The following is a 72089-nucleotide window of genomic DNA, read 5'->3' on the forward strand; positions in this document are numbered from 1 at the left end:
ATAAAAGAGTTGGATAGAAAGGTATTTGATTTGATCTAAAACTTTTTGTGCCTTTTCAAGGTTTGATATATATGCTTGTTAGTGTGAACTATTATCTAAGTAAGATCTGTCATGCCACTGCTCCTGAACAAGCTAATCCTAGTTTTCTGTAATTTCTGCTTGTGTATGGGTTTGTGGTAGCTGTTAGCCTGCTTGCTGCATTTGCACGTCTGAGAAATGCAAAAATGGTTTCTTCTTTGGGGAAATGCTGCACTGTAGAACTTTCTAGGCATTGGTTATGATGGTCTCAGATCAACATCCTGAGTTTTCATTTCTGTTGGACTTCTTCCCAAAACATCACCTTTGATCTGTTTTTTTCGTCAAATCGAGTCAAAAAGCTTGATAAGGCTCGACTTGATAAGGCTCGATTAAAGATCGAGCCTTATCGAGTCGAGTCTCGAGCCTGAGGAAATTCTTCGAGTCGATCTTCGAGTATCGATTTTCTTGGCTCGATCGAGCTCGAGTCGAGCTCGAGCCTCTGTGTGTATGAGTCGAGTCGAGCTCGAGTATAGTGATACTCGAGCTCGACTCGGCTCGATTACATCCCTAGTGGTGGGTGATAGGTGAAGAAGAAAGAGGGGGTTTTTAATTTTTTTTAAAGTATATTTGAGATGTGTCGTTTTTTGGAGTTGTTTTTGGAGTTTCTTTTAGAGTTTATTATTGTAAACTTGAAAGACAAAATAGTTTTTTAAAAAACTCTTGAATCCAAACGGACTCTTACTTTATCATAACAACATAATATATTATTTAATTCATATAAATATATTTATATAATAACAATAACATAGCATTTATTTCATATTATACATTTTTTTTTGTAAGTGGAAGTTCCAACCTTCCCTCCATATTATACATATAAAAATATACATAGTTGTTATACTATATTAAAATTTAGGCCAGGGTGGCAGGGATATGTTCCCCCATCCCCTACCCATTTGCTCCCCAAATCTCCCCCCCACACCATTCCTTCGTGTGGAGTGGTCACCCACATCAATCCCTAAAAGTGAGACAGATTTTATAATTTCAGAACTTAAATGAGATAGATTTTATAATTTAAAAATTAAAGTGGAATAGATTGTATGCCTTTATGAATTAAAATGGGACAAATTTTATAATTTAATGACTAAAGAGTCCCATTTTATAGTTTAAAGACCAAAGTAGGAAATTGAATATAGTTAAAAGGTGCAAAGTGGACTTAACCTTTACAAATTTGGGAGCAGCGAGCGTGGGGGGTGGTTGTTCGTAATTACGAGGGTGAGTTTATTTTCTGTAAAATCTCAGAAACTCCCAGGAGTTCAAAGTCTAGAGGTTGTGCAATAGAAACCAATGCAAGACTCAGTGGGTTAAGACTTAAAGAGCGATGCAAATTAAATGGGGTAGCACACAGTTTAATTCGTTTTGCTTCTGAGTTATCTGAGTCTATTAAGGGGGAACGACTATAAATATGCAATTTGCAGAGATACTTTGACATTTAAATAGTTAGTCCTACTCCAATGCGGTTTTGGCGACTGAACTCTTTTGTTTCTCCTATGCAGAGCAAAGTGTCATGAGTTTGAAGAAGCAATGCTGCTGCAATTAATTTTTAGTACAAAATCTACATATTTATAACATCTCCAATGTTATGTGTACATTAATTTCAAAAAATTAATTCTTATTATGACAATTTTTCAAATTAGATTTGCAATCCTATATTAGTCCTCAAAACCTAACTTAACTAGTAAGAATATTAGTCCCTAACTGAACTTTCAACCCTTAGAAATTTTATCCGTAGTTACCTTTTGACTAATGAAATATTACCAATTAGACAAATAAGGACACACAATCTTATTTGGATTGTATTTAATATGGAATTAGTAAGCTCCACAATCTAATTTGAAGCTTTTTCATTGTTCAAAGGTCAACTATTCGAGTTGCCAAAGTCATTGATTCAAGATAAAATTTCTCCAATCTCTCCAATTTTCCTTGTTCTCTTGTAAGACTCACTTGAAAAAAATAAATTGTAAAGTATGGAAAACTTTTGGTTCGACATAGTAGCATGTAATCAAGATTCAAGATTAACCTATAAATGACATGCAAGAAATTAATTTCCATAAAACAATGAAAAAGAAAAATATCATTATGAGAAATTCTACCTTGTCATTGTGGGTATCACATTTTTAACTCGACATTAATAGTTCATGCTATTGAACTATTGGTACCTATTGTATTTGACGCTTTCCCTATCTTCATATCCAAGCTTATGTACATGTCCAACAATTACAGAAATTAATTTGAAGTGTGAGAATTTTACAAACAAACTTTGCAATCATATCTGCTAATAAATCTGGACTAAACACAAGGACATTCAGAACGACACAAGGGGCACATATGACTCTCTTGTAGCCACTTGCGAATGCAATCTCCATGGAAGACATGATAGCAATGCAAACGAGTGACTTCTGATCCCAGAACCAAGTCTTCCAAGCAAATTGGACAAGACTTGTTTGAACTACAACCCTCTAGCCTCACCACCTCCAGTTTTCTAATGCATGATGGACTTGTTGCTCCAAACCTTGTGCTTGTTTCGTACGTCAATTCTTCAATCGTTCGCGGCCTGCTAATTGCTTCTTTGTAGTCCTTCTCGAAATTGGGGTCATTCTTCTTCTTGTCATCATACCAAGAATTCCATTCCTTGAGCTCGCTATCTGGGACTTTAACTTCTTTTCTGATTTCTAATGTAAAAGGCAGAATATTGTAGCTTGCAGGATCGATACTGCTTAATTGTTCCCTCGTCCAACATGCAAAATCATAAGCAAAAATAGCCGTTCCTTCGATATCTATGTCGAATGGAAGCAACGTTTCATCACTAGCAAGCATGTATATTACTCTTTCTGTGAAGACTGATTTTGAGGCTATATAGTGCAGTGGAATATCAAGCTGTTCCTCACGGTAAAAGCCTTGAATGCTTCTTTCATTAGCCGACTTGTAGTCGATGGAGATGATAATCTTGATTGCATATAAAGGAAACGGAAGACATGGATTGTAATCGGGGAGATCTGCACCAGCCTCAGTTATTACTTCATATTCATGAGGAGAATTGACTGGCGGCAGCCAACCTGGTAGTGACATATTGAATGTTTTTCAGAAAAGTTGGAGAAAATCTTAGAAGAAAGCAAGAAAGATATCTCTGGGAGGGTTTGTTTTCTTGATTTTTTTTTTTCGATTGACGAGCTTTGATGTTTTCAAGGATAATGATCTGTGTATCGATATATGCACAAGTATCTATCAACGGTTTTGTCATTCCTAATTTGTTTTGGAGATGGAACTTCAGTAAAGGCAATAGTTGAACAATTTTGGTTCTTGGAAGTTGAATCCCATTCAGTGTTAATTTAGAAAGTCTTGACGACAGATGCTTCGAGATCAAAGTCGGTAGTTCTGAAGTATTATTATTATTATTATTATTAATTTGTTGGGTATTAATTCTGTTTTTGTAGTGGGATAGTTCTTTTGAATTTTGGTCAATTAATTAAAACACCATATAGGCATGCCCAGACAAATCTATCTGTGCCTTAAGTTGAAGGTGTTAAGAGTAATATACCTGCAAGAATTTCATTATCAGTAGTAAATATCCCTTTTCATGTGTTTGATCAACACGTTCATCTGATTGTGATGCTGTCACTTGTACAATGTACTGATCGCGTTTATTCAATGGTGGCGACTAAATTGGTGATTCCATTATTTAGACCTTGATCAATTTGAAAGTTGAAAACGATTTTAGTTTCAAGGATTTTGAACAATTTGGAAGGGGAAAAAAAAAGAGAAAAGAAAAAGGTAGTATGTAAATCTTGGGGCTTGCTAAGAATGTACACGAAAGTATGAAATCTTGAAATCTCTTTTCCAGATGTGATTAGGATTTGAGCCTATTAGATGACAAGAATGGTGTTTAGGTCTGTTTAACGAGCGTCCATTGAACACTCGTTAAAGTATATTTTAGGTGTCATAATCTTGGAAATATAAGATTAAATGGGAAAAGTATATAAATGCAATTGAGGGTAATAATTATTGTTATATATATATACATGATGTGTTAAGCGAATTTTAGGTGTGTTAACGAATACCTAATGGACACCTATTAAAAAAACCCATGGAATTTATGTATGGGATTTCTTTGTTTCCATGAGAAAATAGAGCAATTATTTGGTTAGTTTATTATTTGCACAAATTTATTTACTTGCATCACAAATTTTTTTAAAAAAAATTTAGTTTATATATATATATATTTTTTGCAAAATATTATCTCAAATAATCTCCTATTTACACATACTCGACACACACACACTCAGAGTTAGTAGTTCACTTGTCAACAAGGATAAAGTATTTTTTTCAATGTCATCCACCGTATTCAGGAAAGTTTTATATGTACCTTTTATATCTTGATTTGCTTTTTTCTTCCATTGTTTTTGTTCTATCTTTTATTTTGAGAAATTGCTCCAATCTATGTATCCAATTAATTTCGCACTTAGCTGATTTGAATACATGACTTATTGAAAAAGTGATCCGTTCTTACCAATTAAACCAATTATAGTATTTTTTATTGAGCTTGGAAAGGTCCTTTCCCGCAAGTGAGGGTAGACCTTTGTGCATTAATTGTTGTTATTAGCACGTACAACTCTTGGACTCATTGAGGTAATAAACTTTTTTTTATTGGAGTTAATACATCTAATAGGATGCCATTGGTTTGAAATTTTGTAAAATTTTGAAGTTTGGGAATGAAAAGTCAGACCATGACCAAAAGGTACCAAATATTTGGATTGGGTCTCAATAAGTTGCCATAAATCTACATGCCCATCTGGTTGAAGTCCTTGGACAATACTAAAAGGTCAAAGGATTTAGTTGGCACGAAGAACACCAGTCCTAATCTTGATCAATTGGACTTGAGGGAAGGAAAATTAAAGAGAGCGAAACGAGCTATTTAATTGTTAAAATTTGATAAAAAAAAAACTCCCAAGGTGGCTGCAGGTATTGTTTCCAGGACAAAGAACAAAAAAGAATACATAATCAGATATGTATGTTCTGCATTCATGCATTACAAATCTTCAAGAATTTGAAGAGATTGAATCAATTTGAAGTTTTTTAGGAGATGTGAATACAATCATTAATTGTTGACCTACACAAGGGACACATATTACTCGTTAACAACCACCTCGAAATACAATCTCTATGAAAAATATGCGAGCAAGGCAGTCGATTTTCTTGTGTTCCCACCTTCGACTCATCTAGACAGATACAACAATAACTTCTTGAACTCAAACCATCGTCAAGGGTTACCACCTCTAATGCTTGAATTGACGATTTGGTTGCTCCCCTAGATAGAAGAGTCGTTTCATAAATCAATTCTTCATCCGTTCTTGGTCTTCTAATTGCTTCTTGAAATTCCCTCTCAAAATTGGGATCATTACTTCTCTTATCCTTATAATAAGAATTCCACTCCTTGAGTTCATGGTCGGGTATTGTAACCATCTTCTCTATCTCTAACTTGAAAGGCAATTTCTTCTTGCCGGAATTATGCGCCTGTTCCTTCATGCACAGGAGAAATAGCCAGATTCTTTCAAGAAAATCTGAGTTGTCGGTCAATTTGTCGTCTCTTGTTGCCTCGTTTAACAGCTTTTGTCTCCAGATCGCTCCATCGAACTCAAAAGGGATTTTCATGTCATGCAGAATAGATGATATGGCTTCCCACCCGGACACTGCGGTTACTTCATGACAGGGTATACTGAAATATTTCTCCATATTCAGGCCTTCGATGCACCTCTCATTTGCACTGACATTGTCTGAGAAGAAAATTACAGAAAGTTTGATCAGGATTGCAAAGTGAGGAAATTCAAGTGTTTGATCATCACGTTCGGCCTGCCCCGGCTGTGATGCTTTCACGGATATAACGTACTGATTGTGAGCGTTCAATGGTGGCAACCATATTGGTGACTCCATTATTTAGACCTATAGATTAATTTGCAAGTGAAAAACAATCACTGAAGGGCTATGAACAATTAGGGGGAAAAAAAAAAAGGAACGCTAGTATGCAATTTACTGGAGGCTGGCTGAAATTAGATATCAAAGGGAGTATAAAATCTTGAAATCGTTTTCCAGATGTGATTAGGATTTGAGTTTATTAAATGACAAGAATGGACAGTTCACTTGGGAGACAAATAGCGTAGGCAGTTCACTTGAGAGACAAGGCTAACCCGTTTCCTTCACTGTCGGCTATTGTATTCAATTTAGGAAGAAAAAAAAAATTTTTGTTTTGGTCTCTTCATTTGTTTTTTCGTTTTTAGCATTATCTCCAATCCAACCGTTAAGTCTATTCATTAAGATGACTTTCCTATATTCGCATGCGTTTGATATTCTTTTTTGTTTTTTAGGGTAAAGTACAGGTTACCACCCATGTGATTTCAAAAATTATACATAACCCTCTCATAATTGAACTAAAGTGTAAAAACGAGGAAAATAATCATCTATAACAGAACCTAGAGAAATATCGAGATTATCCTTATTTAAAAACTTAATATATAAACCTAATATGGATGACAATTTAACCCCTTGTGATTTTGTGTTTTATCACATAATCCCCTTATAATTTAGTATTTTACCAAAAAAACCCCTTATAATTTTTAAAATATATATAACCGCCCATGTGGTTAACAAATAATTTTTAACTTTACATAACGATATTTTTGATACTTTTTAGTTGACTCCGTTATAGTTCAAATAATGAGGGGATTATATATAACTTTTAAAACTATTAGAGAATTATGAGGAAAAGAGCTAAACCATAGGAGTTGAGGTGTAATTTACACAACGTTTATAACAACGTTTGCTAGTTATGATCCTTTTTGTTTATAACAAAAAGAAGACTTGTTTAATTTTGGTGAAATATTTCAACTTCCTAAAATAATTTCTTAGAAAAGTGCTATTAAACACGACTCAAGTTTTATTTTTATTAGTTTTAGCTAACATTGTTTTGGCTATTTTTTACAACACTTTTATCTTCTAAGAGTTTCTGCAATTTGAAACAAATGTAAATCCATCTGCTGCCACACCTTGGTTTCGCATATGCTCAAAGAGGTGCAGTGCATCCTGAAATTGTTTATTCTGTGCGTAGCTCGAAATCAGACAGTTCCAAGAAACCAGATTCTTCTCGGGCATCATCTCGAAAATCTTTCTTGCTGTTTGGAGATCTCCAGCAGCAGCATATGCCTTGATCATTGAAGTCCAAGACACCACATTCTTCTCTGGCATCTGCATAAATAAATCTCTCGCATTTGCTACGTCCCCAGTTTTAGCATAACCCGAAATCATCGAATTCCATGAAACGACATCCCTTTCACTCATCTGATCAAAGAACTCTCTCGCACATTTAACGTCACCAAATACAAAAGAATATTTAAAAAAGATGGGAATTGTAACAAAGTTGTGTAAACAAAGGAAATCCAAAAAGGAAGAAAGAAAAAGAAGTATAAGGCAGCCAAACAATCACCTATTTTTAGTTACCACTGTACGCGATAAAAATTTCGAGTCTGCAAAACGACAAGAAAAAGAAATACACGACAAATATGTACTATATAAATTTAGAAAAATATGTAGGTACAATCTCTGGAAGTTTCTCGAACTTATGGAGAGCTTCCTTCGATTCTTCTCCTCGAACACCAATCCAAGGGCTTCGCAGCTTGTTCTTGGATCCACCACCGGTTCCTTCAAATCTTGATATGGACGACTTGAAGGGCTTGAAAATATTTAGAGGCTCAAGCCTTGATATGCGGAAGACTTGGAGAACTTGAAGATCCAACCCTTCGTAGCTTGAAGCTTCGATATTTGAGTGTATGAGTTGCTTCTTGATATCTCTGTGTATCTGTGTGTGTGTGTCTTTAATTTGGTTGAGAGACCTCTATTTATAGTTGTAGCAAGAGGTAGAGGTTGAGAACCTGTGTACTACTTTACTTGTCTTGCAAGACGTGCAGTCATATTAGGACTGTACTAGTCAAATATTATCTCTTCATTTTATATTTATTAATAAAGAGATAAGTAATTCCTCGATCGGCCAAACTCGTGGGGACACGTGACGTGGCGCCGTTTGACTGGCCAGGCTATTGCAGTATATAAGAAATATACTTGGATTAACCAACTCTAAATATTATCCCTTTAATAAGGAATAAATATTTAGATATTTATCCAATAAACATGTGATATGATATGATTTGGTTGGTGGAGATATCCCTGCAATTTGAATTGATTTGGAACACCTCAACTTGACACGTGGAGAAATATAATTGGCCATTTAATAACCAATTTTTCCCAAGTGTACATGCCATATGGCAATATCCGATTGGACAAAAATATTTAATAGACCAATGGTAATTTTTAGAATTTAATTAAAATTCCACTGTCTACAAATGCCCTCTCGAAACTTGTGCGTGACTGCTGGATATCGGAGCAAATTTTGAACGGACAAGTTTTGACACATATTTTTTTGCTTCAATTTGAACACCACTGACATATTAGTTTTCAAGTGAAACCCATAAATGGGCTAAACTTCAAGCTTTGCAAACTTCATATCAATTACTTGTATCACATATGATAGTTACGTGGAATACCAGCAATGCATCCCCTATTGAGCTCAATTTCCAAGATTGCTAGCTTTCAATCTCCCGAGGCCGGACCACCTTATATCAATTTCCCCATGCAATTCCGTAGTCCAGTGTCATGCATGGCTAGCTTTCAATTTCCCAATGCAATCCCGTAGCTTTACTCAAAATTTTGCACTTCGTATATCAATTCGTGAGCTTTGCTCATAAGATGGCCATGTGGGATCCACCAATTCATGCAACATTAGTTATATCAATTTCAGGATCATGCCAAGGCTTTGTCGGACCATCAACTCCAGGAGCAATGCCATGACCTCTGAATGGGTGATAAAGTAGCCACCAATTTTAATTATAACCATTTGTCCTCAAGAAAGCCCAATGTATTGATTTGTGGGACATTGCATATTACATGCCTGATCATTCACGTGCAAGCCATTTCAAAGATGAAATCCTAGGAATCCAAGTGAACTTCCATGCATCTTGCTTACCAATCTCACACGGAAGTCATAGAAACCCAATTGATCATAGAAGTCATAGGAACCACGGAACTCCACCGCTTCCAAACTTCACGCTTTGCAAATTTTATAGCAGTGTCTTGTATCATATAGGATAGCTACGTGGAGCATCACCAATTCATGCATCCAAGCCGAATCATCATACGGAACAGCTTTATGTCTCCTACTTCAGACTGACTCCGTTCTTTGTAGTATTCAATCCTTTGAAGTCAGGATTTGCACCACTGATAAACTAGATAATTAATTTCTTCGCTGATCACATTCGGAACTCAAGGAGCACTCTGACACCAATGCTGAGAATCCAATTCGCAGAGGAAGCCAATCGTGAGAACAAGAGCTTCGCATTTCATCCTTTCTCTTCGTCCCATTATACAAAGCAGGAAGAACCAGATTCCTTTTGCGAGTAAACTTCCTCGGCTCGATAAATTAGCCTGCTAAACCGCAAGTACTTCGAACAATGAGTCCTTTGGTGTTTTAAATTGAAACACTTCTGACCAGAATCCTTCTTGAATATAGGATGCATATCTGTTATAAATATGCAATGGTTGAGGCATCAATTTACCCACAGTTCGAAGACAAACTCTCCCTCGTTTCTTTTTCTTTCTTTCCACTAGCGTTGCTGGATTGCTGCTACGTCTCTGCTTGCCGTTGCCGTCATTCATTGTTTGCTAATTTGCTTGGCTCTGCTACCTTTTCAACTGATCAATTTCGGTCGACACTCTTGCTGAGCTACCCTTGAATTGTTTTAAGGTATGCACTACTTCCCAAGCTATGGGTGGATTTCTTCTCTGGTAGAGTTCAAAAAAAATTTTTTTTATTATATAACTAACTCCCAGGCCTTCAATTTATCCATGGACACGCTTGCTCTTATATTATCCCAGCCAGAATAGCTTTCATGCATGAATCTAATATGCCTCTTGAGTTCACGGTACCATTCATACGGATTAATCGATGAATAACTTGAAACCTGCATGTTAAGCTGCCATAACTCAAACTTACGAATCTGAACCATCGACTCATTATAGGATAACATGATTCCCAAATCCCGAAACTCGTGAGTAGTTAGCATATGAATCCTTGCATGGTTTTTTTTTTTTTTTTTTTTTTTTTAAACATAAGTAGCTCTACCAAGTCGCGTTGGAACCTCGACACTTCATGGTCATCTAACCAAGCAAAGTGGCCTTTGATCAATAGAGACAATTTGCAGTTGGTTATCACCGCTGCCGAGCCGCAAGCGTTAATCGTTATCCATTGGTTGCACTTGAGCAAATTGCCGCATCAACAAATTGCCGCTGCCGCCAGAGCTAGTAGTCATCTGTTGGTTACAAAAGAAGAATCCTTCGCTTCCCAGGTACTTGCGGCTCCACCACTTTTTACTTGCAATAGTTAATTATTACAAGAAGCTTTAGTCAATTGAGACGCTTCGAGCCCCCACGATTTTACCAAATATTTTCTCAAAATATAATTTGAGAATGAAGCTCGGGTCTCGACTGAAAGACTAAAATTGACCCAATGGAGATTGGCTCGAAATATTATTTGTGGCGCCCTTTTTTTTCCCTTTCTCTTTCTTCTTTTTTTTTTTTAAATATTATTCGAGATCATATATGCCTTTTAAGTATTATTTGAGAATGAAGATTGGCTCAAAATATTATTTTTTTGAACTATCCCCCAGGGCTGACAACTTAATCTCAATTTTCTTAAAATTTTTTTTTTTTGGCTTTTTTTTTCATCTATTAAGAAAGTACCAAACATGATACTTGAGCAACAATTTTCCCCTTCTTTTCGCTAAAACATTGACCTTAAAAAAAATTTTTTCATCCCATGTCAATATCTCAATTTTACTAACTTGTTCTCTTGTAGAGCCCACCTCGTGCCCGAAAAGGAGGTTGAAACAAATTCGGGAATTTGAAGAAAGCAACCAATTAGGTAATTCAATTACCAAAGTCTTGTAAGGATTTTCTTTCGTCACCTAATATTTTCTCTTACCCAATTTCAGCAAGCATGCAAATCAAGGACTATGCCACGCCATTGCCCCATATCTCATTGACGGATGAAAGGGGAGGGCCTCAATCAAAGAGCTTGTCGCTACATGTGTATAAACCAGCTGTTGGGGCGCTCGCCGAATCTTTTATACCCCTTGACGAATGCTTTCATCTCGAAGATTGGACTAGCAAGTGGACCAAGGAAGTGGTGGCACCGTCGACTTTCTCCACTACATCGAGGGAAGAAGAAGTGGTCGTATTAAACTCGTCACTTCACAATGGAGATCCAGAAATAGCCAAATTCACTCTTCCGTTCGTGAGATTCAATGTTGACAAAGCTACATGGAAAACCCCTTCGTCATTCTTCGGTGAGGCGTGCTTCACCTCCCATTATTGGGAGTGGGTTGAGGACATGCTTGGAAGGTATAAAGACATACTCACACGCGCTGGCATATTTGAAGCCGTCTACGCGTCGAGATACTCCTACGACCGCTGTGAAAATATCTTGCGAGCCTTCTTCAAATATTGGTGTCCCTCGACGAACACACTTCATACGCCCGTTGGGGAGTTGTCCATCACACTTTGGGACCTTTATCGACTTGGTGGCCTTTCAATCGATGGCACGTTTTTCGATGAAGTCGTTCCTTCGGCGTGGGAGCTCCTCACTCGTGACAAAGAAGGGAAACCACTTCTCCCTGAGAGTTGCAGGCATCTTTTTTCGGCTTACTACCACCTCTGGACGAATGACCAAGGGGTATGGATGAAGGACTGGATTCGCTTCTGGTTCAAAGGAGAGGCTAGGTATAGGGCTCCTCCGAGTAGAGCGAATAGAAGAAAGACTACATCTAAACCAAAAATGACTTACAAAAATACGACCTTGCCTGGAAGCGTGGAGCCTTACGACCTCGCCGATACGACTTCAATGTCCCTTTTGACACCCTGGGTATCCCAGGGTCTCTAAGAAAGGAAACCTATATTGCGGCATTCATAGCGTGTTGGATTTGCAAGTTCCTTTTGCCAAGCAAAAAGGTCGACCGTATTCGCCCAAGTGTCTTCAAGGTTGCATGCTTAATGGCTACAGGGAAAAGATTTTGTCTTGCAATTCCCGTCCTTGCGAGCATATATCATGGGTTGAGGGAGATCGTCCACGCCCCTAACCTTGGAGAATGTGGGGTAACTTTTCCAATCCATTACGTCTATGCTTGGATTGGCCAATACTTCGATGTATATTATGAAAACCATCAAGTGAGTAGCCACCACGCGCGCATGACAAGATTTAGTGGTGAGAAAATGGCAATATTTTATGGCCAATTGGAAGCTGAGGAAATTTTCAAAGAAACGAATCCTTTGATGCTTCCTAAATCGTGCTGGACTGAGAATGAAGAAAAGGCGTTGATCGATGACGGATCCTTATCATCAAGACTCACGAGCTACTTCATTAGTCAACGCTCTTGCCATTTAACTCTACGTAAGGACAATACTTTCATTACTGAAAAATATAATCCTTGCAGGTTCAGCAGGCAATTCGATTTTTGTCAGGACATCCCCAACAACTTGAAAGAGATCACTCACACTTATACCTTAGGTGAAGCTATTCAACTATGGGATTCCTCAGTTCGCACGCAGACGCGGTCTCGGATGACTATACCCATGCACAGGAAGCATCCATTGATCACAAAAGACTATGATGCCTGGTGGTCGACTCGGTCAAATAGTGTCTCTTCAACTCCCTTAAAATTCACCGTTAAGATCCCTCAGCAATCAGTGAAGAAGGGTAAGGTTACCTCCGCCAATGAGCCAGTGCATATGATGGAGTTATAGAGATTGTAACGGGTCTTACCTCATCCACCTTGCGGAAGAACAAAACCATTAGCAGCCCCTTGGAAAACGTTGTTACAAGAAATAAGTCTTCCAAGGACTCTCGACAGGCCATCAAAGAGGCGCAACCAGTGATTCCAGCAAAGAAGATGCCGCCCAAGGTTTCAAAATCTTTATCAGTGACTCATACAGAGGGAGATGTCGAAATTGAAACGATGGACGATCGTGATTCTCTCGAGGCTATAGAACAAGAAGGGACTCAAGCTCAGGGCATCGAATCTACCCAAAGAGGAGCCCATTCGTTGGCGAGTGGCAGTAGTAGCCAAGACCGTCATTGGAACCGATCGAAGAAGAGGATATCTTCTGATTTGGAGGAAATTTCCTTTTCACCACCGTCGGTTGGAGTGTCGCCACTTAAGGTAATCATCTCTCCCCTTTTTTCAAATTTTTTTTTTATTCTCATAACATTTTTTTTTTCAGCCCCCACTTCTTGAATTCCATCAAGAAGATCTTGGTACCAACTCACCAATTGAACTTGAGACTGATGCTATAATTTCAAACAAGAAAGGTGACGAAGTCGTTATCAGCATCCCAAAACAACTTGCCCCCAGTAGAGGTGCCTTGTCAAAGAAGGAGCTGACTAATTTGCATGAAATCCGAAAAAAACCTAAGGTAGCATTGGTTTCAGAATTTCATGGTCAAAAATTGATCCAGGCGCATCGAAGAAAGTACTTGCAAAGTTTGTGGATGGATTTTCGCGGACAGATTCTTGACACTCCAATTGATCAGATCTCTTCTTTAAAAGAGTGTGTAGAGGAAATCATTGCAGAAATCACAAGAACGGATCCTACCAATGGTCTCCCTTTAAAAGACCACTTGATAGAATTGTTTGCCAAGGCGGAGGCATATGATCTTTTAGCATCTTCATCGTGGGAAAGGATAAGCAAAGAAACACACGCAGAACTCCTTTCCAAAACGACCGTCCAACTCGGGAGAGTTAAGGCAAAGGAAGAAGAACTAACTTGTCATCTGCAAAGTCTTGAAGAAAAGTTGCAGTCCATTGAAGACAGGAAGAAGGTTCTACAACAGGAACTCATCAATTTGGAGAAACAAAGCTTGGCAATCAGCTCAACTATCGATCAAAAGCATGAAACTTTCAAAGAGATCCAAACCGAAATAACCCAAGCACATGATGAGCTATCTTCCATTGAAAATACTAGCATCTTGACTGATGATGCTGTGAAGGAACTTGAAGACATGAAGTCTGCACTTGAATCATATAAAGTAGCTGTAGTGGAATACAAATTTGATATTTAGACTTTCCACCATGTCCTTCTTTTCTTGAATTCTTTTATCATTTTCTTTATGTAATGAGTTCTTCTTTTTTTTTCTAATAATAAAATGCTTTTTATTTCTTATCTCTTTTTTTTTTAAGAGAAAAGAACTTTTAAATTTAGCATTTTATCTCAAAGAAAAAGAAAGGTTTTTTTTTTTTTCAAGAAACAAGGATTTGATTTGGAGTGGTGTAACTGAACTTAGAAGTTGCCCTCTAAGCTGCCTACGTATCCCAACAAGGGAATCAAGTCACACGTAGTTCCTGCCGTTCACATTTTAACCTCATGCGGGCCAGGAGTATCTATTTGTTTACCACCTTAGATTTGGTGGAGTGTTTCAGCAGTTTTACCACATACTACACCATTGGTGGTTGCCATCCACAGTTTTAGCTCATGCGGGCCAGGAGCATCGCGCGGTTCCGATTATGCATAGTACCTTTTTAGGTACTTGCCATTGATGGGGCCAACCATTAATCCATCTTCAGCAACCAACTTGTATGAGCCATTTGTATATACTTCTCGAATGACATATGGACCATCCCACTTAGGAGTAAACTTTCTTTGTCCCCCATGAGTGAGAATGATTGGTCTCCGAACGGCGAGCACTAACTCTCCAATTTGAAAAGAGCGGGGTCGAACGTGCTTATTGAATGCCTTTGAAAGGCGAGCCTGATAACACTCAATCCGTTGCTGAGCTTCCAATCTCTTTTCGTCGAGTGCTTCTAATTCCTCGAGGCGAAGACGAACATTATCTTCTCCACTGAGCCCTTCTTGAATTGCAATTCTTAGCGAGGGTATTTGACACTCAAGTAGAAGAACAGCTTCAACACCGTATACAAGCGCATATGGGGTTGCTTGTGTGGGAGTTCGAAAAGTGGTTCGGTATGCCCAAAGCGCTTCTCCAATCCGAAGATGCCAATCCCTTTTCGATTTATCCACGATTTTCTTCAACAGATTACATAAGGTCTTGTTGAATGCTTCAGCGAGTCCGTTTGCAGCAGCGTAGTACATGGACGAATTGTATTGTTTGAAATGAAACTTTTCGCAAAGTTTGTTCATTGCTACATTGCAAAAAGGCTTACCATTATCGGTGATGATATACCGCGGGACTCCATACCGATAAATGATATGCAAGCGAATAAAATCTACTACATTCTCCTTTTTGACCTCTCTTAGAGGAACCGCTTCAGCCCACTTTGAAAAGTAATCTGTCGCCGCCAAAATGAAAATGTGTCCACCAGAAGACTTTGGGAGTGGTCCAACTATATCCAAACCCCAAGCATCGAACGGCCATGAAGTCACAGTTGGATGCAATGGTTCAGGAGGCTGATGGATGAAATTGCCATGAAATTGACATGCTTGACATCTTCTAGCAAAGTCAATGCAGTCCTTCACCATTGTTGGCCAATAGTATCCCATTCTTTTAATGCGAAAGTGTAGTTTCGGACCAGACTGGTGAGCACCGCATATCCCAGAGTGAGCCTCCTCCATTGCTTGCATGGCCTCATCTTCTCCAAGACATCGTAGAAACACCCCATCGAATGACCTTCGGTAAAGCGTCCCTTTGTAGTAAATGAAACGTGGTGCTCGACGACGTATATCAACCCTTTTCTTAGGATCTTCTGGTAACTTCCCATGATTAAGGTAATCAATGATGAGGTGACGCCAATCCTCCTTTTCGATCTCATGGACAAAAATATGATAAGCATTCTCTTCCTCACCATCATCTTCTTCATCAAACATCGGAGGTATGACCCAATTTTGGCATATTGAAATTTGATTTCGATGAGAAGGTAGAGTGATCATGGACGCCACCCTTGCCAAAGAGTCAGCTTATTGGTTGAAATTTCTAGGGATATGTTCTATAGTGACATCGCCCAGATATCCCATGAGCTGTCTTGCATACTTATAATATGGGATTAATTCGGGTTTCTTGACATCATAAATACCAAGAAGTTGATTTACCACCAATTTTGAATCACCATAAACTCTAAGATGCAATTGCTTCATGTCTACGGCCGTTTCCAGACCGAGAATCAATGCTTGATATTCGGCCACATTGTTTGAACACCGACGTGTTAAAGTGAAAGAGTATGGCAATATATCTGCTTCAGGAGTATAAAAGACAACTCCCGCACCAGCTCCATCGCGGTGAGCAGCTCCATCGAAATACATTGACCACGGCGAATCGACCATAAACACTTCTTCATCGGGAAGTTCATCAGTCAATTCCCACTCGGCAGGTACGGGATGATCGGCTAAAAAGTCTGCCAATATTTGTCCTTTGACAGCTTTCGCAGGTACATAAATAATTTCAAATTGTTGAAATTGGAGGTACCATCTCGCGAGCCGATCAGATAGTACAGGTTTTGCCATGACATATTTAATGGGATTAGACTTAGATATGAGTCGAATAGTATGTGCATGAAAATAATGTTTCAACTTCTGAATGACAAATATAAGTGCCAAACACAACTTCTCGATGGGCGAGTAGTTCAACTCATTAGATGTCATCATCCGGCTCAAGTAATACAGTGCATTCTCCTTACCATCATCGTTTTCTTGAGCAAGTAAGGCCCCAACCGACCGTTCTTGAGCGGAAATGTAGAGAATCAATGATTTTCCTGGAATGGGCGCAGCCAGCACTGGGGGATTCATGAGGTACGCTTTGATGCTTGTAAAAGCATTCCTACACGATTCATCCCACCCGAAGGGTACCCCTTTCTTCATCAGTCGACTAAAGGGTTGGCATCGTCCGGCCAAATTAGAGATAAACCTCCGGATATATGCCAACTTCCCTTGAAGGCTCTTCAATTCATGAATATTTCGCGGTTCAGGCATGTTCACAATGGCATCAATTTTAGATCGATCGACTTCTATTCCCCGTTGATGAACGATGAAACCAAGAAACTTGCCAGAAGTGACTCCGAATGCGCACTTCAAAGGATTCATCTTCAATTGGTACCTCCGAAGGCGTTGGAAAACTCTTCGAAGGTCTTGAATATGATCCTCTCGCTTCTTTGATTTCACCACAAGGTCATCAACGTAGCACTCCACATTTCTATGGAGCATATCATCAAATATTCTTTGCATTGCCCTTTGATATGTCGCTCCAGCATTTTTCAAGCCAAACGGCATTACTTTATAGCAATAAATTCCCTTGGGGGTGCGGAAGGCAGTTAGCTCCTCATCCTCGGGCGCCATGCGTATTTGATTGTAGCCAGACGATCCATCGAGAAAAGATAGTGCTTCATGCCCGGTTGTAGCATCTACCGTCAATTCTGTGATGGGGAGAGGAAAATCATCTTTGGGGCAAGCCTCGTTTAAGTCTCGAAAGTCAACACAAACTCGAATTTGCCCATTCTTTTTCCTTACAAGGACGATGCTTGAAATCCATGTTGGATATTTTACTTCTCGTATGAATCCGGTTTCAATCAATCGATTTATCTCATTTTCTATCAGAGGGATCAATTCGGGCCGAAAGCGCCTTTGCGTTTGCTTGACAGGTTTTGTTCCTCGCTTGACAAACAAATTATGAACGGCGACCCTTGGATCCAAACCAGGCATTTCCGAGTAATTCCAGGCAAAGACGTCCCTGAACTCGAGCAGCAAATCAACATACTCTTTTTCTTCTTCAGGAGTCATACAAGAGCTTATGTAAATTGGGCGAGGATCGTCGCTTGTGCCAAGGTTAATTCTTTTAGCTCATCGACTGTATTTTTTACCCCTTGTTCAAGTTCAGGGAGAGCGTCATCTGCATCTTCTTCTTCTTCTTCGGGATCACTGATCGTAATATGGTGACAGGAAGCCGTACTTTCTTGACCCTGTTCTTCAAAAATGGTTTCAATTCTTACATTGAATAAGTCTCCATAGTGCATGAAGAAATTGGAGACTCGTTTTCTTGGTCTGTCCTTCTTTATTGGAGTAAGACTTTCTTCCTTGGCAACCTGGTACTCTTGCTTTTTACTGCCTAATCTTTCATAGACAGGTGGCTTCAAATTTTTCGGCTGCGGGCCAAGTCTGTCAAACACAGAAGTACGCTTTGACTTATTTCCCAACCTATCGAACACAGATATCCTTCGGCTTGTGACCTCCATTTCCTCGTTCACGTAGTTACAACTTGCTCTTTTGATCATTATACGAACTGGAGAGGGCGGTTGATAACCAAGACCCATCGATGAACTTTCAACATTATAGCCCCTTTCTTTCAACATTTTCTGCGTAGGTGTCAATCCGTGAGTCTTCTCGCCAGTCACTTCAGGAGGGAGTTTGCCCAATGTATTCTTCTCATTTGGGTTATAACCCGCCTTAGCAAGAAGTCTATAGGCGTTTGGATCAAAACCCTCTTGAGTCCGATTAGTTGGTAGCGAGTAATGTTCCACTGCCGATTCTTCTTTGGGACGGACAAACCCTTGCAAGCTCACCTTCTCAATTTTGACAGGCTCTATCTTGGTGAGCGGAACATTTAATGTGTCATTTCTGATAAAAGAAGACTGACCTTCTTCTCTCTTTGATCTTGGAGTATACGGCAAAATGGGTACTTTGGAATCTTGACTTTCTTCCCTTACCGATTCCTTTCTTTTTGCTTCTTTGTGAAGATAAAATTTGGCGTCGGCAAAGTGAGTTTCGGCTTCCGTGAACGGTTTGTCGTCGGCAGTGACTTTCTTAACAATACCGTCTCGACAATATTTGAAATATTGATGCAGAGTAGATGGTATAATTTCATTCTCGTGAATCCAGGGCCTTCCCAAGAGCATGTTATAAGAGGTTTTGGCTTCAATGATATGAAATAACGCACTTGAAAACAGCTCACCAATGAGCAATTCAAGCCTTATGAGGCCAATTGCTCTTTGCCCCCCTTGGTTAAATCCTTGGATCATGAGGCGGCTCTGGGAGAGTTCATCACTTGAGATTCTTAACTCTTTCATAGCACGTACGGACATGATATTGACAGCAGATCCCCCATCAATGAGTATCCGATTCATCTTTTGTTCTCGAACATATGCACTAACAAACAAAGGTCGATTGTGGGTTTTGAACTCAACAGTTAAATCGTCATCATCAAAAATGATGGTCGTCGCACAATCCACCGGTGGTTTAACATCGACTTTGAGTTTTTTCTCAAATTCAGTGTCAATTTGCGTGACTTGAGGATTTTCAGCTTTGACGACATTACAAGAATTGGAATTATCAGTATCGTCACTTAAATACCCCTTGGGTATAAATTCTCTCAATGTCACGGGCTGTCGAACCTCTTGAAGAAGCTGAAAATCTGACGAAATTGGTTTTGTGGCCACTTCCTTTTGTTTCTTTGTTGCATTTCGTCGTTTCATCGTCACTTTCGGCTTTGTCGAATGAATGCTTTTAGAAAAGATGTACTTCTTTATTTTTGGCTTGCAAGTCCTCTTTCGAGTGACTAAAGTCCATCATTCGTTGTCATCTTCAATAACGTTTTCAATTGAGGATTTCTCAACCTCTTTGGACGAAGCGCCGCTTGTTGTGGCTAAAACTTCTATCGGACAACACACAGACCCAAGCATTATTGTTGTTTGGTTCGCCGATACTTTATCCTCCTCAAGAAGGATTTTTCCTTGGCGGGCTAATTCCATAATTTTATCCTTAAAGACAAAATATTTAGTGAGAGGGTGACTAATCAAGCGGTGATAACAGCAATAATTCGGATCATTGACTTGACCGGCTTCCTCCGGTCGCTTCATGTCGGGAAGTTCAAGGAGCTTCTCCTTGAAAAGATCATCAAACATTCCTTGTAAGTCAGACTCAAGGAAAGGGTACTCCTTTTCTTGCATCTCTTTTAAAGTGGGTCTTCTTATTGACCTATTTTGAGATGGATCCAACTTCTCAGTGACCTTTCGGCTCACTTTGGTAGCAATTTTCATGGGAGCTGTATTTATTGCCATGGACTCCTTATTACTGAGTTTTGAAGGAGGCTTGCCCCCTTTTTTATTTTCTTGCCTGTCATTGCTTTGACGAGATGGCTGCACTCGCGGAGCTTGAATAGGAAACCCATCGGTTGCATTGGCCGTGATGCTTAACTCCATGTCATGAGCACGAGTAGCTAATTCTTCAAACGTGTTTGGACGTATACCGTGTAGAATGTAGCTTAGGCTCCAATGCATCCCCCGGATGCACATTTCTATGGCAGAGGGTTCAGACAGTCTGTCCTTGCAGTTGAGACTCAGACTTCTCCATCTATCAATATAGTTGACCACAGGTTCATCCTTCCATTGACGAGTGTTAGTCAATTCCAACATACTAACGGTTCTTCTAGTGCTGTAGAAGCGATTCAAGAATTCTTGCTCCAGCTGTCCCCAACTGTCGATGGACCCCGGCGTGAGATCAGTGTACCAATCAAATGCGTTGCCCTTCAAGGATCGAACAAACTGTTTGACTAGCAGGTCACCATAAGTTCCAGCGTTATTGCAGGTTTCGACAAAATGAGCCACATGTTGTTTTGGACTACCTTTCCCATCGAACTGTTGAAATTTAGGCGGTTGATATCCAGCAGGCATTGCAAGGTTGTCGATTCTAGCAGTGTAAGGCTTGCAGTAGGTAAAGCTTGACTTTGAACCACCATCCCTTTTATCTTTGATCACGCCTTCAACAAGTTCCTTCAGTTGTTCCACGGGGATAGTTCCCTCGGCGGTCACGTACACTTCCTTCACCTTATCTTTACCTTTAGATGAGGGATTTTCATGCTCTTGGTTCTCCTTAGAATTCATATGGCTTCCTTCAGGAGCGTGGTCCTTTTGGGTGAGCAGTTGAGCAATGAGAGCATCTTGGTCCTTGATGTGTTTCATCATGGTTTCCATCATCTTGGACATGTTCGAAACTTGCTCTTCGAGACTTAAAGCATTTGTCATCATAGCAGGCATTGCAGTAGAAGAAGCAGCAGAATCTTCCATAGAAAATTTTGATTGAAGGGTTTCATGTGAAGAAGCTGATCCCGTGCTTGATGAATCATCATCATGCTCAGAAAATTTGGATTCAGATCCAAATTCGAGCATGGAGAGAGCCTTCTCAATTGAGGCAGGAACGTCTTGGATCCCCGTCGCGGAAGAATAGCCCATTGATGATGTTGAACCGAAGACGGGAGTTGGTGCCGATGGAGCTTCCATGCTACTTTGGGGTGAAAGTTCTCGTCATGCTCCTTGTCAGAGGACCAATAGCGCGGGTATTGGCGGCAACATGTGCAGCTTCCTGAACAGGTTTAGCATCCGTAGTTTTGGAACGTGCAATCATGATTTTGTTGCTCTTTGGTGCCATTGATGATGTATGTAATTGAATATTCGAGGAAGGAGATGGAAGGCAGAGAGGTCCCACCGGGCGTGCCAAAAATTTGTACGCGATAAAAATTTCGAGTCTGCAAAACGACAAGAAAAAGAAATACACGACAAATATGTACTATATAAATTTAGAAAAATATGTAGGTACAATCTCTGGAAGTTTCTCGAACTTATGGAGAGCTTCCTTCGATTCTTCTCCTCGAACACCAATCCAAGGGCTTCGCAGCTTGTTCTTGGATCCACCACCGGTTCCTTCAAATCTTGATATGGACGACTTGAAGGGCTTGAAAATATTTAGAGGCTCAAGCCTTGATATGCGGAAGACTTGGAGAACTTGAAGATCCAACCCTTCGTAGCTTGAAGCTTCGATATTTGAGTGTATGAGTTGCTTCTTGATATCTCTGTGTATCTGTGTGTGTGTGTCTTTAATTTGGTTGAGAGACCTCTATTTATAGTTGTAGCAAGAGGTAGAGGTTGAGAACCTGTGTACTACTTTACTTGTCTTGCAAGACGTGCAGTCATATTAGGACTGTACTAGTCAAATATTATCTCTTCATTTTATATTTATTAATAAAGAGATAAGTAATTCCTCGATCGGCCAAACTCGTGGGGACACGTGACGTGGCGCCGTTTGACTGGCCAGGCTATTGCAGTATATAAGAAATATACTTGGATTAACCAACTCTAAATATTATCCCTTTAATAAGGAATAAATATTTAGATATTTATCCAATAAACATGTGATATGATATGATTTGGTTGGTGGAGATATCCCTGCAATTTGAATTGATTTGGAACACCTCAACTTGACACGTGGAGAAATATAATTGGCCATTTAATAACCAATTTTTCCCAAGTGTACATGCCATATGGCAATATCCGATTGGACAAAAATATTTAATAGACCAATGGTAATTTTTAGAATTTAATTAAAATTCCACTGTCTACAACCACATCAGCAAATATAATAAGTTAAACTACGTAGTTTCACATTGGACAGGAAATTGGACACAAAATATTGGACAGAGGATCTGCTCTCCTTTTTGTCGGTAATCTTGCAAGGGAGGTTTTAAGTTTCAGCTCCCGGTTCAATATATACATATGTAAATCCATCTCCCTCCTCAGCCCTCGCCCTATCCCTTGCTCCTCTAACCCCTACCCCGCCCCATTATCATCAAGACTTTTTACTTGATTTAACTGTTTCTATTTATGTAGATCTAATAATAATTTGTATTAGCTGTTTTTTGAGGTGTTTTTAAAATACTAACTATAGTAATGTAGGTAAAAAAAATTTTACTTCAAATATTTCTAATCGTATTTTTTGGATTTTTTTTTTGAAAATATATTTTATAATATTTTTAAGATTTAAAATTTTAATGGGGTATTTTTAAAATTTTATAAAACTTTACCACCACCCTCCTTCTTTCTCCCTTTTCCTCCTTCCCTTTCTTCCTTCCCCTCCCTCCTCCTCCCTCCCCTTCTCCCTCCTCCCTACCCCTTTCCTGCAACTCTCTTCTCCTCCCCCCCCTATAGTCACCACCCGTGACCAGATACTAGTCGCTATGGCTGGTGACCAAAGGAGAGAGGGAAAGGGAAGGGGGGTTGCGAGAAAGGATGGGAGGAGGGAGAAGAAAGAATAAAGAAGGAGGGAGGAGAGAAGAGGGGGAGCTAGCAGTGGGTGGTGGTATGTGATGAAAGCTGATGATGATGGTGTTGGTGGGTGGTGGGTGAAGAAGAAAGAGGGGGTTTTTATTTTATTTTTGAGTATATTTGAGATATTTCATTTTTTTTAGTTGTTTTTGGAGTTGCTTTTAGAATTTATTATTGTAGACTTGAAAGACAAAATAGTTTTTTAAAAAAACTCTTGAATCCAAACGGATTCTCACTTTATCATAACAACATAACATATTACTTAATTCATATAAATATCTTTATATAATAACAATAACATATCATTTATTTCATATTATACATTTTTTTTGTAAGTGGAAGGTCCAACCTTCCCTCCATATTGTACATATAAAAATATACATAGATGTTATACTATATTAAAATTTAGGCCAAGGTGGTAGGGATATGTTCCCCCATCCCCTATCCCATTTGCTTCCCAAATCTCCCCTCACACCATTCCTTCCTGTGGAGTGGGCACCCACCTCAATCCCTAAAAGTGAGATAGATTTTATAATTTGAGAACTTAAATGAGATAGATTTTAGAATTGAGAAACTAAAGTGGAACAGATTGTATGCTTTATGAATTAAAATGGGACGAATTTTATAATTTAATGACTAAAGAGTCCCATTTTATAGTTTAAAGACCAAAGTAGGAAATTGCATATAGTTAAAAGGTGCAAAGTGGAATTAACCTTTAAAAATTTGGTAGCAGCGAGCGTGGGGAGTGGTTGTTCGTAATTACGAGGGTGAATTTTTTTTTTCTGGAAAATCTCAGAAACTCCCAGGAGTTCTTTTTTTTTCTGTTGTCGAAACGTTAGAATCATTTCATTCATTGTAACGAGAAATCACATGTGCGAGCAAAGGCTCGAAAGGACTGTACATCTAGTGCTCAATAGCACTGAGGAAATTCCATTCCTTATCCACAAAAAATGCCTAAGGCATGGGAGCTTAATCTTTTGCTTCTTTCTATACTTTCTTCATTAACCAAGCAAAACAAGCACGTGCGAAACAGCTTCTGCACGTTAAATATGTCATCTATCAAGGTAGCTGTACTACTGTTGGAGGGGCTCTTGTACTTTATCTGTCTCATAAGTTCTTGGTTCTGAGAGTGGATCGTGATCCTACTCCATTTCTGCTCTAGAGCTTTACACAAAACCAGCTTGATGGCCACTGCTTCATTTATGACTTTATCTCCCATGCTTCTCTCTATGAGCGCCCATTCCGCAATCCTAATGTTTGGATGCATCCTAGCTGTAACTCCAATCCCCAGTGAGACCTGACTGTACTGACTTATTGTAGCCACGTCCAAAACAATGGTACCCTCTTCTTCATGACCCTGATGATGTTCTTCTTGGTTGGAAGTTGTTTCTCCTGTGCTCAGACTGGTTTTAGTGTTCATGATTTCCTCTTGTTCCAGCCATTCTTTATGAGCTTTGCCAATTGTCCTAGCTGGTGAGCAGCTACTTTTGTTTTCAAATTCCTTTTTATTCCTTTCTTTCCACACTTGCCACAAAATACTCGCAGTCAGTCCAATATGCTCCATTCCCCTTGGCCTTTTCCTTGTCTCTGAAATTCTAATCCACCAACAATACTCCCAGGAGTTCAAAGTCCACAGATTGTGCAAGCCTTAATTTGCTGCAGTAGAAACCAATTATATTGTGGCTAAGTTCCAGAACAATTCACTTATATTACAAGGTGATGCACTGGGAAGTATTCAGGCCTCGGTTGAAGATAAAGAAGATGGTTTTGACATTGGAAACTTGATTTGCAGATGCTAAAAGGCTGCTCAAACAAGTCAAACAATGCAAGATCCGGTGGGTTAAGACTTAAAGAGAGATGCAAATGGGGTAGCACACAGTTTAATTCGTTTTGCTTCTGAGTTATCTGAGTCTGTTAAGGGGGAACGACTATAACATTCCTCCTTGTATACATTCTGCAATTTGCAGAGATACTTTGGCATTTAAATACTTAGTCCTACTCCAACGTGGTTTTGGCTACTGTTCTATTTTGTTTTTCCTATGCAGAGCAAAGTGTCAATGAGTTTGAAGAAGCAATGCTGCTGCAATTAATTTTTAGTACAAAATTTACATATTTATAACATCTCCAATGTTACATGTACATTAATTTCAAAAAATTAATTCTTATTATGACAATCTTTCAAATTAGATTTGCAATCCTATATTAGTCGTCGAAACCTAACTTAACTAATAAGAATATTAGTCCCTATTGTTTGAAGCTTTTTCATTGTTCAAAGGTCAACTATTAGAGTTGCCAAAGTCATTGATTTAAGATAAAATTTCTCCAATCTCTTCAATTTTCCTTGTTCTCTTGTAAGACTCATTTGAAAAAATAAATTATAAAGTACGGAAAATTTCGGTTCGACATAGTAGCATATAATCAAGATTCAAGATTAACCTATAAATGACATGCAAGAAATTAATTTCCATAAAACAATGAAAAAGAAAATTATCATTATGAGAAATTCTACATTGTCATTGTGGGTTTCACATTTTTAGCTCGACATTAATAGTTGATGCTATTGAACTATTGGTACCTATTGTATTTGACGCTTTCCCTATCTTCATATCCAAGCTTACGTACATGTCCAACAATTACAGAAATTAATTTGAAGTGTGAGAATTTTACAAACAAACTTTGCAATCATATCTGCTAATAAATCTGGACTAAACACAAGGATATTCAGAACGACACAAGGGGCACATATGACTCTCTTGTAGCCACTTGCGAATGCAATCTCCATGGAAGACATGATAGCAATGCAAACGAGTGACTTCTGATCCCAGAACCAAGTCTTCCAAGCAAATTGGACAAGACTTGCTTGAACTACAACCCTCTAGCCTCACCACCTCCAGTTTTCTAATGCATGATGGACTTGTTGCTCTAAACCTTGTGCTTCTTTCGTACGTCAATTCTTCAATCGTTCGCGGCCTGCTAATTGCTTCTTTGTAGTCCTTCTCGAAATTGGGGTCATTCTTCTTCTTGTCATCATACCAAGAATTCCATTCCTTGAGCTCGCTATCTGGGACGTTAACTTCTTTTCTGATTTCTAATGTAAAAGGCAGAATATTGTAGCTTGCAGGATTGATACTGCTTAATTTTTCCCTCATCCAACATGCAAAACCATAAGCAAAAATAGCCGTTCCTTCGATATCTATGTCGAATGGAAATAACGTTTCATCTCTAGTAAGCATGTATATTAGTCTTCCTGTGAAGACTGATTTTGAGGCCATATAGTGCAGTGGAATATTAAGTTGTTCCTCGCGGTAATAGCCTTGAATGCTTCTTTCGTTGGCCGACTTGTAGTCGATGGAGATGATAATCTTGATTGCATATAAAGGAAGCGGAAGACATGGATTGTAATCGGGGAGATCTGCACCAGCCTCAGTTATTGCTTCATATTCATGAGGAGAATTGACCGGCGGCAGCCAACCTGGTGGTGACATATTGAATGTTTTTCAGAAAAGATGGAGAAAATCTTAGAAGAAAGCAAGAAAGATATCTCTGGGAGGGTTTGTTTTCTTGATTTTTTTTTTCTCGATTGACGAGCTTTGATGTTTTCAAGGATAATGATCTGTGTATCGATATATGCACAAGTATCTAGCAACGGTTTTGTCATTCCTAATTTGTTTTGGAGATGGAACTTCAGTAAAGGCAATAGTTGAACAATTTTGGTTCTTGGAACCTGAATCCCATTCAGTGTTAATTTAGAATTCTTGATAACAAATGCTTCGAGATCAAGTCGGTAGTTCTGAAGTTGTTGTTATTATCATTATTATTAATTTGTTGGGTATTAATTCTCTGTTTTTGTAATGGGATAGTTCTTTTGAATTTAGATCAATTAATTAAAACACCATATAGGCATGCCCCGACAAATCTATTTGTGCCTTAAGTTGAAGGTGTTAAGAGTAATATACATGCAAGAATTTCATTATCAGTAGTAAATATCCCTTAAATCTTTGATTTATTTGAATTTGTTTCAGTTTTCCGTCCTGCTATTATTTTCATGTGTTTGATCAACACGTTCATCTGATTGTGATGCTGTCACTTGTATAATGTACTGATCGTGTTTATTCAATGGTGGCGACTAAATTGGTGATTCCATTATTTAGACCTTGATCAATTTGAAAGTGAAAAACGATTTTAGTTTCAAGGATTATGAACAATTTGGAAGGGGGAAAAGAAGAGAAAAGAAAAAGGTGGAATGTAAATCTTGGGGCTTGCTAAGAATGTACACGAAAGTATGAAATCTTGAAATCTCTTTTCCAGATGTGATTAGGATTTGAGCCTATTAGATGACAAGAATGGTGTTTAGGTCTGTTTAACAAGCGTCCATTGAACACTCGTTAAGGTATATTTTAGGTGTCATAATCTTGGAAATATAAGATTAAATGGGGAAAGTATATAAATGTAATGGAGGGTAATAATTATTGTTATATATATATACATGATGTGTTAAGCGAATTTTAGGTGTGTTAACGAATACCTAATGGACACCTATTAAAAAAACCCATGGAATTTATGTATGGGATTTCTTTGTTTCCTTGAGAAAATAGAGCAATTATTTGGATAGTTTATTATATGCACAAATTTATTTGTTTTTATCATAAATATATATTTTTAAAAAAAATTATTTTTTACAAAAAAATTATTTTTTACAAAAAAATTATTTCAACTAATCTCCTATTTACACATACTCTACACACACACACACACTCAAAGTTAGTAGTTCACTTGTCAACAAGGCTAACGCATTTTTTCAATGTCATCCATCTTATTCAGGAGAGTTTTATATGTGCGTTTTATCTCTTGATTTGCTTTTTTCTTCTCTTGTTTTTGTTCTTGTCTTTTATTTTGAGAAATTGCTCCAATCTATGCATCCAATTAATTTCACACTTATCTGATTTGAATACATGTCCGTTCTTACCAACTAAACCAACTATAGTACTTTTTATAGAGCTCTGCAAGTGAGGGTAGACCTTTGTGCATTAATTGTTGTTATTTGCACGTACAACTCTTGGACTCATTGAGGTAATAAACTTTTTTTTGTTGGAGTTTATACATCTAATAGGATGCCATTGGTTTGAAATTTTGTAAAATTTTGAAGTTTGGAAATGAAAAGTCAGACCATGACCAAAAGGTACCAAATATTTGGATTGGGTCTGAATAAGTTGCCATAAATCTACATGCCCATCTGGTTGAAGTCCTTGGACAATACTAAAAGGTCAAAGGATTTAGTTGGCACGAAGAACACCAGTCCTAATCTTGATCAATTGGACTTGAGGGAAGGAAAATTAAAGAGAGTGAAACGAGCTATTTAATTGTTAAAATTTGATAAAAAAAAAACTCCCAAGGTGGCTGCAGGTATTATTTCCAGGACAAAGAACAAAAAAGAATACATAATCATATATGTATGTTCTGCATTCATGCATTACAAATCTTCAAGAATTTGAAGAGATTGAATCTATTTGAAATTTTTTAGGAGATTTAAATACAATCATCAATTATTGACCTACACAAGGGACACATATTACTCGTTAGCAACCACCTCGAAATACAATCTCTATGGAAAATATGCGAGCAAGGCAGTCGATTTTCTTGTGTTCCCACCTTCGACTCATCTAGACAGATACAACAATAACTTCTTGAACTCAAACCATCGTCAAGGGTTACCACCTCTAATGCTTGAATTGACGATTTGGTTGCTCCCCTAGATAGAAGAGTCGTTTCATAAATCAATTCTTCATCCGTTCTTGGTCTTCTAATTGCTTCTTGAAATTCCCTCTCAAAATTGGGATCATTACTTCTCTTATCCTTATAATAAGAATTCCACTCCTTGAGTTCATGGTCGGGTATTGTAACCATCTTCTCTATCTCTAACTTGAAAGGCAATTTCTTCTTGCCAGAATTATGTGCCTGTTCCTTCATGCACAAAAGAAATAGCCAGATTCTTTCAAGAAAATCTGCGTTGTCGGTCAATTTGTCGTCTCTTGTTGCCTCGTTTAACAGCTTTTGTCTCCAGATCGCTCCATCGAACTCAAAAGGGATTTTCATGTCATGCAGCATAGATGATATGGCTTCCCACCCGGACACTGCGGTTACTTCATGACAGGGTATACTGAAATATTTCTCCATATTCAGGCCTTCGATGCACCTCTCATTTGCACTGACATTGTCTGAGAAGAAAATTACAGAAAGTTTGATCAGGATTGCAAAGTGAGGAAATTCAAGTGTTTGATCATCACGTTCGGCCTGCCCCGGCTGTGATGCTTTCACGGATATAACGTACTGACTGTGAGCGTTCAATGGTGGCAACCATATTGGTGACTCCATTATTTAGACCTATAGATTAATTTGCAAGTGAAAAACAATCACTGAAGGGTTATGAACAATTAGGGGGGGAAAAAAAAAAGGAACGCTAGTATGCGAATTACTGGAGTCTGGCTGAAATTAGATATAAAAGGGAGTATAAAATCTTGAAATCGTTTTCCAGATGTGATTAGGATTTGAGTTTATTAAATGACAAGAATGGACAGTTCACTTGGGAGACAAATAGCGTAGGCAGTTCACTTGGGAGACAAGGCTAACGCGTTTCCTTCACTGTCGGCTATTGTATTCAATTTAGGAAGAAAAAAAAAAATTTGTTTTGGTCTCTTCATTTGTTTTTTCGTTTTTAGCATTATCTCCAATCCAACCGTTAAGTCTATTCATTAAGATGACTTTCCTATATTCGTCTGCTTTTGATATTCTTTTTTGTTTTTTAGGGTAAAGTATAGGTTACTTCCCATGTGATTTCATAAATTATACATAACCCTCTCATAATTTGAACTAAAGTGTAAAAATGAGGAAAATAATCATCTATAACAGAACCTAGAGAAATATCGAGATTATCCCAATTTAAAAACCTAATATATAAACCTAACATGGATGACAATATAACCCCTTGTGATTTTGTGTTTTATCACATAATCCCCTTATAATTTAGTATTTTACCAAACAACCCCCCTATATATATCTTAACTATTTTAGAAACTTGATTTTAACTTTTGATTTTTGAAAGGCTTTTGGGACCATAAAAGCGGAAAATCAAAAGCACGTCTTGAGGTCAATTTTGATTCTAGCCTACTTTTTCATGTAAACAAAATTATTCTTCTAATTTTAATATAATTATTAAACTACCTTCAGATGACCATTTATGTGTCCTTTGTTTTTCTCATTTGCCATTTAATCTTCATAAGAAAAGTTATTAATTACATCAAAAATTATTTAATTAGCGCAAAAATTCATTGATATAGCATATAAGTGTAACATAGTAATCTTTTTGTCAAAATCAACTTTTTAACTTTTTTTGAGAACATCTATGCATTTCTTAAAATGACTTTTGTGAACAAGAGTTATTCTGAAAAGATCTGATTTTCAAGAAGCAATTCTACAAAATTAGAATCAGTTGAGAACACGCTCATAATAGGGTACGATTTAGCGATAAAAATAAACTAAAAAATGCACCATCTCCTTGAAACAAGGGGTTTTATGTTTGTGTGTACCGTTTAGGAACGTTGGAATTTTCAAATGTGTTTTGTAGGTGGACTCTAAATAATAATAACATGGTTCTTTATCCTTTCCTTAGTGTGGTAGGAATAAACTCCATCCTTAAACAATTGTCCCTCTTTTTTGTCTTCATTATTATTTATGAAAGGGTTAAAAACAAACAAAAAGCCCCATGTGGTATATCTAATACACAGAAAAGCCCTCCACGGTTTCAAAACATACAAAACGACACCTCATTTTTGAACTAAATTGTTAACTAACAGAATTCGTTAAATTTAATGGAATCCGGTAAACTTAACGGTAAATTTAACGGAATCCGGTAAGTTTAACGGCCGAAACCGTCATTTTCATTAAGTTTAACAAATTCTGTTAGTTTACAATTTAGTTCAAAACATAAGGTGTCGTTTTGTATGTTTTGAAACTACGGAGGGCTTTTCTGTGCATTAGGTATACCATAAAGGGCTTTTTTGTTTTTAACCCTTTATGAAATTTCTTTTCCTTTGCTATTCTTGTTCTGATTCACATAGAACATCAAACAAGTAAAAAACGTTAAACCATTATTATACAAGAGGTGTACATTAAAATTACAGATCTTATTGCCACCAGATAAGGGTGGTGTAAGCATTAAAAAAAAAAAAAAAAGACACAAAAATCTTAGGCAAAGCTTGGAAAGCTTTCCTGGATTCATACATTGAGACCTCAATTATGGGTTACCATGAAAGCAAATTGCAGAAGAAGACTGACCACCATACAGTTTTCTTAGCCTGAGAAGCAAATAAACAACAATTCCACACAGGAAACCGAGTGCTGCACTAGAGCCTACCAGTGAAACAGCAGTGCAAATCAGCATGACAAATGCATCTTCCTTCGAGTTCATGTCCCTTGAGCAAATAGCAAGTTCAATCCCTGCAAACAATAACAGAACCCCTAGGACACCAACAGGAAATTGGTCCAAAATCTTCATTAGAGAGCTACCTAAAACTAAACCCAAAACCAACTTGGCTAAACCAAGGAGGGCCACACATCCACCACTCCTCCCACCAAATTTATACTGTCCAGCTAGCCCTCCTGCACCGTGGCAGCATGGCATGGCTCCAAACCAACATCCTATTAAGTTCATCATTCCAACAGTAACTGAAACAGACGTGGCTGAGATGTCCTTCTCTGGAAAAAGATCAGTCGACAATTTACAGACAGCAATCACTGAATTTAGAATTGATAGTGGAAGTTGAGGAATTGTGCCCTTAATGAATCCTTCCTTCCATGCATGCTTAGACATTTTCACAACTTCAATAGGAGATGGTCCAAATTTAAATCCTTTGACTATTTTAGGCCCTCTAATAATTGCCAAAACCACACCTAACAAAAAGATGATGAAAGCAGAAGGCAGAGAAGTTATGATTTTTCTCAACCTTTTTCTTCTGTTGTTTCCTGATCCACTGGCATCATTGGCACCACTCTCAGTTTCTGCTGCATACTCATTGTCATCGCCAGCACCGTTAACAACTATAACGAAACAAGCACAAATAACATCCAAGAGCAATCCATCCAAGCCTAACCAATGCCTGTCTGCACCAGACTTTGATTTAGATAAGTTTTGTATTTTTCTTATGTACTTGACCGCAGTCATGGCAAATGATAAGCCTTGTGCTAGCTGAATTCCTCTGACAATTGAAATTGGAATAAGCTTATACACAAGTTGCATCAAGCCTGTCACACCAAGAACAAGTAAAATCCCTGCAGTGCAAATCCCTGATGCCATAACTTCTGGGATATTAAAATCTACATCAGATATGGCCACTGCTGCAATTGACTTCATCGGCTGCACTGGCATGGGGACACCATAGATTGCACCTGTGACAAAGTTGTATACACCAGTGAATATCAGCGTGGTACCAAGATTCAGGTCCTTGGCTAGTGTCAAAGCCAATATTATAGGAATGTAAGTGCCTAGATCCCCCATTGCACCATTTATCTCCGCCCACTTTGATCTGAAAAGTAAGTTGTTCTTCACTTTTTGTACAACATTGAACCTTTGGCCGCGGTTTCTGATTTGATTAGTGTTTTCTAAAGGGTTTTCCATAGCCTAGCTCTTTGGTAGTTTGGCGGCTGTGGGTTTTTGGGAGTTCTTGTTATTGAAATAGTGCTAAAAATATGTCAAGAATCAGGCAGGATTTGATTGGACTGAAGAGAGGTGCATTTATGTATGATGCATACCTGCAAGAAAAATGAAAGAGAGGATTTTTGGGAGTTCTTGTTATTGAAATAGTGCTAAAAATATGTCAAGAATCGGGCAGGATTTGATTGGACTGAAGAGAGGTGCATTTATGTATGATGCATACCAAGAAAAATGAAAGAGAGGATTTTTGGGAGTTCTTGTTTTTGAAATAGTGCTAAAAATATGTCAAGAATCAAGCAGGATTTGATTGGACTGAAGAGAGGTGCATTTATGTATGATGCGTACCTGCAAGAAAAATGAAAGAGCAGGCGTCATTGACTTTGTTAAAAAAAAAAAAAAAAAGTTGTCATTGACGTAATAATGCGGCCCTTGGATTTGATGGGAGGCCATTAGCAATAGAGGAATGCCTGCCGGTGAATTTGGCACAAGGCATCAAGCAAGCAAGGGCCAAGAAGGCTGCTGATGATAGAAATGTAATGTATTTTGACCTTAATCTACCTTAATTGCCTTCATTGGAAAACTAGTATTTTGACCTGTGCACTAGCACAGTTCTTTTTTATATTAGCACAAGTTGTGAATCAATGCAAACGTGAATGAATAATTCAAGAAAAAAAAAACAATATTTCTATATATTCATGAATATTCATGTTAGAAATGTAATGTATTGAAGTGTTCAAGTACTCTATTATCGAGAAGGTTTTGATCTAGTGACTAAGGTTGAGATTTCAAAACGTAAGGGTCTTGATTGAGTTCAAATCCTCTTTCCCCCTTCCATCATTTTATATCCCATCTATTCCCTGCTACAATTGACTTCAAAGGTTGCACAGGCATGGGAAAACCATAAATTGCACTTCAAGGAGCTACATGGGAAAGTCCCCTTCCCATTTAACATTTTTTAACATGCCTAACAACAGACTTTGCTAGTTTATGTGAACACATGTTACCGATTCTAAGGACAAAAGAAACTGTACATTGGTCAAACAAGCCCCTCATCTTATAGTACAACTGCAATTCTGGATTCCCTGGCATTTTCCTCCAATGAGATCATGTCCACGATCGTTTTGCAATCAGATTGGAATTTCACTTCCCGAGCCATCACCATTCCTATTCTGAGTGCTACAGCTTCCTCCACTCACCATTCCCATTCTGAGTGGTTCGCTTGAGTTTATCTCAGATCTTGCCCATGCCTTCAGTAGTCTTCTTTTCCAAACTCTATGCATGCAAGACTGGTCGATTCAAAAGAATACGTGCCATTGAGTTAGCTTAATGCAGCTCTTAAATTGATGAGAGGGCGTTAGCGCTGATGATGATCATGCATTCTCCTCAAGAGAGAATTTACCTCGGGAAGAATATAAAACTTGTTGGAGATTGAGATGGGTATAGAATCTTCATCATCTATAAGAAAGAGTTTGACGGAGTCTATATGTTACATCAAGTTAGTTATTCCCATATTCACTGCCTTAGTTGCATTTGTTTGTAATTATATCATGGTATAAAGGCCTTTTTCTTTTGGGTTTTATTTGGATGATGATGCAGGATCATAGTTAGTAAATACTCATATAATACACCCCCGCAAATATTATTCAAAAAACACATCTTAAACTATATAAAAAATAAGAGCAATCTATATCATAAAAACTATAATATATTTATCCATATTTAATATTAGTATAAATATAGTATAGTCTCCGAAAACTATATAATATATTTATTCATATTTTTTAGTTTCATAACTTTCAAATATGTTCGTACTACTCACGTATAAATTTATATGCTTGATTTTACCAAACACGTATTTTTGTGACGCATCGAAAACTTTTCATCGTACTCTTTGAAAAAAATTCATACAATTATTCAAGCAATTTTTGTGATACGTCCTTCAAACTCTACAATAGGATAACTATCCATTAAAATTTACCAACACTAGGCATATAAAGTTCCTGTCATACTTCCAAAGGTCATAAATTCTCATTCTCCCAAAATACAAAACTGGGAAGACGTCTATCCCCAATACCCAAAAAACAAAAAAAAGAATGCAACAGCAACTTTTCCTGTGTTCACTCATCACCATCCTCGTCGTCATCATCATTTCCAGCAGCCGAGTTCAATGCATTTAACCTCTCTATCAACTTAGCCCTTCTTTCCTCATAAGTTAGCTTTTTAAGGTTGTACCTGAAAGAAGTATCCACTCGGTACATCAGAACAAGGAATGAAGGAAATATACAAACACGTGTTCGGCAGATGAAGTGACTCAGCAAGAGTCAACATAATTGGTCTATTACAAAGAATTCATGTTCTAAAAAATTTCAGTTTAGTAGGAAACTACCAAGAAAGCAAATAAGTGATTGAAATGCATCTATCTCATTCCTCACTGCTAGTAGGAGCAAATGTGCTTCAACTTCATCAAACAGTTACTCCAGCAACTACTAAAGAAAGATTGAGACCAGACCTTCTAATAAAACACTTACCTCTTGTGTTCCTTTGGAGGCTCCTTCTCAGATTTCTTTGCAGTAGGATCAGCACGAATAGCTGCATGGACTTTTTTGTACAACTCCTCGATATTTTCTGCCTCCAAACCCCTTTTTATGTACTCACTAAAATGAGACTGATACCTCTCTGGTTCATCTTCAATCAATGTCTGCACATTCCGAAAAGCAACATAGCATCTCCAGACAGAGAATTAAAAAGAAACTGCCAAAACAGAAATGATGTCCATCCACATTATACTTACTCTCATGTAAGCCGCAACATGCCCACCATAGATGTACTTGCGGTGAACCTCAGGGTCAAGTTGTTTAGACTCCTTGTCAAATCCAGCAAACCTCTTTTCACCATGAGGTATGTCAAGCCCACCATCCAATGCCCCCTAAAACCAAGCACAAAATAATGTCACATGGTACAAAATTTGAACTGGGTTTGCAAACATAACTTGAACTAGTATCAAACTCTCCCTAAAAATTGGCTAGACAGTTTCTATGTCCAAAGGATAGTTTGGATATTGGCTACATTTGTAATTTTAAAACCTTCATCACCATTCCTATTCCTCAAACGTCAAGACATGATTTTGAACAGTAAATACAGTTCCAAAGCTCTTGAAACAAGCAAATACATGTATCGTGCTTGATACATCAGCACAATATATAGTATAATGTTGACACAATTTTAATACTGAACAAACATAACAATTATCAACCATTCTTCATAGTGGACTCGTCGCGACAGAATGTCAATAATGAGGTCGTTCAGACTTATAGACCAACACCGTTACTCTCACCACATGCCGTTAGGAATATTCATTCAGATTTCAGAGTATTCTACAACTTTTCCACATCTCTATGACTAAAAGGGTACATATCATTCAACATATTATACTGGTCAAATCAGTTCACCACCAAGCATATCAAAATTGAAAGTGAAAGGCGGCAAAATTTTTTCAAGTTAATAGACCCGCATTTCGCCATAGCATGAAAGACCATGAATAAGAGTCTAACCTTGAGTGCACCAAAAACACGGTTGCCTGTGGTGGTCCGTACAAGACCAACATCCAGAAGAGCACGGAAAGGCCTTCTGCTATCAGCTGGTTCAACAGAGTAATCTTTACCAGTAGCCTGCCAGTATAATAGGCTTAATAGCTCAATAAATAATTGCTCCAGATCACTGGAATATGACACCCCCTTTTCCCCCTCTATCAAGAGAAGTGCAAGAGAAGATCATATATACATTAAGAGGTATACACTCTGGTTACCTCAACATTTCCTTCATACTCCTCATCCATTTGAAGTTCTTTGAGAACTCGACGAGCCAGTAAAAGACCAGTACAGTAAGCTGAGATACCACTTCTCACAGTCAGAAGACATGCAACTAAAAATTTGCCCAGAAATCAAACTTACAAATCCTAATCAGTCAAGTAGGTACCAGCAGCATAATTTGTCAGTCCAATTTCAAGGCCGTAACGCAGCAATTCATGTGCATAAGCTGATGCAAGCACAATGTCACCTGCAATGCTAGCAGAAACAATTTGTGCAACAATGTCCTTGTTGGTCTACAGCCAGTGTCAAGGTGGTATATCGGTCCACAAAAACATAATGAGGTTCTATACTACACAGTAATAAACTATCTTCCAACTAGACATCACCAGTTCAGTCAGTTAGTCATGTGGCACCACGTAAAATAACCAATGAGATTCATGCACCAGACAGCGAGGTTCAGACATCAATACTACATCACATACCTATCAACTGCCAATAACTGAGAACCCACCCAAGAGGGAAAAAACAGCAAGAAAAAAGGTAACAGGGAGAGAATAAGAGCAGACAAAAAACACAGGACACACATGCGAAAAGAATCCCATGCCCATGCAGGAAAAAGCAGAGAAAACCAAAAATAATCCTAGCAATAAGATAAGCAATGATGCCAAAATTCCTGTGAAAAAAACTTGGAAAAAGAAAGACAGTAGGATACAAATCTCACAACAAACCGATACTTTGGGGTATTATACTTGTTTTTGTCCTGATTGATCAACCGAACCCTAGCTCGATAGTCTGTCTTCCCCTCTACATAATGTAGACAAAAATCAAAATTAATAGCATTCAGTACCACATAATATCCTCAGCATGAAAAGCAACATAGAGGCAAACCAAAACCCCCATACCTCTCCTCCTCTTGAATTGGACTTGATACCGCTTACAGTATGCTTTTGTTTTCTGGGCTTTAACGAATCCCTGAAAGTAATATATGTTATCTGATTGAATCAAAAAACTTAAAAGCCTACCAAACACACACAACACACAGACACAGAAACTAGCAAAAACTAGTAAAAGTTGAACCCAAAAAGAGAAATTACCCATTGATCAGTTAAAAATAATCATATCATGCCCAGTTCTAGTGAACCCTTTTGGGATCAACAGCCCAAGAACTTCAGAGTTCAAACAGCAACGTTACCACATACCATAATATAACAATCCCGGGCTTGTCAAATGAAGCAACATTTCTATTCTGAAACAATTCCAATTCTGATTCAGAACCAAATGCAGCCTATGCACATTCACATTCATGGTCCAAACCCAAAAAATTTCCTCTAATTTTAAATCTTTTACCCGATTAACTGATAAATTTAATTGATATCTTTTAGTAGATTAACTTAACCAGCAGCATTTGGGAACCTAAAGTCCTCAATTTGACTAGATTGAACCATACCATTCAATTAACCTATGGAAACCCAAAAAAAAGGCAACAGAATAAACAAATAAACTAAGCAAAATCATCCACAAAGCAACAGAATAAACAAAATAACTAAGCAAAATCTTCCACAAAAGCAATCGACTCACTCCTGAAAACTCGTAACATTTCTTAATACAGTTCTCCTAGGCATTTCACAGTTTTACTCCGCATTTATCACCGAGAAAATGCAGAAAACTTAAAATAAAACATCAGAGCAAATCCATATCCAGGTAAAACGAAATAAATTACTGTAAAATTTTTAACAGCTTGAACCAGCAATGTAGGTTTAGTTTTTCTCTTTTATACCATTGTGGTTCCTCAAATTGCTTCCTTCCGCCGACAGCTGCCGCTTGCCGCCGAGATTTGTTGGGTGGGAGAGGGCGGGTTTAGGAAGCTGAAGAAGAGCATCCATCTCCAGAGAAGCCGCTTATATATCAGAACTAAAACCCTAGTGCTCTCAAGCTAAGTTTTACTACTGGGCTATTATCATTCAAAACTTTGACCCAAACCAAAATTAACGAAGCCTGGGAGTTGGGTCAGCACATTGGAGATTTTCTCGGCCCATTTTATTTTGTTATATGCATTTTTGCTAAGGAAAAAAATCCAATTTTCGTCCTTATACTTTCAGCTAAAGATACATTTCATTCCTAAATTTTTCGACAGAACACATTTAGTACATGAATTAACAATTTCTGACCACATTTAGTCCAAAAATAGTAAATTGCTCAATTTAAATAGAGAATGCCACGTGATACTCACGTGGCCGTTAACAAAAACCCAAATATCGGCCAAAACCAACGAAACAAAACCCACAATTTTTACTCTCTCTTACCTTCATCGATTTGCTTCTCCAAATTTTCCCTTTTTACACCGATTCAAATCCACAATCAGCAGAGTAGAGATTTCTGATTTGTAATTGAAAGCTACCGAGCGTGGAGAAAATGTCGGTTCGGAAGAAAGAATTCAACGATCACGCACCTCAAAATTATAGTAAAATTTTTAGGGTTTTTGATTTATTAGATAAAGAGTTAAATGTAAAAGTTTTTAACTTTTGTGAGTATAATATTTAGATGTGGTTCCTGAGGTTTGCATTGTAGGTATATTCTCGTTACTTTGAGTTGTATTGGGTTGAAAAGATTAATTATTTTTAACCTAATTGTCGGAGCATAAATGTTTGAATAATATGCATGTGGTCCTTATTTGTGATTATGATATTAAGATGGGTCCATGATGTATGCATTATTGAGTGCATTGTTGTTAGTGTAGGCCCTGTTGATTATTGAATGATTGATATGTGCATTTTTTTTATCAGAACAAGGTAGTACGCTTATAACTCTAAGGCGTCACCATGGAGAGTTGATTTCATACACTCCTCATCCACGTTATGAGGATAGAGATGCATGTGTCATTGACTTTTTTGAAAGCATAGGTTTAAATGTTTTTGAAGTAGATAGATTGACTGAAAATGCTGATTTGCATGGACACAAAGTATATTATGGTTGGGAAAACAAGAACTTTATAAGGATAGAAATAAGTAGAGAATTGCATGGATATATTAAAAGGAATGGTGGTTTAAATAGGCAAATTATTTTGTATGTTGAGATATCATTCCATAAAATCTTTATTCAACAGTTAGGTTATGATCTGTATCAGATTGGTGAGAATGAAGGAATTGATGGTAATGACAATTTTAATACACCTAATACTGACCGTATAGGGGGAGGAAAGGGGAAGGAAATGACAATGAGGCTAATGGGAACAATAATAATGATTCTGATTCAGGGAGTGAATCATTTTTTTCAGCAGTGGACCCTGATTATAATATGACTGATAGTGATAATAATGAGTTCCATGACAATGTAGATAAAAATGCTGAATGGTTAGGTGTAGAACACCATAAGAATTTTTTGAAAAATAAGTCAACTGAAATTGAAAGAGATGACAATTTGGAGCTGCCAGAGGACAATGATGTTGCCCTATTTTCTGAATCTGATTTTGAAACTGTGAATGAACATGATGATAAAAAAATCAGTGGTGAATGTACAGTCTTCAACCCCAAAGATATTGACAATCCAAAATTAGAGTTAAAAATGTTGTTCAGTAGTATAAAAAAGTGCAAGTTGGTTGTGACAAATTATAGTATAAGACAAGGCAAGCCATGTTAATTTGTAAAGCAAAACAAAATCAGATTGAGGGCAAAATGTAGAAGTGAAGGGTGTGACTGGCTTACTTATGCTAGAAAATTGAGTAGGGAAGATAGTGTGCAAATCAAGACATTTGAAGACACCCACAAATGTGGTTTTACCATGACAATTCATTTGTAAATTCTGGATGGGTTGGTAGAAAGTATATTGAGGAGTTTAGGACTAATCCTAAGGTAGATATAGAGTACTTTAGAATGACTGTAATGAAGGATAATAAGTGCTCTTTCACAAAAAAAAAAAAAAAAAAAAACAAACAAACAAACATACAGGGCCAGCAGAAAGGCTATGAAGATTATTCATAGGAGGTAAACTCACCAATATAATAAGTTAGGAGCATGCATGCATGAAATTCAGAAATCCAACCCTAGTAGCTCCATTATATTGAAAACTTATGGATGGATCTATAAGTACACCAACACAGTAGCAAAGGTTCCAAAGGTTGTTCATGTGTTTTGATGGAGTGAAACAAGGTTTCTTAGTTGGATGTAGGTCTTTGATTGGAGTAGATGGTACATTCTTGAAAGGGTCAGTTGGGGGAGTTCTATTGATAGATATTGGATTAGATGCTAATAATAACATTTATCCAACTGCATATGCTATAACAGAGGGAGAAAATAAGGAATCTTGGGCATGGTTCTTCAAGTTACTCAAAGAAGACTTGAAAATTGAATGGGATTATGAGTGGACTGTCATAAGTGACAAGCAAAAGGGACTGATTCAGGAATGTGACAGTGTTTTCCCAAATACAGCTCATAGGTTTTGTGTGAAACACATGCATGGCAACCTTTCATCTGCTGGATTCAAAGAAGAAGCCCTGAGAAAAGTCTTATGGGCTGCTGCAAAGACAACTATTCCAGCAAAATTTGCCAGCAGAATGGAAGAAATGGCAGCAATTGACATACATGCAGTCAAAGGGTTTGATTATAAACCTCCAGCTCATTGGAGTAGAGCCTATTTTAGCCCTCAAGTCCAAGTGTGATATCTTGTTGAATAATGTGTGTTTCAACAGCAAAATAGTAGATGCTAGGGAGAAACCAATCATTGAAATGCTAGAATTGTTAAGATTGTATATGATGCAAAGATTGCAGCAGAATAGGGACTTGACTCAACAGAGGTGGAAAAACTATATGTACTGTCCTAGAATTATTGAGAGAATAGAAAAAAGGATGGAAAAGGTCACTCAATGTTTTCCTTTCAAATCAAATGATGACTTGAATGAGATTTTCTCCCCATATAGTGATCATTATGCTGTGAACATCAAAGACCATACCTGTTCATGTAGGAGATGGGAGTTGACGGGAATTCCTTATCCCCATGCTATTTCTGCACTATGGATAGCAAAAAAAGATTCAATGTTGTATGTAGCCAATAGATATACAGTGGAGAAATACTTGAAATGCTATGAAGGTTGTGTGTCCAATGAATAGGGAAAGAAATTAGGAGAACACTGAACTTAAAAGGTCCAAAACCATCTCTGTACAGTAAACCAGCTGGAAGACCAAAGAAATAAAGGAGGAAGAGTATGGATAAGGTAGAGTAAGGAAAGGAAAAACAAAAAAAAATACGCAGAGTTGGACAGGTAATAAGATGCAAATATTGTCTGCAAAGAGGTCGCAATATAGGATCTTGCAAGCTTAGAAAGGATAAGCAGCATACAGTATCTACTGAAGCAATCCATGCAGCCTCCCAAGTTCCTTAGAATACCACTGCAAATGTTGAAGACATCTCTGTAGGCTGCAATGAAGATGAAGCTGAAACTGAAGAGCTAGCTACATGTATTTCTCAAATTTTTGACAAGAATTCAGTTGATAAGGCAGCTCCAGTGCCTATAATTATTGTATTTGTCTCACTTTTTTTCTGTTACTTCAAACATTCTTCAACATACTGTACGTTTATGTTATTGTTTTTGCAGAAAAGAAAGAAGCCAAAAAAGGGGGATGCAACTAGACCAACAGAAATAGTTGTTGGTATTGGTGTCAAAGAGCCTGTCCCATCTTCACCTAATTTGTATGAAGTTTTTGGTCTAAAAAGGTCTCAAGTGAAATATAGCCAACCATTACATCAAAAAAAAAAGACAAGGATAAGGTGTCTTTCAAGAGTAGGGCTGGACATATAGACATGGCTGCTACCAAATAAAGTGTTGCTGCTTCCTTTAGGTTGAAGGAAAAAAAGAAGCAGCTATAAATATGCACATGATGGCAGTCTTTTGCTGATACTTTTTATGTAATAGTCTTAGTCTTAGTCTTTTGCTAATGCTTTTGAACAAGACTTCTCTTTTTGAACAAGATGCTTTCATTATGGTGCTAATCACCTTTTTGAGAAAGTCTATGGTCCGTGAACAAGTTGTCCAATTTGGTATTATTTTAAATTCTTACTTAATGGAAATGATGCCAATTTGTGTATATTGGCTTATTAATATATTACATAAAATCCAGATTAGCTTGTTATTATTACGTACAAACAATTTGTCTCACTATGCTGCTGGTCATCTTTTTTATGTTATTCCTATTTCATCCAAATTGCCTTACTATCATTTTGCTGAAACAGAGCAATTTTATTATCAAATTTTGTACAACATACATGCAACAGCCATTCAAAACCATCTTTCACATTAACAACCAGAAGTAGGGGTAGTAGTACACAACATAAGCACTCTAAATCAAACCTACAAGTTACAGAATTGCGCACCATCATTTGCAAGATCTAAAAGCATGCTAATTCTACGTTTACAAATTCAGTCAAATTTCTGCCCCATGAAAGAAACGAACCATAGTCAGCAGCCCCCCTTTTGGTAACTCATTCCAACCTTAGTACCAACTTTCCTTCTCTTGCATTTGCATGTCCCCTATTTTTCCTAGCAATGGATATCATAAGTAGCATAGCCAACATCAGGATAATACAAATCATAATTTTTTCCCTTCTTCGACTTTTTCGAATTGTTTCCTCCATTTTATTTATCCTTCTCAGTAAACCAGGTATTATGCTCCTTCCTCTTGCACAGATTGGTTCATCAAACTATTCAAAATATTTGCACCTATCCGGCCTCTATAAATACAACCACATTCTTACAGCATCAGCAAAGTGAATTTTCTGCACTTTACTTACAAAAAATTACATTATGCTTACCGGCCATCTTGGACAACCATAGAATCTTCTTCCAGAATTATCATCCCGTCAACAAGTCGTCAATTTTGGTCTTAATCCGCACCCACAAACATGACTACTGCTATTGGACGAAATCGAGGATTTGAGCTTCGTGACCTCATTTTAGGGCAAGTACCAATTGTAGATATAGTTTTGTTGCTTGATATGGTGGATTACTCCATTAACTCTACTCCATTTCTTGGTAGATTGTAGATCCAGAAGTTAGGATTTAAGGATGGAAATTGAAAATCAGTGTGAAAAAGGGAAATTTGGAGAAGCAAAGCGACGAAGGTAAGAGAGAGTAAAAATGGTGGGTTTCGTTTCGTTGGTTTTTACCGATATTTGGGTTTTTGTGTCCGTCCAAATTGAGTAATTTATCGTTTTTGGACTAAATGTGGCCAGAAATTGTTAATTCATGTACTAAATGTTTTCTGTCGAAAAATTTAGGGACGAAATGTGTCTTTAACTCAAAATTTAGGGACAAAAAATGGATTTTTCCCTTTTTGCTAAAGTAGGAATGCTGGTATAGTTGAAGACTGTAAAGTAAAATTAATCCTAAAGGTATAAATGGCAATGAACAAAATACAAATCTTTTTGTGTTTATTGTTTAACCTTTATTAAGTTATTTTCTTTAATTTTTGTTTTTTCCCAATAGATAGTAAAATGCCACATGGTTGTAAAAGGGACTTTAATTTGTTTTGCATTATTAATTGAAGCCCTTTTGAAATGATAGTAACACATTTTAACCTAGGTATAATGTATCACAAATATGAATTTTTCTAATGGATTTAAAATATTTAGTTATCGTACACATTACACATTAATCCATACATGTAAGTTATGTCAAGAGTTAAACCATTGGGTTTGTCCAATGTCAAGGGAAAGGCTATTAGAGTCTTTCTTGCTATTATATTTAAGATATGAATCCTGTACCTGAGGGTGAAAAGGATGTGAGGAAGGATTGAAGGATTAAAAAAACTAAAAATAAAAAAGTTACGTCAAGAGTTAGATGACATTATTTGAACTATAAATTTTTAAGTTGTACATTGTTGCCATTTATATTTTGATTCAGAGTTGATGTAATTATATTGTGCTTTTAATAGCCAAAATCAAATCACATCAATTCAATTTGATCTGAATTACTCATTTCAAAATCACAAAATCTTGAATTGCATAGCATGACTTGAACTAAACTAATATGATCAATTCTAAACCATCAAAAGAACTTTTGTAGTTACACTTGCAATTGTAGGGCACCGAATCCCTTATTGTTTGTGAGATACAACTATTCCAACCCCGATTCCATTATGATGAATATGTACAGTTCACACAATAATTCCTAACAAAATCAATTAATTGTTACTAGAGGAAAGAGAGAGAGGGAAGAGGGGAATGAAATGGATGAGAAGGAGAAAAAGGAGATGGGGAGTAGCGAGGAAAAGAAGAAGGACATAACGAATAACGGTAGGGAAAGAGGAGGATGTAAGAGGAATGAAATGGGATGAGAGGAAGTGGAAAGGGAAAGAAAGATAGGGAAGGAAGGAAGAGGGAAGGGAGAATGGAGAAGGAGGAGGGGGAGGTGAGGGTGGTAGAGGAATGTGGTGGCGGCGAAAGTGAGGAAGAGATTGATGGCAAGCGGCAAAGTTAGGGGCAGCAGTAGTGGTGCTAGGGTATTGGCACATGAAGGGTGACTGATGGAATATTACAACTATCCTTCGAATACTTCCAAATACACAAAAGGTTTTTTCAAAAATTTTGTAATAAATTAAAGTAAAATTTTAGATAAAAACCCAAAAAAACACATCATCCATATTTTGGATGAATATTTTTGGGTATCTTCGCATTTAAGCCTAGTCCCATATTCTTATGTCTATGCTGCCCAAATTAGGTTTGGGCGTGGGAAGGCCACTGGATCTTGAGAGTTACTGCCACCTCAAACTCTGCTTACACAACATAGTTTGATCAGAGATTTTGGTGAATAGTATGTCCTATATCACATGCAGGGGCAAACAATGCCTTGATGCTAGTATCATATAAGTTTTCTTCACTCAAGATGCCCTCAAGATGAAACTTGTTGAACTGCTCAATTTGAAATCTATCAAAACTGATGACTATGTAGTTGTAAACACTGAGTTGAAAAAGGTATAGTAACATGGTAACATGGTGGTTGATTCAAGTCAGAACATCGGTTTCTAGACATGAGTTTCCATTAAAATTTTTCTTTTAGTAATTCTTGCCGCATGAAATGTGTTATATATATATATATATATATATTATGGTTAACTTTAATGAATTAAAAGGATAGAAAACGTCTAAATGATAAAGATTTGTATCTTTTCATTTTCTATTCATTTATAACGTTTTATTAGTACTATTTTTTTTCCTTTTACTACTAATTAATTTAACTTGGTAACATGGTTTAACTAATTTACGGGATGCAAAAATAAACTTATCATGATAACCAAATGTATCAATAATGCAGAGTATTTTTTAGGGAGAAATAATGAAAACCCTCTAAGAAAAAAATATAATTTTAAAAGAAAAAGAGAAATAGTGAGAGAAAAAGAAAAAAAAAACTAATTAAAATAAAGTAATAACTGATAAGTGAATCTCAAAGACCTCTAAAAAACTGTTGGATTGAATGTGTAGATACTTCAGTTGTGGCAGTTGTATGCATGGTTGTCAAAATCGCGATCCGGATCGTAGGATCGTACGATCCTACGATCCGGATAACCAGAATCGATCCAGATCGCATTCAAAATCACAAATTACATTAATCGTTCATAGGATCGGTAGGATCGTATAAAATCGTACGATCCTACGATCCTACAACGATTCTACAAAATTTTACTAATATGCATAGTTGTCAAAATCGCGATCCGGATCGTAGGATCGTACGATCCTACGATCCGGATAACCAAAATCGATCCGGATCGTATGCAGAGTCGCAAATCATATGAATCTTTGCAGGATCGCATAGAATCGTAGCAGGATCGGTAGGATCGTGTAGGATCGTAGGATCGGTAGGATCGTACGATCCTACAATTTTTTTGTCAATTTGTGAAATACGAAGCTCCATTTTGCAAATAAATGAAAATATTTGTGGTATATTTGTAATTTATCAAAGAATTGCAACCTTTAATTACAATTAAGAGCTTTTGGTAGGATCTTACGATTCTACGATCCGATCCTACGATCCGATCCTGTGAAACTAAAATCGATCCTACGTAGGATCCCGATTTTACAAACCTTGCTAATATGTGAAATATGAGGATCCATTTTGCAAGTAAATGAAAACATTTGGGATATGATTGTAATTTATCAAAGAATTGCAGCCTTTAATTGCAATGTTTTAATAACTTTTGCTCAAAATGTCAAAGAAAGCGCCGATTCTTCTCCTTTCCTCAATCGGTCAGTCCTTTGGGTTTTGAGTCTTTGTCTCTTTGACTAATTGACTCCTTTCCTTTGTGACGTTTCTTTTAGGGGGCGTTTGGTAAGAGGGTATCGGATTCGGGGAATGGAATGAACCCCATAAATGGTGTTTGGTTCACTGGAATGGGAATTGAAATCTTAAAATGATTTCTAAAAATTTGGTGTTTCTCCATTCCCAAGTATTTTGGTGGGTTTTGTCCGATTCCCAAGTTTGATTCCAAGAAACAAATCCAATTACATGTTATAATTATACAATGATATAATTAATATTTATATTTATTATATATTATAATATATACATATAATATATATTAGTACATTATATAAATATATATTATAATTATTTAGTTAAATATAATTATATTTATATAATATATATTATAAATTTATTAATATTATATAATAATATATTTATAATATATATGTATATCTATAAATGTATATTATATGTGCATATAATTAAAATAAATACATGTATATAATATTAATAAATTATATAATTATATTTATATTTATTATTTTAAATATAATAATATATAATAACTATATCTAATTAATATGCATTATATTTATATAAAATATTAGTACAATTAATATTTATATATTATATAATTATAATTATATATTTATATTTATATTATAACTTTCATATAATTATAATTAATTATATATAATATTTAATTTAATTAGTTACAAACTAATAATAATGATATTATATAATTATATATTATAATTATTTAGTTAAATATAATTATACTTATATAATATATATTATAAATTTATTAATATTATATAATAATATATTTATAATATATATGTATATTTATAAATGTATATTATATGTGCGTATAATTATAATATATATACATGTATGTAATGTTAATAAATTATATAATAATAATAATTATTATTATTTTAAATATAATAATATATAATAACAACTATATTTAATATGTAATATATATTACATTTATATAAAATATTTGTATATATTATATAATTATAATTGTATATTTATATATTTATATATAATTATATATATAATATTTAATTTAATTAGTTACAAACTTATAATAATAATAATATTAGTTATATATTATATAATGTATATTAATTTGTGTAATATAATTAATATTATCAATTATACTAATAATTATACATGTTTACTAATAGAAATTATTAATCAGTTAGACTAAATTTACGAATACATTTATACTAATATATTTAATTAGTAAAAATTTCTTATATCTCATTTACAAAGAGCCAATAACTATCATTTACAATGTGATTTATAATATATTTATTATATTCCATTCCGAAAGAGTCGACGAACCAAACATCAACTATAGTAATGATACACATTCCAGGTACTTGAACCAAACAAATGTATTGGAATGAATGACCTCATTCCAAACCCAAGATATCCGATTCCGAATCCGAATCCAATTCCGATGTGCGAACCAAACGCCACCTTAATCTTTTCTTCATTCTTCAGCCTGCACTTTCCTTTTCTTCTCCATCGCTGCCCAAAACCCTAGATTTATCCATCAAACCACCATTGCTGCAACTCATACGCCTACCAACAAGACGAAATCGCTGCGGGCCTGCGGCTTCTACGGTCTACCAAGTACCAACAAGCTACAGCTTCAAGCTTCAAAGCTTCAAGCTCCAACACCCGTTGCTTCAAGGCATCAAGGCACGAAATCCTGGGAAAATAATGATTTTGATAATGTGAATTATGGGGATAATGAATTTGATGAAATGATTGGTTATAAATTAATGTATTTCTGAATTATTATGATACTTGAAAATGATGAATTGTTACTATTTTATTTTTTATTTTTTCATGTTTGTTTAAACTTGACAGGTGGCATTTTAGTAGTTAATTTTGATCTTGAAAATCTTTTTGGATGTTTGGCTTTTTAGTATTTGTGGAGGTTGATAATTATTTTATATTTGAAATTATGATTGTGTAAACTATAAAGCATTTGATTTTAAAACTTGAAATCATGACAGATAACAGGTTTATGTTCTCTTCTTTATTACTTGTCAGATAGTAAGTAAAAAATGTTATATATTTATGAGTAATTTATTTATTTGATATCTTTTAGGATGTACAAAAGGGTATATGAATTTCAAATTCATTAATTTAGTAAATTAAGAATTTTTGGTGGGATCTTACGATCTTACGATCCGATCCTATGATCCGATTCTGTGAAACTAAAATTGATCCTACGTAGGATCCCGATTTTACAAACCTTGGTTGTATGTCACCAATTGGCTGGATCGGGTTGCTCTGTGGGTCCCCCTTAGATTGCTTGTTTATCGGGCCGGTTTACCCGTTAACTCTCGTGCTTAGTCTAATTAAGTGTGTGTGTTTATTTCAGTATCTGAAAAAAGACAATAGCTTCAACTTCAACAAACTCACAAGAAACACTTCCATATTATTAACACAAAAAATAGGCGCCAATGCAGTTGGCCATCAGATTGTGTAGATACCAATATATGGCTACTTTCCATGCCTGCAACTGCAAACTGAGGTGAGGATTCTTTAATATTTCAGCTTCAAGAAAACTAGCAATGGATCAATACTAAGAGAGACTATAATTGGACACAGCTATCTTTCTCGAGGATCATTGATGAAATAGATTTTGTACTTCAGGAGACAAATTTTACGCTTTAGAGGGCTAAAGTGAAAAAATTTTATACTAATGAACTAAAGTATCATATTTTTAATTTTAAGAATTAAAATGAGAATTTAGGTATAGTTTAAGGGTACAAAGTGGAATTAAGATTTTTTTATTTTTTTTTTCTTTTTTTGTGAGGTGGGGTGGGGTTGGGTTGATGGTTCAATTATTAACCATGTGACTATTGAATGGCTATAACTATAAGGATGGAATTGTAGAATTGTTTTATTTTATGATAAAGAATGAGATTAAGACTGAAGAGTGAAAGTTTGACATTGGTCGGTGTTGACAACTTAGGTGTCTTATCCAAACTTGCATTGGCTTCATCAGACAACAAATGGGCGGCTTCTCTCTCATGTCTCCATGATGGTGAAATGAAGCATCTGATAGAGATCAAACAAAACCATAATTTTCTTCTGTGGTTAGCCTTTTTTTTTTTTTTTGTGGTTAGCGTATTTGTTTACATGAAAAGTGATTGTGTATGTCCTCAAAATACGTGTGTAAGCAACTCAATCTTTTAATGAATTACTAATTTTATTTTTTGGGACTTCAAGAGTAGTTTTAAGGCACCTTAGGATTCATTATCTCTTTTTTAGTTTTTGTTCTGTTCAATTTGGCCATTTTCGTGCTCATATAGTATTTGAAGGGTTAATTACATTAGCTTGTCAGATTACTCATAGATCTCTTGAAAAATCACTCCAATTTTTTAATTGATACTGCATTATTTCTTAAGTCATGAACTATAATTCAAATTTTCTTAATATAAGTAGAAACCTACATGAAATACATATGGTACTGCCAAATTTCAAGTAACACCTTAGTCCCCATTTTGATAATCCAATTCAACACTTAAACTTAATAGACTCAGATTTTAACATATTCAGGTGCGTTTGATAATAAAAAATTGAACATCTGAATTAATTAAGTAAAACACTGAATTTCTTAAGCAAAACCTGCTCCCAAAAATAAATAATGGGCTATTCACTTATCTTTTAATGTGGTATACACTTAAATGTATCAGATTCAATACTTAACAATTCAATAACTTAATGATTCAAAATTTAGATTTCAATTTTCAATTTTCAAACTTCAGTTTTACTTTTATTGACAAAATGAAAGGGAAAAAAGAAAATTGGCCGCTTGATCCCTTTCTCTTTTCAAATTCTTCCTCCCCTACAAGTCTCTCCCCTTTCTTTTACGGACATACTTTCTTCTGCCTCTTCACATTCATGCAAGAAAATATACAAAAAGAATCCTTCAGACACAATGGCTGGAATTCGGCATAAACGAATAGTATTTGCACCTTTCACCTACCTTTTTCTTAAAAGGAATATAAATCGATCAACTTTTAATTGTCATCAGATAAGGTGACTTTATGATGCTGCTTTGCTAATATAAGCATCTATCAATTTTGCTTAACTATGTGCATTATACTTATTTTATCTTCACTGGCTTCAATTGTTGAACAGTAATCATAGATTTTTTCTTATTACACATTATTAATGACTAGTGGTTGAGACACGCCCAACGTGTATGTAACTAAGAAAAACATATTAAAAAAAGATTATAATTAATTTTTGTTGGAAAATAGTAGTTTAGAATAGTTCAACTGTGTTTTAATATTTTAGAAAAGTGGTAGTTTATTGTTAGGAAGTGGTAATTAATCAACAGATTTGAAATGGTTGTAAGGAAGTGAGTAATTAAAACTAGTGATGCTGACACACTCGATGCGTGTGCAATGCTTTAAAGATCATAGTTAGTTCTTAATATTTTTAACATTTTACTTAGCAAGTAAATGGCAAGAAAATCATAATTAGTACTTAATATAATTACTTCTTAACATCCTTAACAGTTTACTTGGTAAGAAAATGGCAAATTTTGAGTGTGTAAAAACAATTGGAAAAAGTTGAGAACTTAGGAATAGAACATCACTTCCATAAATTTAGGAATTTTTGTGTTAGTTTGTTTGCTTGGCCTTTTTAGGGGAAAAACTTTCGTTAATCACTTATGCAAAAAGAAAAGAAAACCCAAGAACTTAAGAACATAATTCATGTGCATAAATTCAATAGATCGAGCAAAAGATTGTAAATTACCTTGACCTTGGATCTTGATTGAATCATCTCATGTCGTGGATACCATCCGCTAACCATCATCCTTTGAATTGTCTTGTTTAGTTTTTTGTGTGTTTCAACTTTCAATTTAGTGCTATTAATTTGTTCCCTGTTCATATTGCTTGTGAGTTGGCTACAATATAAATGTGGAAGTTTGTAGAAAGGAAATAGTGGTTGCGTGGGATTAGTAGAGGAGATCGTAGTTATTGGATTAACTAGAGGATTTATTATTGTAGAGATAATATAATTGTCTTTAGACATAAGGTTAAGATTAGACAATATATTAAATAATACAATTTAATTGCACTAAACCCCTCCCTTGCGCTTTCTTTATGTATAGTTAGATAAGGTATATATATTTGTAACAAGTATTCTCTTTAATTTGTAACATGTTTTTCCTTCTCAAATTATGCGAACTCAATTCACCCTTTCTAAACTTAAAAAAAAAATGAAATAACACTATATACATACACTAATGGGGATTTGGGGCAGGACGGTCATCAGGCGGACGGTCTCTGAGCAGTTCACGGTCAAGATTTGGCCAACAAAAAAATTGTACGGTTCATATCTCATCTTGTATCTCGTTTTTAATAATATGTGTGGGACCCACAAAATTTTGTTCTAAAATTACACGTTGTTAAAAGTAAGTTACACCATGTATAAACAAAGATACGCCGTGTATAAAATACACATAACCTTCAAGAACGATTATAGGTGTAACCGTTGCCGCCCCTGATCCACACTAATGGAGTCCGCCGAGGAGCTCTGTTTTGAAACTCGGATCGGATCGGCCGGTCGAACCGGGAACCGGCCAGGTAGTCTGTCCGAGTCATATTAAAAAACCGGAAATTAAAAACCCGGTCAAAAACCGGGTTTGACCGGGCAAAAATCGGTTTTTCCGGTTCAACAGTAATTTTTTTTAAAAAAAATTCAAATTTTTTAATATTATGTTTTGACCCCCTAAATTGTTAAAACTTATTGATATACCTCAAATATTTGATACTTTATAAATATTGTCCTAAAATTTGATGTTATTTTTCAATTAAATTCATAATTTTAATTCTAAACTTGTTAATATTTATTAAATAATATAAATTGCTACTTGATTGTTCTAATTTCTTTGTATTTTCTTGTTAAATATATTTGAAACATCAAATATATATGAATATACCTTTATTAATATCAATATATTATTAGATATTATATATATAATATTTTAATTTTTAAATAATTTTTATTTATGACGTCATCCGGTTCGACCCCTATCGACCCCTGGTCGAACCCATCGACCCCTGACCCCTGACCTCAGCCGAGTCGCTATCCGGTCCGATTCTAAAAACATAGCCCAGGAGGGCTTTTAGAATCTTTCCTATTATCGAGTTTATCCACCTACACCTTGGAACGCTCATTTCCAACTCTTTCTTGGTAATAAAATAAATAAATAAACTTTTTGCTGTAATGTGATTAATCGATCCTCCCACGTGTTCACAAGTTAGAAGAATCCCTTAGGACCATTATCCCTCGTGTGAAACTCCCATGAATGCCAATCTTCAAGAACTGACGTGGCAACTGCTCCCAATTCTTTTATAGTTTAACCGATAAGGTAAATAATTTTAATTTTTTTATTCTGTTCTTGACGTGGAAAATCTATCTAAACTTTCATCCGCGTAAACCAAAATATTTTTAACTTGTAATATACAAAAAAAATGCAGATTAAGGTTTAATCATTGGGGCCAATCAATATCATCTATTTATGGAAGCTTGATTACGTGACAGCTCCGAAAGTTAATTACGTACTTAATAGGTATTTTAACGCAATCCACACACGTCAACCCCCTGTTCAAGTGGCTAATTACTATCTAATTTGCGTTGTGGGCCCAGCAGGACACGTGTCAGGTCTGCTTTGCATATGCGGCTGATGATCTAGTCAGACTCAGAATCATGCCGAGGGCTAATTATAACCTCGTGCTCAGGCGCGCATACACCCAACATCACCACCGTACATCTTAATCAGGTCGAACTTATTTCTTCCCGGCGCCCGCCTGCCAAGATGGAACATGTAGAAGGAGAGAAGAAAATTACAAAACGTTAGTCATTAGTACTAAACAAATTACAATGGACAAAAGATGCTAGCATTTGTACTAGTGCTACAATATGTGGTTGTATAATTGGTTTCGAAGTAAGAATTCTATGTTTTTTTTAAATGTAAAATTGGACTTATGTGAAAATTAATATATAATCTAATCTAAAGGACGTAGAAGTATTAGTCTTAGTAAATAAAAAATTTATTAATAATTACAGTTGATAATTGTTAATCGAGTTCAATATCTGTCAAGTTTCAATATGTGGCCACAAATTTTTCATAATCCAATTAAATTGTTTATCAATTAATAACCTAATTTAAGCAAATTTGATAAAACACTAAGTTAATTTTAACTATTTTTGTGGGGTGATTTATGTCAATACCAAATTAAAAGAAATAACTTTTAGTTTTAAAGTAAAAAGCGTAAAATAATTGCAATCTCACAATGATGGTTTTCTTTGATAAACACTTGAATGTTGTTTGAACTTCAAATGCTAAATTAATGCTCTAAATTTGTTTTTTTAATTACTTATAAATAATCATTTTAACAAACACTGTGGTCGGCCTAATAATCGGGAGAGGACTATTAGAGGAAAAAAATCACTTTAACATTCTCAAACATCAAAATATGCGTAGCTCTCAACCTTTCATTAAGCATAATTTTCCAATTCATCATATTGATTTAATTTTTAAAACGTGATGCCAAATTGGTGAGAACTCAGTTTGACTTTCCCAAAGCCCAGCTCATCTTACGGTCTGGATCTTCAGCGAACTCAGTCACAGAACATCAATGGTGTACTTGCACGCAGGCTAATGCTATCACCGTTCCACGGATATCTATAAGGATTAAGGAGATTGAGAAGACATTGGTCTAAATACGTTTGCCAAGGGCAAAATTGTAAACAATCAAACTCAAAACCGTCAACAGCGCGTGACGAAAGCCAAAAGCAAGGGGCCAGCAATCAATCACTGTCGGCGTTAAGTTGAAACTTACAAAATTCGAAGTCTCTAGAAATTCAATAAAGGCCACAAATTTTTTCAATATTTTCAAATCACACCCCGTCAGGACGTCCACCTATAAAAGCCGCCCAGTTCGAAGAATCCATGAGAAAATGCAAGTTCACAACTCTCTCTGTCTCTCTATCTGAGAAGTGAAAAAACGCATTTGCTTTGATAATCTCTGCAGACCATCTCTCTCTACCTATAGATACAATATACATTCTGCTTTGTATCGATATATCTGTGTATATCTATCTCTAGAATTGCAGAGAAATTGCGGAGCTGAGGGGGAGAAGCGATCGGAGGAAGCTGTTGCGGCTCCGGAGTCGGTGATCGGTGATCGGTGATCGTGATTGAAAGTTCGTTAATCCTGCGAAACTGGATTAATATTTTATTTCCCTGTTTTGTTTGAATTTTTTTCCTGATTTTGGGTGAAATTTAATACGTTTGTTCACTTCCTTGAGCTGAAGTGTACTCTGTGCATGTGTGTTGAGTTTATAAAGGTAAAGTTTTCATAGAATTATAATGAGTTGGTGATGTTAAGTGTTCTTTGGTTGTGGATTGTGATAATGCTTACTGTTCAGGGTTTTATTGGCTGTTGACTAAGTAGGGGGTGGAGATCAGGAAAAGGATTTGAATCTTTTTGTAGTTACAATTTTAGGTTTTATTTTGTATCTTTTTTTCGTTGTATTAGTGACTTTCATATGGAATTATGTGTTTTGGGTGGTTTTAAGGATTGCTCTGATCTGAAAATTCTCGAAAACTTGTGTTGTTGATGTATCTGCTGTGAATAGTTAAACTATATAGATTTTGACTTATTCTATTCTTGTTACTTTACATAGTTGCAAAGAGATGGTTGGTTTCTTATGTTATTACTAGGGAAGCTAGCATTTGATGTTTTAAAATTGTACCAGTAGTTTGTGATTTACACTTTTGATGTTGTGTATGTTTACTGTGCTTGTGTAGATAATTTTCTATAATCAGTTGAATGATGTGGGTTTGGGGAGAAACGATTGATTTTTAAGAGAGCAACATTTTGACATTTAAAAGTAGTAGTGCTAGTAGTAATTCTTAGTTACCCTTTTCCCGCGTGATTGTTTGAATGTGTCCTTCGTTAATGTTTTCAGCCACTGATTGAGGATTACAAGGAATCTGTCGATGACGGATTGCAGAATCTAGCCTTTTACTGATTCCAAGGAATGTTTGAATGTGTCCTTTGGTTTTCGCGGCTTCATTTTGTACTGGATGGCTGTTAGAATCTTTATGGAGAATATTGTTGGACACTGCTTCCTGGCTTGTTATTAACACTTGTTAGTCGTGGGCTGGATATCCATCAAATTTTTGTCGTATATTGTTGGAGTGAATTGATTTCTTTAATGTGTCTGCTGCCTTTTCTGTTGAGTTCTGTGTGATGTTTTTTCAATCACGGATAGAGGTTATACAATATTCAACTGTTACTTTTTTGAGTTAAAGAGGCCTACTTTTCAAGAAGTGAGCCTGGATTGCTTGATGAAACTGACTGCTTATGTCTTGTCCACTTGTGGAAACCAATGACAATTCATTGGAACAACATCAAGATTGTGAAATTCAATACTAGATGTTGAAAGACCGACCTTTTTTCTGAATTCTCCATAATTGGATGTGAAACTATAGTGATCGTTAACAGGTCAAATGCATTGGAAAGTTTGCCTTGTTGAGAAGAATTAGAGTGGAACCCTTAGGCAGAAATATGATGAATTCCTACCATTTATAGCGGATGGCCAGAGATGGTAAGGAATCTAATCTTAAAATGTTAAGTGTCTCAGTTGAGTGGAGGCAGGGTTTTCACGGCCCTGCGTCTAGAAATATTTTGGGGGTAAGTTCTTTTTCAAGAGGACGTGGTGCCAAATCGCAGACCGAGGTAGGCTTGTCCTTATGTGGACAATAACTTATCTCTGCAATCTCGCACTCCCCTACTTTTTTTTGACTTGTAGAAAGGATTTGATTTTTAATGTATTGCTTTGAACATAGGTTGGATGTCCATCATTGGTGTCCTGTTTAGATGGATTTGGACTTCTTCAAGTATCAAGTGATCATGCAATCGTTACTATCTACTGCTGGAAGCTTTGCAGTTCCATAAAGCTGCCTGATAGTTATTATTTCAGATTCTTGTAGATCTACTTGTTTTGCTGAATGGAGCTCTTCAACCTTACTTGGAATTTGTTCTTGCTGATTTCACATGGTCTGCCACAAGGCAACAATGTGCGACAAGGCAACATTTGTCTTGTGGTGCCTCTAGAAGGGCAACTCTCATGCCTTTATAGGGTTTAGAATTCTTCCTAAATCTGTTCGTAAATGCAGGTGATTTAAGCTCATTGCAAGCTGCTAAGTAGTTGTTAGTCCCATTCATTAGAGCAGATGGCAGAGATAGCTTTTGATCAATGTGGGGCTGTGCTGATTGAGCCAAAAGACTCAATAACAATAACTGAAGAAAAAAGGACTGAGGCTAATCAAGTTCACCCTAAGCAATCCAATGATGGATGCACTGCTAATGAAGAATTCACTTGTCAGGATATGATAAGTGGTACTGACACCCTGGATAAAGGCTACATGGAGCATGGGTATGATTAATGTCCCTGATTAGTACTTGTCTATGTTTTTTAGTTACTTGAATGCTAAGATTGATTTCATTTAATAGGTGTTCACACTATCGTCGAAGGTGTCGCATTAGAGCCCCTTGCTGCAATGAAATATTTGATTGTCGTCATTGTCATAATGAGGCAAAGGTAGGTTGAGTCAAGTCCCAATTAGAAGCTAATTTACTTTGTTTAATGTAGTACAATGGACCTGCTTTAATTGCAGCTGGTAATGATAAATAATTGGTCAAGCTATTATTCTTTGTTTCAAATTTATATACAAAGTTGTGTCGTTGATTTTATACCACTCTTAGAGTTAACAGTTGTGAGGGATTCATTCTAGCTTTTTTCGTAGTTAAGATGTTAATAACCACTTCCTAATTGTTGTATTTAAAAGGGGAGATAGCATGTTATAGAAAGCAGCGCGCAACTTGAAGGACACGATCCATTGTGGATCAAAATCTAGTGGATCGCATTTTTGATGAAGTTATTGTTTATCATCTTCCTGTCATCGAGCTTTTTAATCTGTTATGCGCTGTTGATATGCTGACCATTTTTACCTACCAAAAAAAAAAAAAATGCTGACCAGTCCTGATATGCCAATTCTTGTATTGCAGAATGATCTCAAGGTTGACCAAAAGCTCAGGCATGATGTTCCTCGCCATCAAATTGAGAAGGCATGGATTGCTTTAGCTTTCTTTCCAAGTGCTTTATTTTGTTGTCTTGCTGCTCGTTTAAAAGTTGATTCACATAATTGAAAAAAAAAATTTCATCTGGTGCAGATTATATGCTCACTTTGTGGAACTGAACAAGAGGTTCGTTGCTTTTGCTACACTTCTCATTTTGCTGCTTAGAACAATCTATCTCTTTTTAGCTTCAGTTTGCTTTTTTTGCCTATAGTCTTTATCTCCTCACTTAGATTTGCCTTTTTCTGTTTATTACCAGGTTCGTCAAGTTTGTATAAATTGTGGTGTGTGCATGGCTAGATATTATTGTGGAACTTGCAAGTTGTTTGATGATGATGTAAGTTTGAAGCTGTTTCCCTGTCTTTTCACATTATCATTATTGTCCCAATTAATTATATCTTCTGTCTGAGTCTATTAAACAAATTAGTCATGCTTGGGTCAATTGTTTAAACAGAGCTGAAGTTCCATTTCTTTACTGGAGATTCAAGATCGGTCTAATATGGTTATGTTGTTTACACTTTTGCAGACATCAAAGAGGCAGTACCATTGTGACGGTTGTGGCATTTGCAGGTATGATCTATGAATAGCAAGGTTTAAAAGGACAAATTTGCCTTAGGTGTTATAGATTGCGCTCAGAAAGGGGGGGGGTTACATATAATTGTAGAAGAACACCTTTTTTCTGATGAATTTCTTCATCTGTTCATAGCATGTGCAGATCTTTCCTTTTCTCTCTCTCTCTCTTTTTGTTGATGGTCTTCTTGAAATGGCATTTAGGGAGAGGATATTGTAGTTTCATATTGAATCACAAGGCGTAATTATGTGTAGTTGTGAGAGAGTACCTTGATTGGCAGCATTAAGGCCATGTTTAGACTTTCTTTCTTGAGAAATTCATTGAGAATCCATGTGGTACAAATGTGTGTATGTCTTCGAGTTGATTTGCACATTAATACTTCTGATTGTAACTTCCAAAAGAAGTGGTTCTTAGTAGTTTTTAAATTTATGTGCCATTGCAGAATTGGTGGACGGGAAAATTTCTTCCATTGTCATAAATGCCGTAAGCTTCTTGCTCTTACCACTTTCCTACTACTCCCAAGTGCAAATTTCTTTTTTATATGGTTTTGACACAGCTGTAACTTTTTTACTTGTTTTTGTTTTGATTTAGGATGTTGCTACTCGACACTTCTGAAGAATAGCCACCCGTGCATAGAAGGAGCAATGCACCATGATTGCCCTGTTTGCTTTGAGGTCTTAGACACCGGTGTTAATTGTTCCTAGCAATCTCTCTCTCTCTCTCTCTCTCTGCTAAAATCATTGAAATTGATTATTTGCAGTATCTCTTTGAGTCGAGAAATGATATAACAGTTTTGCCTTGCGGGCACACAATTCACAAGAACTGCTTGGAGGAAATGCAGGAACACTTGCAGTAAGTTTCACATTAATGGCCTCCGAGACTTATGATCTCTTTTTCTTTTAGTTGGTAATGTATCATGCATTAACTGCTGCTTCCATCAGGTATGCTTGCCCACTGTGCTCGAAGTCAGTCTGTGATATGTCAAAAGTGTGGGAGAAATTTGACCTGGAGATTGCAGCAACCCCCATGCCTGAACCTTACCAAAATATGAAGGTAATGCCATGTCCCTTCCCCCCCCCCCCCCCCCCCCAAAAGTTCACTACTTTATGAATTGTACATGTATGTGTGCATGGAACTGGAACGCTAGTTGTATTAAGTTCACCCTAAGATGCAGTTTAGTTGCATACTTCTGCTTTTTAGTGTGCATATAGTCTGACAGAATGCACATTGCAGGTTTGGATTCTGTGCAATGATTGTGGAACAAGTGCAGAAGTACAATTTCACATTGTAGCCCAGAAATGCCCTAGTTGCAAGTCTTATAACACTCGCCAAACCAGAGGATAGGAGAATTGGTTGTGTGGCTACTTTTGGCAGTGACAGACAAACCTCCACCTGTTTGTGATTGCAATTGCTTTGCTGTGATGCAAATGGTGTATCTCAGGGTAACTGGAAGATACGTCGAGACCTGTTGAAGAATGAAGACCGCATGCAACAGCGAATTATGCTTCGGCAAATGGTGGTTGCCGAAGTGTAGATAGGGCTCTGCCACTATTTCATATCTATCCCTTCTTTTTTTCCTTCCATGGATTTTTTGTAACTCGACTTTATTTGGCTGCTTGTCTTGCCAGCATGCTGCCTTAACAAATTTCATATGCTTGTCAAATGTTATGCATTTTTAGAGAATGCAGTTTCAAAGTCTATTGCTCCAATTTCTGGTTCCTTAGATTCTTTGAAAATGGCTGTTTTTATAATGCATCCTTACGTGTTGTGGTTTTTGTTAACAAAGTTCACTCTCTTTAATTGCTTCTGGGGTTGGTATCATGGGAGGACTGCAAGCTGAATGTGGTTATCTGGTAATTCTGAAGTTAAAAGGTCTTAGTTGCTTCTGAAGTTGGTATTGAAGGGACAGAATTGAATGTCCTTATGTGGTAAACCTTTCAAGTTAAATACAATGTCAAGATTATGTCTCAATCTTATTACTGGCAGGGAGACAATCTTGACAAATAACGTGCCTGTGGTTGGTGTGAAATTTATTCGTAGCTTGGTCGGTTAATTTGGCAGTTTGACCATCGTGGTCCTCCTCGTTTCCCCGGCAGGCAACAGTGTCATTTTCTACTTTCACTTGTACTAGATTCGCATTTTTAGTTGCAGATCCTGTCTTCTGGGTCTCCTCTTCTGTCTTCTGTGGGAAGGACTTGACTATCCAGGAATCAAACTCGTGAAATGACATCCACAAACAAACAAAAGGAAAAATTTAAAATCAGGGCATCAGAGCAAGAAGATCTGAGGCTGACTTTATCTCTGATGATCTAACATTGCAGAAGTTGTAGTGCCTTTTGGCTCGGGCAAGCAAAGACGTGTGTGAAAAGGAATGTGGGCAAAGTTTGTCATTTACAGTCATAATTCTTCTGGAACTAACCAAGGGGATGTTTCAAATTGGGGTCATAAACTGTGCATGGGCCAGAACTACAAATGTTTCGAGTGTTTCCAAAGCAGTTGAGCTGTTAAAAAATCGACAAAAAAAAAAAGCTCAACTTGGCTTTGGATAAGCTTGAGTTCGACTCAACGAATCAAGTTCAAAGATCAAATCAAAGCAGAAACGAGCTACTAGGTTCATGACATTCCTTTGTGTTCGTGAAGAATGGGGGTATAAATAGCATTTAGAATTGACTCATCATTTCATCATTAGCTATTTTAGTAATAAGCCTACCATATTTGGCTTAAGCTGCTTCATATTGTTCCATTCATGTTATTTGTGCTTTCTGTCCATCAATGATTAAGGTATCTCTTTTTAATGTCAAAATAAGCTAAAAGTTGTCCAGTTGGAGTTTGGACTGCAATTTTTTGTTAAAAAAAAAAAAATATTTGTAGCGCTTTTTTTTAAAGATGTGATATAGGTAAAATAAAAGGGTAATTAGGAAATGCGTTGGAAGAATACTTTCCCCAAAATTTCAACAAAATTTGTGCACAAATGCTATTATGCATAGGTTATTAAACGAGTCGAATTCAAATAACAATAATATTCACTCAAAATACTAGACAAATATAGAGTTCAATTAATAAGATACACGACTCACTCACTCGTTCACAGCTTCCACAAAATAGTGAATTTGCATTCCAAGATGGGAATGTGCGGGGCAAAGTTACTGATGAAGTTCTGATTAAACTGATTCTTTAGCAACGAAATTGAAATGGCATTCAATCGAATCCAAGTCCTTGTTCTGTAAGCAAAATTATGATGAGCAATCGACATCATGGTTCGATTTGCATCGACTGAATACAGATTTGCAATGCCAGCTCTTCGCAATAGCTTTCTTCAAGCTTATAAAAGCACACCGACTGAGGATAAAAGATGTCTTCCGGTGGACCTAAAGGACAGGAGCACATGCCATGAGGGCCAACCTCAGAATGCCAAAATCTTTAGCACAAAAAGGCATAATCTCTCCTATCATTTCAATCGTCAGCTTCGAAGCTGATACCTTCTTAAGTTCATTGATGGAAGCTATTGGCATTTATTTCATCAATTAAACGGAACTACATATCATCAGTTGAGCATTACAATCATCTTTGAAAGAAGCAGAAATGTTCAATTAGCAGCATGGATATCTTATCCAATTTAACTTTCTTCATTCAGGAAAGTAATGCCTGCCAATGATGGGCAGTAAGCTGTAGATACTCTGTAAATTCACAAAATCATTTATATTCATTCAAAATTCCGACTTGGTTGCTTATACAGCAAAATGAACATGTTAATAATTTGGGGAGCCACAATCATGGGCTGCTACCACCCTTCTTTTGTTTGATATATAGAGATCTTCAGAGTCAGAATATGTAAAGCAAAATTTGCTGGTTGCAACCATCACCAACCAGAACCATGCATGCTGAAACACCACCACCATAATGAACAAAAAACACGATCATCCATGGCTGCTTACAGATGCACATATACAGCTCTCGGAGAACAGATTATCTTGTGTGTCTACCTGTGTGCACGTTTCATCAATCATGGGCACGGTAATGACATCAAAGGATTTCAAGTAGAAATGAACAGGCCGGTCTCAGAAAGTTCCTCACTGTTGCTTGGCTTCGCAGACTTTTCTGAAACATTTTTGTTGCATTTCTCTGTCTCTTCGTCAATCATAATCTCCTCCAGACGGCAAGCCCAACTGCAAAATGCTTTCTCGCCTCTGCCAAACAGCAAACAACGAGAGATCTCAAGTTAAAATCCCACGCATGTATCGATGAATAAACAGAACAAATACCAATAGACCAGCTCGCTATCACATACCTGTACATGTAAATATCTTCCCCATCCAATTTCTTCTTGCAAGAGTAGCAAAAACTCAAGAAGTTGCTGGAGGGGTACGAGGTTGGAACCTCTGAGCACTCAGCTGTCAGGGGCAAGGCATTGCCCTCTTCCTTATACTTACCAAAATTTGATAACTCACTGTTGTGACATTCCAAAACACAGTCACCAAAAATGTGAGTTACTTTAGGATTGGGGCCATGCTTTCTGACACAGGTATAATCCTCTGAAAGCTCAATCTCACTTGGTGAAATGGTACCAATGAGACCATTTGCAATAGTAGCAGTAATTGAAGGCTGTTCTGCACCAGAAGAATCACCCAACACTGAGCCTATCTTAAAATGTGATGGTGAAGTGACGGGGCCTGTTCCATTGCTGGAGCCAAAATTTGTAGAACTCAGGTTGGAGTTATGGTTTGCAAGACGGCTGAGATGTGAACCAGACCTTCCAGAATCTAATGAACAGGGGCGGAAATTTCCAAGGGAGTTCCGTTGCAATGGGCCATCTCCAATTTCAAAAAGAACATCAGAGCTGCCGTTTTGCAGATTAGAATGCTTAGATTTGGCAAAAGGAAAAATACCAACATCTTTGGGCAGAGATTTAGGCGCCTCAAAAGAATCAGTACAATTGTTAAAATTTGGTGTTTTTATCCTTATCTTTGGTCCAAAAAGAATGTTTTTACTATCAGAAGATCGGAGAACTTTTCCCGATTGCTTAACCTCATAATCAAGAGAATCAATAATGCTTAGCCCTACTTTATTGGTATCCCAGGTCTTTTGATGATGACTTTCATGGGACAATTTTGGGGACCTAAAGGGATTTCCCCAGGTAGTAAACACCCTAAAATCCAAAGGCGAAGTGGGGCTTCTAGCTGAATCAGATTCAGAATTCTTAGAGTTGAAACCAACAAACAGACCAGGCACATTGAAAAAGGAGCTATTTTTATTCCTATGAGCCAAAAAATCAGAGTGAACAAAGGATTCTGAAACAACATCAGAATTGAGCTGACCCATGTTTTGATCTTTCTGATGTGATCTGGTCCTCTTTCTCAGCATTGTCCCAAACCACACAAAGCCCCGATGCCCTACACCCTTGAGTCCTTCTCACCTATACCTGTATCAAGATAAAAAGATGCTCTCACAACTAATTACAATACGAGTCTTGACAGTCCCTTTTTTTTTTCAAAATTTTACAACCCCAAAATCCGCTACACCAGTCTTGACAGTTAACCAAAAAAAACAGACGTGAGGACAAAATACACCGCAAGAAAGCTGAAACCCCAGAACTGCATTTACACAAAGACGAGCAATAACGTCGATTCCAAGCAGACTTAATAGAGAACCACATGAAATGCTTCACAGGAGGATTTCAAGAAAATAGCAATGAGAATGACAAAAATGGGAAAAGACAAATCTTGATAAAAAAAAAAAATCAATGCCAAAAGGAGGATGAAAATAGAAAAGATAAAATTAAAAAAAAAAAATCAAAAGCCAAAATATTTAGAAAAATATTTACCCTTCTCTATGTCTAAGAAAATTAATCCCTTCTACATCAAGGACAAAAAATGGTGTAGAGCTGGAAAATGAGAAGACTGTAATGGACTGATGATGAAATTTCAAGGAACAATTAACAATCATATCCAAACATGTCACGAAGAGTCAAAAATTGCAGATTAAACATCAAAAAAAATGACTCACGATCATGACAAAGATATTGAACGACTCCCATTTTGCCTTTACATCCAGCAAAGAAATTTTCAATCCCACATTCCTATTACTCCAAACATCTCTCTTCAAATATCACATCCAATGATCAAAAGAAAACATCAAAAAAATCAAAACTTTTTCTCTTCCAGGTAGAAAAAATCAAAACTTGGATGATAAACCTTGAAAGTCTGTTAACCCCCAAGAGCTTCAAGAATGCAACTTCAACAATGTATCAACATTGAAAAGCAACCAAAAAGCACAAACAAAAAAAATAAGGAAAGCCCACCTGGTTTTGTATGGTTTTGTTCTCTTGGATGAGCCTTTCCTTACTCCTCCAGAAACTTCAGAAAGAAGAGTATACCGGAGAAGAGACGTTTGAGAGGAGACTAGTAGAAAGCCCCAAAACTGCAATGAAGAAAATAGTATAAAAGTGCTATATATAAAGTCTCTCTCTCTCTCCCTCCCCCCCTCCCCCCCCCCCCCCTCTCTCTCTCTCTCTCTCTCTCTCACACACACAATTTTAGTGTGTGTTGTGTGTGTGAAACTTGTTGAGTACTCTGTACTATTCTCTTTCTTACATGCATCAAAATCAGAGAAGTTGTGAGAGGAGCTTCTCCCTTACACCTCTCTCTCTCTCTCTCATTTTTTCTTTTATCTTTTTTTTTGGTTTTTGATTCATTTTTGCCTTTATATCTTTTATTGTATAGGGACTGTATTTAAGGAGGAATACAGTATATCATACATTTTACAAATTTGTCGCGATTTTCTCTGTACTACATTTCTAGATATTAATGTAGTCAACTTAGTCAATACTTCTTTTCTTTAATAAAAAATTTAGATTTATCAAAAAATTAGAGAGAAATGTTATTTATATTCCATATTTTGTGATTTGCACTCCTACTATTTGTATATCATATCGTCTAACAAATAAAAATTATATAATAAAAATGATAGTGAGAGTACAAATAACGCATTTCTGAAAAATTATTAGCCAATATTTCGATATTTATAATTCTATTATGAAAAAGGAACTTATAAATTCGAAAGGAAAAATGTAGAGATCATACTTATTTGTAAAAATTTCTAGCAGGATCCTCTTTTATTTTGCTTATTATTTTTTATTTATGATAGGTTAAATTGTGTGCGTATAGAGAGAGTGAAAGTAAAATCTATGGAAAATTTTGTTTGTATTGCCATTTTTCTTTAAACAAAATTTACATTTTTTATGAACACGTTTTTTAATTATCTTTTTACTTTACGTACATGAAATTACTACAGTGTACCTTTCTATAAAATTTTCAGAAACTAACAGTCCAAATGGGCTTTCATGTGAAGGTGTATATTTAACTTAAACTATAGCACCTTTTGTAAGATAAGTACTTATTTTCATATTAATGTATGAAAATGCATCTCTCCCTTTTTTCCAAACCAAATTCACTTGGAGATAAGTGATGAGTCATCACAGGTGGCATTAGTAAATGCAGATTTCTCGTTCAAGCAAGTTAAGTATGTTAAGCAAGCTTGTTTAAACGCACGTCTTATTTGGACAATTTGTACCTTTCTTTCATTGGTCAAGGGAAAATTGTCTAAGAGAGGAAAATCCATTACAATAATCCGATATAAAAAATATCAGCTCATTTCCTTACCTCCACTTTAGCCTATTTAATATTATTCTTACATAGTGTGACACATAAGCATGTCTGCATATGAAATATACTAGGAAAAGGCATATGTGTTTTTCCAAAAAAAAAAAAAGAAATGTGGATATTTTTATGTTTCAATTTACTAGATTCTAATTTTATGAAAAGTTTTTCCATTGAAATGAACAAGCTTTATGAAATTTAACCCAAAAAATGAGCAATTAATGTGCAAGTCAACAAAATTCTGAGAGCAAGACAATCATCGTAGGCTTTTTGAAAGCTATGCTAAAAAGAGGAAAAAACATCTACCGATTGTTTTCTTTAGGCTATAATGTATCCCTTTTTTAAGGGATATAATGTATCTTCTTGATATATGTAAACCTTCATCGTTTTATACTGTGTAATGAGTATTGAGTGGGTCTGTTTGGATTGTGAATTATTAGAGATATTTTTACTGTAGCACTTTTTGTGATGTGATATATGTGAGATAAAAAGGTATATTGAAAATTGTAATGATGATGTAAGCAAATAAATTTGAGAAAATAAAGTTTTTGATATTCAGTCTTGTGATTAAGAAAAGTAAAAATCTCAGGCATTTTCCTATCTCTAATAAGATTGTTTATTCTTTTCTCAATCTTTATGTTTATACTCGCACATCCTTAAAGCATAGTTTATTTCTACAAACTTTTCATTAACCACCCATAATTCTAGATTTCTAGAGGATGTAAATATACATATAGTTGTAAATGTTAAACGCAACTTTGATGAAAAGTCCAACTATTTAGGTATGTGTGTAAATATATAGTTAAAGAAAGACTCCAAATTATATAGGGGGGAGGGGTTCCATAAAGCATTCAATTTAAAGACTTTTGTGACTATTAAGCTTTTCGATCTTGTTTAGATTTTGGTTTTCCAAAGAAAACTTTTTATGTTTTCAATGAACACATTTTTCAACAATCCTTTTACATCACATATATCAAATTGTTATAATATATGTTTCTATAAAAATTTCTAAAAATATCAATTCAAACAGGCCCTAACGCTTTTATGAAACCAATGCGATAATTATTCTTTAAGCAACTAATTCCTTTAATATAACGATAAAAAAGAAATATGAAGAAGCTATTTTCTATATACTTGCAAAAGTTCGAAGAATTTTTTTTATTCCAAACATCAAACAAGTATGATATATCTTTAATAATTGGAAAAGGCCCAAATAAACGTCCAAACATGATGTAATAATGTGTAAAATCAACAAATGAATCACTTGCTATTCTTCATCTCATCCCCAACCAAGAAACTTGTCAATTCAATTTTTGCATAATCATGAAAAGATTGGAGCATTTTTAAGATAGTTAATTTATACACCTTTGGGAGTAGTTCTTTTGCAAATTTTGGCACAAGTATAGGCTGGTGTACGAAGTAGTATTTATTCGTAAGATGTTGAGCAGTAGAAGTGGCTGATAATACTCTATTACTAGTATAGTTGATAATATTCGGGTTTGTTTGGATAGGGTATTATTAGGTCAAATATATTTGCTGACATCACCATTATAATTTTCAATACAGCTTTTTATTTTTTTAATTATTTTTTTATCTCACATACATCACATCACAAAAAGTGCTACAGTAATTATTTCAAATAATTAGGTTTTTTTTTCAAATAATACCCTATTCTTTTTTCAAATAATACCCTTTTCTTTTTTTCTTTTTTTTTTGTCGCAACGATAGATGTCCTATAACCTAATCTAGCCTAGTCTAAGGGGAAGGGGAGGGGGTTCGATACGAGTATAGACTCCATCGATGAAGGTCAATTAAGACCGCTACAAATTATGGCAAATTTGTGGGAGCCAGAGGGATTGAACCCTATTCAAACAACTTTATTACTAGTATTATACCGTATTTATTGAAGTTGAGCAGTAGAAGTAGCAGTAAGAAATACTGCAGACTAAAAAAGCTGTCGTATTTTTTGAAAGGGAATCCTTTCAGTTTTTTGCTTTTTTTCACTTTTGGAAGTGATGATTCATCCCGAAAACGACAAAGAAGGAAAAACCCCACAAAAGTGGTCCCACTCTGTCAATCACTGAATTTTTATTGAATTCGCAATGAGAACTACCTGACTTTCTTTTTCACTTTTCTTTTTCTTTTATTGCCTGACTTGACGTCGGTCCAGTCCCCTTAACTCCTAACACCGTTTACGCTTCTTCCCTCTGAATATGCTCATAAATTTTTTTGAACTTCAAATGCTCACAAATTAACGCCTGTTTGACTTTAAACAGAACAGGAAATCAAACAAAAAGGACCTCTCAGACTGACAATTGCCCGGCAAATGCAACAAAAATGAGTCACAATTCATCTCTTTATTTTACGTGTCATTTTTACTGGTTCTTCTTGGACATTTGTGGTAATTACATATCTACAATGAATAACATCCACATTTTTTTACCGAGGAAAACCGTGGATTGGAGATCTTTAACCTTTGTCATTTCTTTCTAATATTCAACCATCATGACATTTTTATCCTGCCGGCCACAAATTCGTCCAAAAAATGGCCATCCAACAAACTATTCATCCTTGTAGAAAACAAATCACTTTCACTATATTCGATATCTTGATACTTCCACCTTATTTTACAAGTAAAAAAAAAAAGGTGAAAATTTTTGTCCCTATTCCTAAATAACAAAACCAAGCCATAAACCAATGGTCATCTCTTGCATGTCCAACTAAAATGATGTGAAATTTTTTTTCTCTATAATTTGGTACAACGGTTTATAACATGGGCCTCATTTGACAAATGAGTTTTTTGGGTATTTGTCTAAAACTTTACTGTAATTTTACTATAAAAGTTGTAGGAAAATTTTTTAGATATTTGAAGTGTATAGTTTAAAATTTTTGAATAGTTTTTTGAGATTACTATAATTAAAATTATTTAAAAACTTGTAGAAAATAAATTTGGCCAAAAACTTGTTTGCCAAATAGGCCCATAATTCTTTAGTAAATTCGTTCATAGTTAAATTAAACTTTATACTATCTTGTTTTAAAGGGTACTCTAAATCTCTCTATAGTAGCAATAATAATGATCCAACCTTTTTTGTTCCTTTTATTGTAACACAAAAAGAAAATTACTTACATTCGGTAAGGGGTTTCTCCCAAAAAAAAAAAGAAAAAAGAAAAAAGCCTGTTGAGGGGTATTTAAGGGATAGAACATATTTTGCTTTAAACTCCTCAACCGCCTTCAGAGCGAGCTAATAGGAGTAACCTTCTTGTTAGTCAACAGTCAACTCTGCAATATAACGACTAGTAACGCCGTTCACTGAGCCGTTAAGTACCAGTAATGATTTTGCTCTTCACCTTCAAGTTTCAAATGCCACGTAGGACCAGTTAACTGAACCTAACCACCGTTAAATCTTTAAATCCCCTCCAAAAGCTCTCTTGTGAGTTGTGAGTTTGCTTCATCATTCTCTCTCCACCTGTGTGGTGTGGGCCCCTCGATTTTTGGACACTTTTTTGGTACAGTCCTCGTTTTGTCGTTTTGTGATGACTCAGCATTCATAGTCCGGTTCTTGACACGTGTACTTTTGTTACCCAAATCCCTATATAATCCAACGGCTCAAGAGACAAGATTCCTCAACGATGGCCGGTGATCGACGGTCTGCTTGACGTCAATTTCTTCAATGCTTTACCGTACGCAAGTATGAATTCCGATGACCCATAAGGGGCCCCATGTCTGGTCCACCGCACGTGTAAATCCCTCGTGAACTTTCTTTCTAAGTATTAGTAGTATTTTTATTCCTCCTCCTCCTTTTTTTTTTTTCTCCGGTTGATTTTTTTTTTATTATTTGTTTCTTTTAAATTGAATTTTTCTATGAGATGCATAAATTGATGTATACCCAATGAGAGGTGTTTACTGAGCTCGTTTGGTTAGTATTTTTAGAATTTTTTTGTAAAGAATATACTGTAACAATTTAATGCACGTTAAACAAAAATATGATTGAAAAAATTTATTCACGAAAAATATAAAAATTTTTCTATAAGAAATTACAATCCAAACAAGTCACACACATGTATATATATATATATATATATATATATAGATGTTTGTCTATAATAAAGTTTGAATTAAAAAAAATTTGATTTTTTTGAAGGAAAATTTGAATGATTTGTGTTATAAAACATGGCTGCAATCATTGGCTAGCATCCAATGTGAAATAGGTTATGTACAATAATAATTATCCGATATAATACAGTACACGAACATTGCTTATTTAATAGATGTGATGATCAATAAGGGTTGGATTCTTTGTAATTAGCAGAGTAATTGCTTACTTAATACAATTGGCAGACTAATTATATAATACAGCTATTAATGTCTCAAATGTGGTTGATTTGAAATTCGATGGATGGAATTGATCATGAGGCATAATTTTAATGAATAGTAAATTTTATTGTATTTTTATATGTTACGTCTTAGTGCCAATATTTAGTGTCGTTACGCAATGCCATGTGTTGTGTTAATGCTTGCATGCTGTAAGTGAAATTGATAATTTAAAATATACATTGAAATCATCAACAACCAGCATTTAAAAGATTTTACGAGACCCACTAAAAAAATATTGGGAAATTATAATTTACTCATTTATTTTTACAATTTGTGATTAGGTATTTATACTACAGATTTAAGTTTTTCTATCAATAAATGCAAATAAATAAATAAATATATATAATGCTTGTACGTGTGGGTGCATGGCATAAAATCTTTATTTAAATATTAAAATTATTTTTTTATGCAAGTAGCATGCATCTAAGCTCGCTTGTCTAAGAAAAATTCTCTAAAGTTACACTGCAGAAAATATTAATTTTTACACTTATTGTTCATTTTGTTTTTATAATGTTGATAACATTCTGAAAGGTTCACAGTCATGATTGACCCATGTAATATATATATATATACAGTTTGGATCAGCACGTCATATATATTGTTTTTACTATCATGTGTGGAATTCACAAAATTTGATCTATGTTCACTTTGTATTCAAAATAAGTTACACTCTAAAACAATGAATGTACATCTTGTGAAATTGAACTGAATCGGCAACAGTTTGTGCCCTAAGTCCATTTTCCAGGAAATTACCTTTTATATTGATGGAAGGACTTGCACATATATGACCTGCCAGCATATTTAAATTGGCTCGTACAAGTTTTGTGAGAATTTGTTCTGCTAGTTATAAATTGAAGAAGAAGAGGTAAAAGTGCGCAGACAAGAATCAAATACAAATATTTATCTCGACAAAGATTGACTGCTACTATTAATCCGATTGTCTTCTATTTTAGTGATAGAATCTAATTAAGCTGTTGAAGAGTGAGTTGAATGAAATTTCCGCTTTCAATTGTTATACAGCAACCTTTGACGTACATTTTTAATTATCTTCCTTAGATAACACATCTCAAAAAATGTTTTGAGTTTAGTTCTTTTTTTGAAAATTAGTCTCTATAGAAATTGTTTGAATGCATGAGTTGTTAAAAATGTTGTCCTGGTAAAACTATCTATAGCTTTTTTTTTTTAATCGTGTAATTGCTACTAGCACTCTAATGTATAAGCCTTTTTTTTCATTTTTTTAAATAGAATTGATATTCTTTGAGAACTCCAAATGCCAAATAT

The 72089-nt window shown here is 36.0% G+C and overlaps 6 protein-coding genes across 9 annotated transcripts; 1 reads left to right on the forward strand and 5 right to left on the reverse strand.

The window, feature by feature from the left end:
• Positions 1-16139: 16139 nt before the first annotated feature.
• On the reverse strand, positions 16140-16682 carry LOC113780697 (uncharacterized protein Mb2253c-like). Its single transcript, XM_027326477.1, has one exon. It carries the CDS (start codon positions 16680-16682, stop codon positions 16140-16142), a length of 543 nt encoding a protein of 180 aa, XP_027182278.1.
• A 9283-nt stretch (positions 16683-25965) lies between these two features.
• On the reverse strand, positions 25966-26745 carry LOC113780698. Its single transcript, XM_027326478.1, has one exon. The coding sequence runs from the start codon at positions 26743-26745 to the stop codon at positions 25966-25968; it is 780 nt and encodes a 259-aa protein (XP_027182279.1).
• Positions 26746-31499: 4754 nt separating this feature from the next.
• On the reverse strand, positions 31500-32943 carry LOC113781480 (molybdate transporter 1-like). The gene has a single exon (XM_027327423.1). The coding sequence runs from the start codon at positions 32928-32930 to the stop codon at positions 31551-31553; it is 1380 nt and encodes a 459-aa protein (XP_027183224.1). The 5' UTR covers positions 32931-32943; the 3' UTR covers positions 31500-31550.
• A 1913-nt stretch (positions 32944-34856) lies between these two features.
• Positions 34857-38645, reverse strand: LOC113781083 (60S ribosomal protein L5-like). Its single transcript, XM_027326927.1, has 9 exons — positions 38553-38645; positions 37678-37747; positions 37488-37579; positions 36942-37068; positions 36772-36851; positions 36518-36634; positions 35758-35892; positions 35495-35664; positions 34857-35198 (listed from the first exon to the last, which is right to left on the reverse strand). The coding sequence occupies exons 1-9, from the start codon at positions 38553-38555 to the stop codon at positions 35084-35086; spliced, it is 909 nt and encodes a 302-aa protein (XP_027182728.1). The 5' UTR covers positions 38556-38645; the 3' UTR covers positions 34857-35083.
• A 16386-nt stretch (positions 38646-55031) lies between these two features.
• LOC113779448 (probable E3 ubiquitin-protein ligase RZFP34) lies at positions 55032-60497 on the forward strand. Of its 3 annotated transcripts, none has more exons than XM_027325028.1 (12): positions 55032-55265; positions 57247-57506; positions 57584-57671; positions 58139-58198; positions 58304-58336; positions 58467-58544; positions 58734-58777; positions 59221-59261; positions 59370-59452; positions 59539-59630; positions 59720-59831; positions 60012-60497. In XM_027325028.1, exons 2-12 carry the CDS (start codon positions 57304-57306, stop codon positions 60120-60122), a joined length of 945 nt encoding a protein of 314 aa, XP_027180829.1. In that variant the 5' UTR covers positions 55032-55265; positions 57247-57303; the 3' UTR covers positions 60123-60497. The 3 variants fall into 3 exon arrangements, with proteins under 3 accessions (XP_027180829.1, XP_027180828.1, XP_027180827.1); XM_027325027.1 differs by lacking the exon at positions 55032-55265 and adding an exon at positions 55272-56806 and having other exon boundaries at positions 56917-57506; XM_027325026.1 differs by lacking the exon at positions 55032-55265 and having other exon boundaries at positions 55272-57506.
• A 1952-nt stretch (positions 60498-62449) lies between these two features.
• LOC113779838 (FCS-Like Zinc finger 11) lies at positions 62450-65200 on the reverse strand. 2 transcript variants are annotated; one of them, XM_027325580.1, is made up of 4 exons: positions 65077-65200; positions 63067-64197; positions 62853-62965; positions 62450-62761 (listed from the first exon to the last, which is right to left on the reverse strand). In XM_027325580.1, exons 2-4 carry the CDS (start codon positions 64137-64139, stop codon positions 62745-62747), a joined length of 1203 nt encoding a protein of 400 aa, XP_027181381.1. In that variant the 5' UTR covers positions 64140-64197; positions 65077-65200; the 3' UTR covers positions 62450-62744. The 2 variants fall into 2 exon arrangements, with proteins under 2 accessions (XP_027181381.1, XP_027181380.1); XM_027325579.1 differs by having other exon boundaries at positions 62450-62965.
• Between the last annotated feature and the right edge of the window lie 6889 nt (positions 65201-72089).

Source organism: Coffea eugenioides, chromosome 8 (assembly GCF_003713205.1).
Source record: "Coffea eugenioides isolate CCC68of chromosome 8, Ceug_1.0, whole genome shotgun sequence".
NCBI lineage: Eukaryota > Viridiplantae > Streptophyta > Magnoliopsida > Gentianales > Rubiaceae > Coffea > Coffea eugenioides.

Bases quoted from the DNA above. Each gene is read 5' to 3' on its own strand.
- LOC113780697 (XM_027326477.1), bottom strand. From the start codon at position 16,682: ATGGCAAAACCTGTACTATCTGATCGGCTCGCGAGATGGTACCTCCAA.
- LOC113780698 (XM_027326478.1), bottom strand. From the start codon at position 26,745: ATGTCACCACCAGGTTGGCTGCCGCCGGTCAATTCTCCTCATGAATAT.
- LOC113781480 (XM_027327423.1), bottom strand. From the start codon at position 32,930: ATGGAAAACCCTTTAGAAAACACTAATCAAATCAGAAACCGCGGCCAA.
- LOC113781083 (XM_027326927.1), bottom strand. The intron at 35,893-36,517 runs GTTAGACTCTTA...GCTTGGTTTTAG, and splicing joins GTGTTTTTGGTGCACTCAAG to GGGGCATTGGATGGTGGGCT. The intron at 35,199-35,494 runs GTAAGTGTTTTA...TACTTCTTTCAG, and splicing joins CCTCCAAAGGAACACAAGAG to GTACAACCTTAAAAAGCTAA.
- LOC113779448 (XM_027325028.1), top strand. From the start codon at position 57,304: ATGGCAGAGATAGCTTTTGATCAATGTGGGGCTGTGCTGATTGAGCCA. The intron at 59,453-59,538 runs GTCTTAGACACC...GATTATTTGCAG, and splicing joins ATTGCCCTGTTTGCTTTGAG to TATCTCTTTGAGTCGAGAAA. The intron at 59,631-59,719 runs GTAAGTTTCACA...TGCTTCCATCAG, and splicing joins GAAATGCAGGAACACTTGCA to GTATGCTTGCCCACTGTGCT.
- LOC113779838 (XM_027325579.1), bottom strand. From the start codon at position 64,139: ATGCTGAGAAAGAGGACCAGATCACATCAGAAAGATCAAAACATGGGT. The intron at 62,966-63,066 runs GTATGTGATAGC...GCTGTTTGGCAG, and splicing joins GAAGATATTTACATGTACAG to AGGCGAGAAAGCATTTTGCA.